The following is a 72089-nucleotide window of genomic DNA, read 5'->3' as shown; positions in this document are numbered from 1 at the left end:
ATCGGTAACTTCTGCAGAGTCAGAAGCACCCATCATGATGTCAAAATTATCAGGGGTATCCTTTCTAGTCCAAAGCTTATTGTTAAAATGTATAAGGGACTTTCTCGATAGAAGAATTAATTTATTATTAAAAGGATCGGAGAAATTTATTGATAATAATTTTGGATGTCAAATGTTATGAAGTGAAGGAGGTGTTTATTTTTAAGGGAAACAAACCAATTAATTACAGCATCTCAATTCAGCCAAACAGGGAAACCTACTTTTTCTTTAATAGAAGGGATGATTCTATCTAAGATATTTTTGCTTACAGATCCTAAGTCAGAGTTAGATGGGCAGATCAATCTGATGGAGAAATTAGGTTTATGATCTTTGTTTTTTAATACAAACATTTTTAACTTTGCCATTATAAGCCGTCGAAAAAGGGGTAATACGCAAAAACATTTTAATTAAAAAATACTATTTCAAACTGTGTACACTTTACAGAGTTAAAAATATACAAATATATTTCTTTTTAATTTTACATATTAAATATAATTTTACGGGCTTTTCCGCAAGCAAACAAACGAAAAACCTTTTTTAAAATACATTTAATTTACAATTTTTTAATAATTTATTTTTTCATAAAAACAAAATCTTTGAAATTTACTTGCCTGCAAACGATGGTAAAGTTAGGAGTTTACCATTTAAAAATGGTTTTATTGGATAACAGTTTTATTCAAAAATTTAAAAATGTGTGTTTATAACAAAACTTTGTAAATAAAATATAGAATAAAAAAGTTTACATGTTTGTACTATGAGCAAACAAAAAACATTTAAATATACATAATTTGATTTACAAATCTTTTCACAACTTTTTATATGAAAACAAAAACAAACTTTGTTATTTACTATTTGCTTATTATAAAAACGGTTTTACTTACTCGTTTTGTTATTGCACATTTTAATTAAAAAAAAAACTTTGTTCAAAGTGTAAAACTTCTTACATTGTCCTCGTGGGAGTTTAATAAATGCTAAAGCTTATATACACATATATATATATATATATGTGTGTGTGTGTATATATATGTGTGTATATATATGTGTGTGTATACATATATATATGTGTGTGTATATATATGTGTGTGTATATATGTGTGTATGTATATGTGTGTGTATATATATATCATGTGTGTATATATATGTGTGTGTGTATATATATCGTGTGTGTATATATATCGTGTGTGTGTATATATATGTGTGTGTATATATATGTGTGTGTATATATCTATGTGTATATATATGTGTGTGTTTATATATATATGTGTGTATATATATGTGTGTCTATATATGTTTATATATATGTGTGTATATATGTGTATATATATGTGTGTATATATATGTGTTTGTATATGTGTGTGTGTATATATATGTGTGTATATATGTGTGTGTACATATATATGTGTGTGTGTGCGTGTATATATATATATGTTTGTATATATATATGTGCGTACATATATATGTGTGTGTGTATATATGTATATATATATATATATATTTGTATGTGCACACATATATATATGTTAAAAACATTTCTAACTAAAATATATTTTTAAAATAAAATTTTCTTTGCTTTTCTATAGAAAAAATGTAAAATTTTTTAATCTGTAAAGTTTAACTACTACAAAATAAATAGATTTCAAACTACTTAAAACACAAACAAAATAAGCCATATAGGTAAAAAAAAAATAACATTAGTTGCGTTGGTAGCTTCAAGGCTAAAAGCCTGAACACTTTTAATTTAAAAAAAGTTTGGCATATTGTATATTTTTGTCTACTTAAATCGCATTTTAAAGCCTGGGATTTTTTTTAAGGTGGAGATTTTATTTACAAGAACACGTTACACTTTTTAATAATAATAAAAAGAAAACATTTGTAAACAAGCCTCTTAAAAAAAGTAAGCGAAAACGCGCAAACACAGCATTTCACGAGAGTTTGGAACTACGAAAACTACAGCTCCAAATTGGCTCATATCGGTCGTCTGGATCGAGCATGCACACAAGCGAACTCCACTAAGAATGTGTAACTGTGAATTTTGCAGCTCCAAGCAAAGTTTTACTTTCATGCTTATATGAGTATGGGGACAGTTATCGACATTAAGCTTCAGGATTATACATACATATTTCCGCAGAAATATATATATATATATATATATATATATACACATATATATATAAACACGCACACACATATATATATGTATATATGAACAAACAGTTAATAAAATATGTTAAAAACACTTTGAAATGAGTTAAAAACATATTTAATCTGAAAAGGAAACACTAGATAAATGGATAGTCCTTAATCCTCGGAGTTTCGAAGAAATACTTTCCTTCTCATCAGAGGGTAGGAATTAGCAAAAGCGGGATCAGATTTTGCATGCAGAAGTATTTGATGAAACAACAAGTAAGTCCAAGATCTTACTTGAAAACAAAAAAAAGTGAAGCAGAGGGAATATGGTGAAGAAAAAGGTGGTTACACATGAATTGATAGTCTGGTGGAAGATAAAAAATCCAGTGACGGTAAAATCCAAATGTAAAACATCAAGAAAGTTAAAAGAATTTCCATTTGTACAAGTAAAATCCAAGGAAATCCCGGAATTAGAAGAAGATGGTCCATAATAATCTAAAGGCAGAAATCCATGGAATAATTCACAAAAAATGTGTACAAGAAAAAAAAAAGATTCCAATAAAAGAAAAATAAGATGTGCTTTTCACTCTACTTCCGAGACATAAATATAAATAAGAAAGATCAGGGAAGAGAAATAGGAGAGAGAAAAAAAGGAGAGAAAAAAAGGAGATAAAAAAAGGAGAGAAAAAATGATGATAAAGTTAAATATAAAATATAAAATAAAGGGAAACAAAAGTCAAAATGACCCAGACAGGAGATGTTAAAGGCGCGAAAAAATATATAGGGCAAGATAATATAGGTCAACTGAAATGTACAGGTCATCACTTAAAAAAATGTCAGCAAGAGTTGTTAGACGACACTAAATGGAAAATAAATAAATAAAGAATAAACTAATAAATAAATAGAAAATAAATAATAAATAAAGAATAAATAAATAAAAAATATATAAAATATTAAATAAAAATAAAATAAAAATTATATAAGGGGAGAGGATGGTCGGTATCTGCAAATGCAGGAAACAGCAAGAAAAAAAGTAAGTAAATGCATATAGTAAAGTATAAGTAAATATACATACAAGATATGAAAGTGTGGGTAGATTGATATATTAGATAGATAGGAAAGTTTAAAGAATAAAGCAGAAAATGCAGATAAATAACCGGCAATGCAAAGAAGAAATAAAAGAGATAGATAATTAAAACAAAGGATTATTAAATTATAAAGTATTAAGAAGTATGTAGAAAAACGAAAAAGTTAAAGAAATTTTTTTTGATATCTATATAAAAGGTAAAAGTAATAACTATGTAATTTCAAAATTGTCATAATAAAATTTGGACGTATGTTTACAGAAAGAGATCAGTTCATTTTTAAAATTTATTATATTGTTACTTTGAGGGGAAGTAATTATAGCTATAGTTTCGGTTGTGCAGAGGCGACATGACTTAGAGCCTGGAGTATAAGACTTAACTTTTTTATGATAGCCCATTTGATTGAGAAGGGGGTATTGTTAGAGTTAAGTTTTTTTTAATTAAAGTGGTTAGAGAAGTTCATTGGTTATTATTAGAATTATGGTTGTTAAAGGAAGAAATGTGGTTTGATATTCTTTTCTTAATTAATGTTGAAGTAGCGCCGATATATGTATGTACTTTATTAAAAGCTCGAGGTCTGGTATTAATATTAATTTGTTGATTTGTATTAGTTAAATAGTTTGAATTTTGTTCATAGTGTTCAACAAATGGTGGGACAATGTCTGTATGAGGACAATTTTGGAGGGGATAATGAGTGTTGTTAGTGTTACGATGGCTGTTAGGAGACATATTATTTATATTCATATTATTATTATTATTATTATTATCATTATTACTAGTTGTATGATTGTAGATGGAAAGGCTGCTCGAGTGGTGTATTGGATTAGTAACTATATCAGATGGAGGATGGGAAGAAGAATAACTTGAAGACGAAATATTAGTGTCTGTTATGGGAGGATTGCATGGGAACTCAGTAATAGTGCAAGAATATATAACATCTTTATGGATGCAATCATTATTGAGTGGGCAAAGATGTTTATTATTACAATTACAGTTAGTTTTGGGTTTAATTGGGAAAGGGATTTTTTGGGCTGATTTAATTTTTTTGTTATTAGATGTTAAGATTCTTTGTGCTAAATTAAGCATTGTTGAATAAGAAATCCTGATTGAATTTTTATTGAAAATAGAACTATATCTGTGTGGGTATTTGAAAGAGTTTTGTACAATGTTGAAGAATTCCTTAGGTATATTAGTTTTGACATTTAGGCTAAATGGAGGATTAAACCAAATATTTTTCTTTCTGCTGATGCGACTAGGTGGGTTAGAGGCATTGCGATTAGTATTTTGGTTTGGATTATAAATGTAGACTGGTTCATTGTTATTGATAGTGGCAGATCTTGTTATTTGAACTGGTTTCTTACGAGTCATATTGTGTGTGATTACAGATTTAAGGCGGCCTGCAGGAGGAGCATAATTGTTGTATTTAATCTTTTCCTTGTGTCCTGAGTTCCATAAGGCATTATTGAAGAAAGTAGCATTTTGATTAAAAGTTTTTTATCAGAAGAAAGAGCAGAACTTCTTCTAGAGACAGATGGTACTATAGATTTTATAATTGAGTTGGGGTGGTTAGAAGATTTATGGACGTATAAAAGCGTAAGATTAGGTTTATGATAGGGGCTATGAGTTTCGGTGTTAAGATTAAGTGTAACATTTAGAAAATTTGAAGTTTTTTTGTTTGGTTCGATAATTATAGAAAGGCCGAAGTTATTGAAGAAGTTATGTAATTTTTTAATTGTTTTGTTGTACTCTCTTGGCCCGGCTGTTGTAGTAAAAAGGGCATCGTCTCTATAAAGACCCCCTTGGATATGTTTAAAGTGGTATTTAAGTTCTTTCAGTAAGAAGAGTCCCACTAAATCGGTAACTTCTGCAGAGTCAGAAGCACCCATCATGATGTCAAAATTATCAGGGGTATCCTTTCTAGTCCAAAGCTTATTGTTAAAATGTATAAGGGACTTTCTCGATAGAAGAATTAATTTATTATTAAAAGGATCGGAGAAATTTATTGATAATAATTTTGGATGTCAAATGTTATGAAGTGAAGGAGGTGTTTATTTTTAAGGGAAACAAACCAATTAATTACAGCATCTCAATTCAGCCAAACAGGGAAACCTACTTTTTCTTTAATAGAAGGGATGATTCTATCTAAGATATTTTTGCTTACAGATCCTAAGTCAGAGTTAGATGGGCAGATCAATCTGATGGAGAAATTAGGTTTATGATCTTTGAGGGTGAATCTACGGGTACCCGGAGAAATTATTTCAGTGAAGTTATGAATGTTCATAGAAGTCAGTAAAAGTTTGGCTTCAGAATTAATGGAATTTAAAGTCTTAGGAGGTACTATTTTATAAGATTTATTAAGTTCTTTATACAAAAGTTTTTTATATGTAGGATAGTCAAGTTTATAATAATTTGTTGTCTTATCAGCAGGGACGAATACATGTTTATTCTTTTTAACTTTTTCGGCAAAATTATTTATTTTGCAAGTAACCGGATAATAATGTTTTTTTTTTGTTTCTTAAATTTAATTTTTTTGACTAAATTTAACATGGAATTCTCAAACTCTTCGAGGTAAGGGTTGTATTTGGGGTGGGCAGTAGTTTTTAATCCATAAAATTTGGCAGCAATTCTTTCGAATTTCTTTTGTTCTCTATGAGAGTTGATAGAGAGTTCATTTAAGATTCTATTTCCTATTTGGTTTTATCGAGCTTTTACATCTGGCTGAGATAATTTTATAAATATTATTTTTTTAATATTTATAATATACTTTAATTTTACCATCTTGGATTATTTTGGTAAATTTGATTGTAGTTTTTACTTTATATATATATATATATATATATATATATATATATATATATATATATATATATATATAAATTATTAATATGATATATTATCAGGTAGAAAGAAAAAAATAAACTTATTCTTTTTAACGTGTAGCGATTATATTGAGTAGAAATGACTTGGGGTGCTGCAGTTCCACATCCAGGCACGAGCCGCCACTGGATGATAGTATTTCTGTTTTATTATTATTTTTTTTAATTTTTGAACAACGACTCGGCAGCTTTAACAAACGCCTCTTTTACCATTTCTCTGTCTTGGAAAGATTTCTCGTTCTTAACAATTAAATGAATCACCAGAACGAATGCATTTGTTTTCGAAGTTAGCTGCCCGGACAACTGAGATTCCAGTTGCTTTACCTTAATCTTTCTCAGCTCGTTTTTTTTGGTGGAAATTCAGTATCATCATTTTTTATGGACAATCTGAAAATGCCGCTCCACATTTCCCTTTTTTGGTATAGCGACTATAGACTTACAGATGAGGCAAACACACTTAGAAAATGACATGGTGGAAAAAGTTAACCTCCCATTCCGCATGGAAATGGTATGTTTTTAACTTTTTAGTTGATCTAATTCCTCCGCTCATTTTTAAAAACTTCAAGTTAGAAAAAATAAGTCAGAGGCTTATTTACTAGCTTGCTAGAGCGCACCGCTTTGTGCAATTGCAATGACCTCTTTGATAGAAAAGGCTAGATTAGCCCGACCGATCCACCGCGTCAACCAAAAGATGAATTTAAAAAAAAACGGATAATAGGAAGAATCTACGTTTTAATCAGGGTTGCATTCGTTTCGTCCGGTTTCAGCAAATTCTTTTTTAAGCTTTTAAAGATAAAAGGAATTGATTTTTAAAAATAAGATCTTTTTTTTTCAATGAAAATTTAACACACAACGCACTGTTTTTTTTCTGACTAATTTTTTTATAGAAATTATGAAGGAACAAATGTCAGTTCACTTGACCATTTTTTTTTAATTTAAAAAGAAACTATAATAACAAATATACAGTCTTCTTTCAGCATAACTTTTTTTAATTATAAAATTAAATAGCCAATTTGAAACCATAAACAGACAACCATGCTTTGTTTTTTTAATTTTTGGAGAGGAAATGATTTTAATGATTTTTAATTGATAAAGAGCAACTATAAAGGGAGGTAATTGGTTTCTAATTAATAAATGTTTGCGATGATGTTTTTTGTGACACTGGACGTACAGACAAGTAAATTAATATTTAGATTTAATATAGTTTTAAAATGTATTATTTGCATTATTCTGACAACCATTCTCGTTTGAGGTAATCTTGACTTTCTTCAGGTGCATCTTGTTGAACTCAAAAATTTGTACGGAAGTTCGACCAGAAGCCTTTATTTAATCCAATTGTTCTCCTGCCGTTAGCCATGACCAAGTAGAAGTCTTAAGTAATTCTAAAGTCTATTTTTAGTATCGCATATAAGTCGGATTGAATCTCCACACCTTCAGAGATTTTCGCGTAGAACTGATTTTAACCTAGCACTTTATCCGTTGCGTCACTTATCCATACATTGACACACATACAAATTTAACAATGTTTTTTTTTCTGTTTGCTAAATACTTTCAACTGGGATCTTTTTTAAATTTTAGGCGCTTCTACGCTATTGGGACGAGATTTGTAGTCGATAAATGGAGTTTTCTGATTAAAAAAAAACAAAAAAAAACAATGGTTTCAACTGATTTTTTGTCAATCCTAATAAGTTACAATGGTAGCTTCCAAATTATGCAGTCGTGATTATCTGGATATTACTGAATTATTAAAAAAAAAAAAACTTAAATCGTGGTAGCAGGTGAAAAATTGCTGCAACCTTGTTTAAATCGAAACGGAAAATGACCTCCCTTTTGAATTCCCCTGTGTCTTACGATCGTTTTCATCCAATTCTATTTTCTCTGTCTTAAATAAATAATTTTCTACCTTATCGATTTTCGTATTTTTTTTCATATAATCATCGTAAAAATACAAGGAATACGTAGATCCCATTGTTTTCATGTGAAATTCAATTTTACGATTTCCGAAATTTTGCCCCAATAGTGTAGAAGCGCCAAATTTTATGTTTATATATTTTACAATGACAAGGTTTTTTGGTCGATATTATTGTCAGATCGCCAGAAATCGTTCATGTCCTTCAAATCCACCCACGGTATTTCGAAATTAATGGACAATCTGTTACCAAGAGACTTTGGCACTGTAATAACATATTATAACTATAAGCAGCCATCCAAAAGCGACGCCTCCAACAACATGGTCAACCTTAGCTAATCGCTAGAAAAACATGTGACCCGTTTGATCACCTATTGAGCTCGGGAAAATTGTTTAGTACTTGGAAAGAATATTTATTTAGTATGATATGAGTATAATATTGGGAAGGGAGAGCGTCTTGTAACTATTCTGTACTTTCACCTAACAACTAAGTAAAGAAAATATACTGTAAACATTGAATTTAACTTGAAAATCTTATCTAAAAAATAACACGGCCACTATTCTGCACAATTACGACCTGTTTGAATAAAAAAATGAGTTTGTACAGTTACTTAATTTTCTTTTTTTTAATAAAAAGACAACATTGAAAATTAGTCTCTTTCTGATCGCTATTTTCTCTTCTATATCTCTCTTTTCCTCTCCGACTATGGATTAAATAATATTATTACTTGTGCTGGTATGTTTTTTCTTTAAAATTTAGTATTCCAACCTTGAGTTTTATAGTTAGTGTTATTACTTTTGACTGTTAATAAACACATATTCACGCGCATGCGCACAAAGAGAGAGAGATTGATGGGGTAGAAAAAGGGAAGAGAGAGAGAGAGAGAGAGAGAGAGAGAGAGAGAGAGAGAAGAAAAGGAAGAGAGAGGAAGAGAGACCTGAGGTAAACGACATACACTGAGAGAGGGAGAGAGTGATAGACAGGAGCTTAGTAAGATATCGGTTACTTAGTGAGTTAATTGAGAATTGCGTCTAATAATAACAAGTGAAATAAAATTTCCTTTGAAACTTAAATCAATCCCATAAAGGAGGAATCTTATAGCATGTATTTCCTATGATTAAAATGAATAAGAATACAGGCATTTTCCAGTTTATCTAACAAAACGAAAACACAGTCATAAGCCAAATTTCTAAGAAATAAATGTTATTTCGAGCAACAGATGGTATTTATTGAATGGGTTTCTATCGGAATTTTGTTCAATTTTCGATTTTTGAGCAATTCTAGATTGATTACATTTTTTAAGTTGATAGATTAATTTTCTAGATTTTTGAGCGATTCTATGGCTTGAATCAGACAATTTTCTTTTCCGTTCAAACTCAACAGGCTTCATACTACCTTTATTTTAGGTTAAGCATACATACACATCTTTACATCATCAGCGCTTTGATCTCCATCTGACATCAATTGAAATGAATGTCTTTGGGAAGCTCCATGTTTTGACAAGGTTCTGGGTCTGACCTTTACTCCTGATGTGAAATGGAACACGTACATCAAATCTGTTGCCAAAGTCGCTGGAAAAATAGTGAGATCATTCTACCGCTCCAATTAATATCTCACTGCTGATGCAATTCTCTTCCTGTATAAGAGCTAAGTACGTCCAAGGATTAAATACTGTTGCTACATATGGGCAGGAGCTGCAAAAAGCGTCTTATCCGGCCTTTTTTTTGCAAGGGGTCACCACTTATCAAGGCCCGGAAGCTACTCGGGGATAAGGGTTATTGCGTGTACAGTATGTTAGTGTTGAGATTTGATAAAGTGTCTTAGTGAAGGGGACGGTTCATCAGGAGTTTTTATATGTTGGATTTGAAGACATCCAGGTTGTAGTCAGGTGGGAAACAGGCAAACGGAACAGTGTTCCATTGACGTGCACTTCTAAGAAAGAAGCTTTGTTCATGAAATCTAGGTTTTGGTTTTGGCACTGATAAAGAGTGGGGAAAATTTTGGACAGGGATTTCAGCTAGACGGGTATTTTTCGTGAAAGATTGACAAGGAGGGCCAGGGATCGGAGCTCAGACGAGCACTTGCCATGGAAGTAACCATAAAACAAAGACAGGCTTGCAACGTTTCTCCTGTGGGAGATAGAGAAGAGAAAAGGTCATCCCCCACTAAGTCACAAAGCCTATTTTGTACTCTGTCAAGGCAGGATCGGCGTTGTTAGCAGTTCCTGCCCAAATGTAGCAGCAGTACTCCATCCTTGGACGTACTTGACTTTTATATAGACAGAGAATTACATCAACAGTGAGATATCTTCTGGAGTCGTAGAAGGATCCTACCATTTTTCCAGCGACCTTGGCAACAGACTTGATGTATGTGTTCCATTTCAGATCAGGAGTAAAGGTCCAGCCTAGAAGCTTATCAAAACATGGGGCTTCCCCTAGACGAAAGCCATCCATTTCAATTGATGTCAGATGGGGATCAGAGCGTTGATGATGTAAAGATAGGAGCTTGGTTTTAGATGCATTAAAAGTAACCAGCCACCTCTTCCCTCACTGTACCACACGCTCGAGATCAGAAGAGAGAGAATCAGAGAGAACTTTGTCATTTACGGCATTTGATGTGTTGCCGTAGATGGTCGTATCATCAGCATAGATGTCAACGAATGATTTAAGTATGTGTTTTGGGAGATCATTGATGTAGATCAGGAAGAGAGTTGGGCCCAGGATGGACCCTTGAGGGACTCCAGTATTAATACTGAAGGCCTCTGATTTCTGCCCATCTACCACTACTCTTATGAGCCTATCAGAGAGAAATGATTTAATGATTGAGAAAACATTTCCAGTTATACCGTAGCTGGAAATCTTGTGAAGTAGGTCCTTCTGTCATACCTTATCGATGGCTTTTGATATGTCAAGAGCAATTGCCCTGGAAAGGAAGCCTTTGTCAAGAGATTCATTAATCCTATGAGATATAACCGTTAGCACATCTGCTGTAGATCTGGCAGAACGAAAACCATATTGCATGTCACTAAGAAGGTTATTTCTACTGAGGTGGTTGACTACTTCTCTATTTAATATGGATTCCAGCAACTTACTCATGACACACAGAAGACGTCTTGGTCTGTACTGAGAGGGAGATGACTTATTCCCTGAATTCTTAAATACAGGGCATGCTGATGAGGGTTTACATGGTGTTGGGAAGCAATTCTTCTTAAGGCAACGCTTAAACAGTTTTGTAATATAGGGACAATTATGGTTGAAGCTTTTTCAGCACTATACTTGGCGACCTCATGCACAGATATTTTTATGTTGCATAGTGTGTTGTCTGTTATAAGGGGAAATACGGGGAGTTGATGGCCTTCGTCACATAGGGTAGAATTAGCTGCAAAGTTCTTGGCAAATAGTTTGGCCTTGTCTGATGCTGACGAGATGACCTCAGATCCATTAATAATGGTTGGGATAGAACGCACACTTCTGTTCAGGATCCTATTTACTATTTGGCAGAACTGGTGTGAACCAAGCCGCAGCTCAGCTACTTTGGATTTAACGGGCTGAGCATATATCTCTCTTGTATTTTTTATAACTCTTTTACAATGGTTGCTGGCGTTCCTGAAAGCAGCTTTAGTCTCAGTACATCTATTACGTTGGTAGCTATGGAAAAAGTGATTTCTGCGCGCGATGGCAGCAGCACATTCTGGGGAGAACCAGGGCTGGCTGTTAGGTTTTTGTTGGAATTTTTTAGGATGGAATGAATCCATCTATGCCTTGACAGTGTTCAAAATAGACTTCGTAGCCTAACGGGGATGCACTTTTCTCTTCTCTGCAGTCTCTTTCCCACAGAAGATACGTTGCAAGCCTGTCATGACAAGCGCTTACCTGAGCTCCAATATATGGTTCACTCTTGCCAAACTTTCACGAAAAACACCTGCCTAGCTGAAATCACTATCAATAATTCCCCCCTCTTTATCTGTGCCTAAACCTAAACGTAGATTTCATGAAAGAAGGTTCTTTCTCAAAACTGCATGCCTGTAGAACTCTCTTCCGTTTCCCTGTTTTTCGGAAGACTACAATATGGCTGTCTTCAAATCCAATGTGAACAAGTTTTTGACAGTCTGTCCCCTTAAGTAATCACATTCACCAAATTTCCACTACTACACTATTGCCCCAATGACTACTGTACAATCATTAACCCTTATCCTCGAGTGGCCACCTAGCCTTGGTAAGCGGTGACTCCTTCAAAAACAACACACTCACTTTAAAATAAGTTTTAAAAAATATCCAGGTAGGTTAAAGAGTAATTAAGTTACCTTTAGTAACATTTATTTGTTATATATATATATATTTTTTTTTTTTTACATTTTTTCGTTTTTTTTTTGACTAAACCGGAAACTGTCCGGAAACCACTATAAAGCAACAAACGTGGATTAATTCAGGTTCAGTATTATTTGTGCAATACGTTATTGTCTCTTATATAACAAATGCTTTCATTCCAGATTGTTTTTAAAAGTCACGGCGAGATAATGTCTGGGTTGTTGATAAGTATCGACTGAAAGGTCAATCTAGGACCTTTTACAGCTGTTAGCTTTATATAGATGTATTTGAGTAGGTTGATTGTGAAAGAACCACGCACTTGGACAACTGTCTATTGTTCGCATATGCTGTAGTAAATATTCACCCAAAATTATTATTATTATTATTATTATTATTATTATTATTATTATTATTATTATTATTATTATTATTATTATTATAGTCTATTCCAAACTTCTTTAGTTATTTGATAAAAGTAGTTAAAAATTGAAATTACCCAATTCTTCAATATTACTCGTGTCAAAATATTTTCGGTTTTATGACTTTATAGCAGTCAATCTCTCTCTCTCTCTCTCTCTCTCTCTCTCTCTCTCTCTCTCTCTCTCTCTCTCTCTCTCTCTGTATATATATATATATAGAGAGAGAGAGAGAGAGAGAAAGAGAGAGAAAAAGAGAAAGAGAGAGAGAAATATATATATATATATATATATAAAGCTCAACGTCTATGTGTGTGTGTCTGCCTGTAAACGAATAGGCTCCTATATGGTTTACTATTATACTAAACTGACAAAATATAACCATAAAAGTGGTATCCAAGTGCAAAAATGGGCCCGATAAAGTCACCCCCACCAACGGGAGCGGGGCCCCAAAGGAGAGACCTTCTGCACACCATTTCATATGGAGCTACCAAATTTGGAAGGATAACCCACCATGAGAAGGGGAAGGTTTTACACTGTTCACCACCCATCAATGAGGGTCGAGCCCCAGATGGGTTACTTATAACCGGAAACCTTGTGCACACTCATGCCGTTTGATTTACACTCATAGAGTTACCAAATATGGCAGAGTAACCCACCATGGGGTAAGTGAAGTTTTGACAGGTTGTACCGCTCACCCTCACCAACGAGGTGGAGACCCAGAGGTGTCATTTATAAATGAGAACCCTATGCACGCTCACACCGTTTGATGTTGAGCTACCAAACTTGCCATGATAAGCCAACCATTGAAAGAGGGGTTACAGATTACATAGCTCATTAACACAAACAAAGGTGGGGTTTCATGGGGTCACTTGATATTCAAAACGTTTGTAGCTATCTATTTATACCCGCACCCCCTTTTCATAATCTTTCATACTTTTCATACTTTCATACTTTTCATACTTTCATACTTTTCGTACTTTCATACTTTTCATACTTTCATAATTCAGAGTCAAAGTGAGAATGTGCGTTTTATTTTTTATTACCGTATGTTTCTGTTAAGTTACATTATTGTTTCAGCTACCCGGCCGTTTTTTTGGCCGTCCGTAGCTTCCTCCGGCCGGGTAGCTGAAACAATAATGTAACTTAACAGAAACATATATATATATATATATATATATATATATATATATATATATATATATATATATATACATTAATAGATAGATGGATAGATATAAGGTTGGTGCAGAAATAATGTCGTTTTTTGACGTTCAACTATATATATAATAAAGATATTATTTTGCACCAATCTAATAGATAGATAGATAGATAGATAGATAGAAAGAAAGCAACTAATGCAACATTTTTGCCATTTCTCATAATTTATATCATCTATCAGATGAGATTAAGGCTAGTAGTGTCTTCCAGTCAATATGACACATTATTATGAGAAATATACGAAGTTTTCTTTTATTCATTTTCATTTTTGCTCTGTATTATATTGTGCTCTCTTACTCAAGATTTCCTACAAAAATGACTCTACCTTTCACATACCACACATTTCGGAGTGGCGGGGGATTTTATCTGTTGCATGTATATGTCATTATGTATGTCTCTTTGTCTGCATCTATGTATGCAATCGTGATACATATAGTGTGTGTGTGTGTGCATATATACGCGATAAAGTTTACTCTACCTTTTTTTCTATTATCTTGGTCTTCTCTGGGATGCAATTCTTCCCGTCACTGGTCAGTGAGCTGTAAAGAGCATCTAAGACGAAAACACTACGTCGATTTTCTGTAAGGATCACATTATTTCGTTTATAAGTAAACTGAGGGACCGCTTGCATTGCTGACTCAAGCTTGTTTTTGCGTTTCTTTTTTTTTCCGACGCATTTTTTGCGCCAATCTCGACGTGCCTGTTCCGACCCAAATCCGAAACTAGACTGAATTTCATGCAGAAAGAAAAGATATCTTCCTCTCTTTCTTTCAGGCTCTCTTTATTTCTTTCTTTCTTTCCACGTTCTCTTTCACACGAACCCGAATGACCTATTTCAAGTGCTATCGTTGATCCCAGCTACAGAGTTTTACATAATCAGTTTTAACTCTTGAACTCTTTTTGTACTAACAAATATTTACAGCAACATCACAATTTTCAACATGCCGGCGTAACCCGGGATATGTTACATATCACACACACACACACACACACACACACACACACACACACACACACACACACACACACACACACACACACACACACACACACACACACATATATATATATGTATATAAATTGCGTTATACAAATGGCGTTGAGGATTTTTTATGTATGCGATTCAATTTAGGGAATATACGAAACTAGCCTGGGTGCCCGGCGTTGCCCGGGTATTGGGAGGTGTGTGTTGAGCAAAATAAAAAAATGTGGTAGCAGGCAGGTTCGAACCCGTACCACAAAGGAGGAAAAGAATGTGAAAAAAATAAAACGTGACATGTTTGCTATTGCATCCATCGCCAAATTGGAAGTGGCAAAGGTTTAAATTAAGGCTAGTCAATCGAAAAGAGGGGATTACTTTCGAAAATATCGGCGAAAAAAGCGACTCGTCCTTGTAGAAAAGTGACCAGTTGAGGGTGAAAGAATTAATGTTTTTAGCCAATTTTTTTTATATTTGTCGTCTGAAGGGTCGAGCTTCAAAACGATACTAATCTCGTGAAAATCCGTTGTCTTTTTCGAAAGTTTTAGGCAGATATACAAACATACATACATTTAAACAGACAGGTGAGATTTATATAACAGATAATATTCAGGGAAATATATCTCCACAATAAATATCTATTTATTGTGGAGATATATTTCCTCGAATATTATTAGTTCCTCATGATTTGGGTGACGGCAATATCAGCTATATAAACCTCGGATAGCATAAGCAAATAAATAAAATCGCCTATATATTAATACAAAATCATGATGTTTGATTGAGTTTTTAAGGTAATAGGGATGAGAATTTTACAGCATATATATATATATATATATATATATATATATATATATATATATATATATATATATATATTATACCCAAACGTTCAGTGTTGAAGCTCTGTAAATATTAATATATATATAATTACAAAGCATATATAAACAGAAAAAAGACAGCTTTTCGTGTCTAATTTTTACGTATAAAAATTGGAAAGATACGCAATTTTTTAACATATCTTTACGATTTAAAAAAATACTTTTCTCGTATTTTTTCCCTGTCGAATCATTGTCCTAGAAGATTCAACAGTGCTTGAAAGCCCTAATTGTTTTAATAATTAGAGAAACGGCCTTTTCTTTAAACTCTACTCCCTTTTACTTCTTTCGCTCTCTTTCTTCCCTCTTTCTCCTCCTTTGTCTCTCTGCACACACACACACACACACACACACACACACACACACACACACACACACACACACACACACACATAAGTTTGTAAAAGTGGGAATATTACGCTTTTTTTGTTTTAGAAGTTGATCCTCATTAAAATGACGCTGAACTATACAAATAATTGTTTAAGTTCGTATATTTTATTCATACGGTACATATTTTCTATGTGAATAATGAACTTCTAAACCAATAAACTTATATGAATGATAGAATATATATTCTAGTCAATATCCGTTGTCTAGCGGGGGGGGGGGAATTTTTGTCTGTAGCGTGTATATCTCATTAAGTATGTCTGGCTGTATCTATGTATGTAATCGTGATACGTCTAGTGTCTATATATGGCCGTATTCATAATGTTTTATCGTTTAGTTAGTACGTGTGTGCATGTGTGTATAACCAAACGGTGACATACCTTTTTTATGCCTCTTGGCTTCGTCGCTCGTAGCTGCGAAGGGAATTGCATGCACAAAATAACACGTCGGAGGCTTCTTTTTGTTAATGCCTGGTTAATTCTTTCTCAGTCCTGGCGGTGCCCATTCTTTCTTATTAGCTTTTTTTTGCATTCCTTTCTCCAACGCATCTTTGCGCCAATCTCGACGGGTCTGCTCCGTCCAAAATCGGAAACCAGATTGACTTGCATGTGAGAGAAAATATGTCTTCTCTTTCTTTCATGCTCTCTCTTTCTTTTATGCGCTCTCTCTCTCAATCGGTCTCTCTCTTTCTTTCACTGTCTCCCTCCCTCTCTCTCTCTCACTCCCTCTCTCTCTCTCTCTCTCTCTCTCTCTCTATATATATATATATATATATATATATATATATATATATATATATATATATATATATATATTATCCGCCATCCCTTTTTTTTAAAGATGGAATCGCTCGATCGTCGAAGACAGGATGCAAGCAAGCAAGATCCATAGAGTTATATATATATATATTTTTTGTTATTGATTTTGTAATATATATATATATATATATATATATATATATATATATATATATGTGTGTGTGTGTGTGTGTGTGTGTGTGAGTTTGCGTGTAAGTGCTACGACTCATAGAATCGTTAGTAGAATTCACAACTCTTTTTACAATCTAACCATATTTTGCGCAATTAGACTTCAGTCCGTATCCGACGTGTCCAGCAACAGTGTTTGTTTTAACGGCCTTCAGTGATAAGCACATCTGTATAAACGGGCAAAATTATTACTAACTGGCACACGCGTCTCTTGGCACTGGTGTGATTTGGGTTGTCATGGGGCAATCTTCAGGAATTGCTTTATGGATTGTTTTAATCGATATTATTTCTTTAATTTCTTTAATTAGACCCATAAATAAAAATCTGGGAAGTTAAGATCCACTGTGTGTGAAGCTCATTTAGGATTACGCCTCTTACTGATGCGGCAGTCATCAAAGTGGGTCCTTATGTTATTGAACTGTGGCGACTAAATCGTGATGCAATTCGGACGAATGTTAAAGAGCAAATGGCTTGAATTGCTATCCTTTTTCTTTTTCCACTTTGTTAGGATTAGTTCTCTTCATCACCGCAAAAGCAAGTTGGTTTTCACAGTAATGTGTTGACTCAAAATATTTTCCAACCAATAAAAATCGTTTAAAGCCCCGAAAGTTACAATCCCATGTAAAATTAACCAAGCCTATAAGATAATGATCTAGAGGCCTCAAATCAGAGTTCTTCCGAATGAAATCTGCGACGGGCCTATCCTAGAAGATTGGAATGCCTCTTGCTGTAAATTTTTTTAAGTCGGCTGATATTTCTCCTGTGAACGCAGCCACCCAGAAGGTAAATTCTCTCACATACATACACACAACGGAACTTTAAAACGAACTTTTAGACACTTTGGCCTATTTCTCATTCAAGAACTAAACTTCTCTACAAACTTTAGTCTTTCGCATCATATTTTACACCCCTGTAACATTACTGATATAAATATATTTTGTTCGTTAACTTATGTTTTCTCACTTTTATTACCAAATTTCTGTTATGTTATTGAGTTAGCACTTGCTAACTGGTGACCTATTTATAACAGTCGTGTTTTTATCATTCTTTTTCATTCAGCAATTTAACTTCGTGCATATTAATTGTTAGCACTATTCTTGGCATTTTCAAATACGTTACTATCTCTGAAATAACAATAAAATACAAACTGTTGGACATTTGTAACTGAAGCTTCGTGGACATGTCAAACATAGACTACACTTTATTTCTAGCAAAGATAGTTGTTTTGAAGAAAGGTTTGTGTATTTTATTAAAGACTAGCTGGCAGCCCGGCGTTGCCCTGTCGTACAATACGCTTAAACATATTTCAATTTATGCAGATTGCATGTATATCATTATTGATTATTATATATTACGAGTAATAATTTGCCCAGTGGTCTAATTCGCAATAATAATAATAATAATAATAATAATAATAATGATAATAATGATAATAATAATAATAATAATGTCGTTCATCAAATTCCGTCTGTGTTTGTTTATAATATTACGTCAGCTGATATTGGGGCTTGAGGATGAATGCAATGAAAATGTCACTTCTCATTAATGTTTAGTTTTAAAATATGCAAACGATAGAAATGATTTGCAGCGATTTTAAATGGTTCCTCTGTTATTGTTAGCTGAACCTGTTTTACAAGTACTTTACATGTTTACATTAATAAGAAATTCAAGTAAAATGGTGAGGTACACCCGGGCTTGAACAGGGGGCCATTCGATCTCCAGTCGAATGATCTAACACTAAGGTATATCTCCAGATAATGATATTATTTTAAAGAAAAAAGATTTTTTTTTTGGATTTTCGATACTTATCGTATGAATTTCTGTACAAAATATATCTAAAAACACTGCCAGATATATAAATTAGCTTTGTGTGAAATTTGCGAAGGAGTGGATCAGCCGTTTCAGAACCTATGAGGAAGGAATTCACACACAGAAAGTTAATTTTATATAATTGTAGAGATTCCATGTCTGGTATTTTTGTTTACGAGGAGGGGGCTGTAAAAGTTAGAAATCTAAGATTCATCTAATGGCAACAGCTGCAGGTAACTCCATGTGTTGCAGTACCTCCTGAGATCATGCTATCCCTCCTCGATGAAAATGTAACATTTTCACTTAAACAAACGTTAAATGAAGGCAAGTTTTTACAACAAACACGTATTTGTACACTTGTGGAGTTTTACCAGTGAGTAATAAAAAAACAAATCAAATAATTAGGTACGGGCAAAAATGGGCGGACAACGATAGGGGGATCTAGTTTTGAAAGCCGATTTATCATAATTTTTTTGTAGGTTTTCGACTACTTTTTGATTGTATTTGAAAGATTAAGGACTAAACTTAATTTCCAAAAGGAAAAACAAAAATTTGTTCACGTGAAAGAAAAAAAAAAAAAAAGAAAAAGTTATGAAAAATGTTTTCCCGGCAAGCTACTCAATTCAGCTAAATTTTGAAGTTAAAGAAATTCACCGCAAAAATCCTTTAAAAAATAAATAGTTTTCTGTGCCTATTTCAAAGGTAATTAGTAAAGTAATGTCCTAAGATATTAAATTAAATAAAAAACACATTATTTGTACGAAACATAAATTAATTAGCCCAAACCCGAGTGATTCTGCCGTTCGCAAAACACAACAAACTAGTTTTTCTAAACACGGAATATACGGAGGCCCAAAATTACAGCCAGTCGAAAGACTGAAAATGACGTCATGTAATTAAAAGGGAGGAAGAGGTGTGATAATTTTTTCCCCAGACGTGCATCCGTACATTCCTATTCTGAACGTTTGTATAAATTTTTCCATTTTTTTAATTTACTTATTTTTCTATGTTCCTGTTTTTAAATTACTTTTTAAAATTATTGTTCAATATTATATAACAAATGTTACGCCGAAAGTTTTACATCTTGCAAACAAGGAAATTATTAAAATCTTGCATATAAAAATTATGCGAAACCTGTAATCTAAAAAAAAAAAGTAGAAATATTTTTTGCAATCATAATCTTTTGCGTGAAAATGTTAAATAAACAATGCTTAATTCGGTAGTTCGAGAAATTCATTTTTCTTCGAGTTATATAGAATTCATTAATACGGACTTCAGGGGCTTTTTTTTCGTAATGTTCCTGTAAAAATTATTTTATTTTATTTTTATTGTTACAAATTACGATGCTTTATTTATATAAAAAAAGCAAAAATAAATTCTTGCGTTTTTTATTTATTACTGAAAAGCATAACTTTAGTAAAGGTATTTTTTGTTTAAACAAAACGATACATTTCCACTAGGATTTAAATACAAATAATTAGTTCATTATATTTCGCGATCATTATTTGATAAATACTGAAAACTTCATTGAAATTGGTTAATTTGCTGATTTTTGGTGATTTTTTAAGTAAAGGTAGAGGTCAAAATGTTTATATATTTTGAGCATTGGCATTCATTTTGCCCGCACCTACAAATAATAAAAGTCATTTTTTACATACGTGCACGGTCGCTGGTCTTCATTCTTTTTATCATCATTTTTCTATGTATTCTTTAAAGAGCAATTATTTCTATCTATCTTGCACTTTGTTCACTGGGGTAGGGTATCCTACGAGATGGCAGATATTCACCGCTATTTAAGAGACTCCAACCGATAAATAATTTTAATATTTAAGCCGCTCCTTTAAAGCAATCATTTTATCCCTCTTGCACTTTGCTCACGGGGTATATTTGCCAGATAATTTTTCAAAATTTCTTTTCATTAACTCGGCTTCTCCTATAACTACTAAAATTATGGAAATCTTTCTATGATTCCAATTTCTTTCCATATCGTACACAATATCTCCGTGTTTTTTTTACCGTATTCCTTTTAGTTCTGTTTAAGCCTGCATCATTAAGGACACTTTGACTACAATTTTTACTTTGTCTATCTTGTTTATATCTCTATATCAAATTTAACAGCTTTCACAATTTATAGCGTTTGAAGGATCTCAATTTTTAAAAGCGAGCGTAGAAGGTGATGACCTACGTGCAAACAAGTGTAACATTTTCAGAATGTTCAATGAAAGGAAACACATAATCTTTTCACACAAAGGCGTTCTCGCTGTACTTGAATGTAACGGCCAACTATTTAGGACCATGGCAGGCAAAGCTTAACAAGTTGTTGACTACGTTACATTTAAACTTCTGCATATCAGTACAGTCAGGGAAGCATATAGCAAGAAGGAAATTCAAAAGTCTAGCTATTCGAGGAAGAAACTATTAGAATATAAAGATTTCTGGCATTTAGGGACCTTAACAGTGAAGGGGTGAGATTTTGTTGCTAAGCGGATTTGTTGGATATGCAAGCCAAGAGGGCACAAGTGCGATGAGTTCATCAAATTCGTGTAAAGTACTTGTAAAACAGGTACAGGTATGCAACATTGCGGTGATGGGACAGAGATTGGAGCTTAGTTGACAAAGTGGAACCTATTAGATTGAAAACTCTTTTTTGGACCTTATTCAAGAGAGAGAGGCTAGTGGTAGATGCACCAGCCCAGATGTGGCAACAATACTCCATGCATGAACAAATAGTGACAAATGTGCTTGACATGCAGGTTCAGAAAGGCAGGTTGCCGATGCACCATGAGGAGTACCGCCTTGTCGCCTACCCGCCAGGCGAATTTATTCGGAGATACATCTCTTCAAGTGAATTAAATGGTCACCTATCTGGTACTGGTCAGGCTCATCGTTGTTTTATATATATATATATATATATATATATATATATATATATATATATATATATATATATACTGTCACACAGATTGTGACGAGTAAAGATGACCAATAGTTATATGAAACCATTTCAAATGTTCAAGAATTGAGCAGGGCGGGAACTCCAAAGTCTAACAGTTTGAGTGAGGAAACTACTAGCGTAGAAGGATTTCCGGCATCTAGGGATCTCAACAGTGAAAAGGTGGGACTTTGTTGTTTGTCGGATTAGTCGGTAGTATTTACGTCGAGGAAACACAAGTGATACGTATTCGTCCGAGCAGATTACATAAAGTACTTATAAAACAGGAACACGAATGCAACATTCCAGCGACAGAGCAGGGGTTGAAACTTGTGATTAAGAAAATCAATTTTCTCTACGTAAGCAAAAAGGGTATGCCTTGCGTCGCCATCTTGAAAAAAAGCAAAGGCAGATAATTCTCACAATTAAAACTAGCGAGATCGGTCTTGTAATACTAACGATATCACATTAATCGCTAAAAATCGTAAAGTTTTATTTTCAACTACTTAAGCAATTTACGATCTATACGGCATAATCTCGTTGACACACCGGTTCCTGGCCAGATTACCAAAGTTAAGCAAGGATGACCCTGGCTAATATCAGATGGGTAACCATTTGAGAATACTAGGCGCTATATAGGGTGTCGGGGCAGCACTGCTCTTAAAAGAAAAGTTAGGCACCTTCTTCCCTCTGCTAATCCGTGGGAGACCCCTGGGTAAAATCGAGAACCCACTTAAGCCCCACCCCACGCCACACCCCGATCAGGGTAAGGTGAGTTCATGGAAAGCAGGTGAGTGATATAATATGGAAGCAAACAGAAATAATTCTGTTCATGATTTCGTATCTCGTTGTCTTGGGCAGATGATATCTCTGGGTACTATGGTCAAGACAATCACCCAGTATGGGCACTGCTCGGACAGAAAGAAACTGCAACCTACTGTCTGTACAAATGTAAAGAAAGATGTGGCAGTACATCAAGCACTTTTGAGAAAACAGCGTGGATGGGGTTGTGAACGATGAGCAATGAGAGCATTGCCAGGACCGCTGCGAAAAAGGTAGGCTCTCTCTACCGTGCTAGAAAGCTACTAAAGCCCGAAAGTATCCTGTACCTCTACAAGGCCACTATTCGCCCATGTATGGAGTATTGTTGTCATATTTGGGCTGGTGCATCTGCTACTAGCCTCTCACTCCTAGACAAGGTTCAAAAGAGAGTTGCCAACCTAATAGGTCCTGAACTGTCATCTAAGCTCCAGCCTCCGTCCCATCGACGAAATGTAGCATCCCTCTGTCTGTTCTACAAATCTAATGTTATGACCCTTTAGGCTGTGATCATAGTGTAGTATCTGTTAACTGTGGCAAGCGGGGTCAAGGGTCAAAACATTATTATTATTGTTATTGTATTATTATTAATTGATTTGAACGACGGATGGTCGCTGGATCAGTTATTATGATTAGAAGAATAAACAATTAAATTGGGGAAGATACAGAAGAACTCTTCAAGAAAAAAAGGTATGAACCATATATTATTCTTCTTACATATGAACTGTAAAAATATCCCGTGTGATAAGTCTGATACAACATGACTCAATTTACACGTCAATATCATGTTCTCCTGGCTAAACAACATACATACGATTTATACGTTTATTATCTGTCTGTTAAAAGAACAATATCTTACATCCACTAGATAACACATGACACGTTTTAATATATCATCTCCTCAAATGTAACCCAATATACAACACAAGTACTTAAACGGTGAATGCTCCGACGAACTGCAAGCACTTGCACCTACAAACCTGACGAGTAGCAAAATCCCAGCCCTTCACAGTTGAGATCCCTAGATGTAAGAGAGCCTTCTACTCCAGTAGTTTCTTCCCCAGGACCGCTAGACTTTGGACTTACCCAACTGTACTGACATGCAGAAGTTCAAGTGTAACGGTGAACCGACATCTTGCTGCCCAACTCCCCACATAGTACCGCTGTAGCTTATGTCCCTGATAGTAGCCCCCTACGTCAAAGTGGCAATGTGCCTAGTTTGGGGTGAAAATGTAATAAAAAAAAAAATTCACGAATGGAGGGAGAAAGATAGATGAAGAGTCATAGTCGTCAATTCGAAACATGCAGGACAATATTTGAATTGAATAATCAATTTACATAATTATTGAAATATGGCATCTTCGTTTCCTGACAGGTACGTACACCATGAAAATTTCTGCAATCTATTTTATTTTTAAATAGGTTCTATTCGAAATGTACACCAAGGTGGACAGTGCATTTTCTTTTTCATATATACGCAAAGAGGTCGACATGTTTAGCCTGTCATTCTTGTTACCGATTGGCGACCATACATCTAGGTGCATGTGTTCTTTTGCGTGTTTATAATATTTTTTAATGATTGCTCTCTGTGCGCACTCACTAGCGCTGAAAAACATTTGTGTCAGGCAGAGCAACTATTCAGACCGTCAATAATATGCTTAAAGGCACACAGCGTAAAACACACACACAGAACGCAACCTGGTGATCTACGACCAGCGCGGTGTTCTTTTTCAATAAATGAGGAGAGGCAGCGCCTGGTGCTGTGTGAACGCTTCATTCTTTTACGAAAAGTTTGCGCTACAAAGCAATGAAACCCACCGACAAACCAACCATTGTAACACAAAATACAAACAGGCTTACTATACGACACTGTGCGTGTACATGCACTTAGTAGAGTAGAGGCGCCACGCAAATTCGTTTAAGTGCTAATTAGTAGTAGTTGTAATAGGAGCTGCAGTGAAGGGATAAATAATCTATGGTCACTTGCAACCAAACTATTACAACTGATACTGCGACGAATAATAAAGCAATACTACTATCGCTCCTATAAACCCCTTCTATTCCCCCCTCACCGGACGTGAGAACAAAAAGGACAAAAGCAATGGAATGTATATACACGTGTATGTGTTCAACAAAAAGGAATCTAATGAACACAACAGCATATCGACAACAATGAATATCGCGAGGATACGTCCATTCAACCTACGCGTTTAACGATGAAAATGTTATTTGTAAACTAGATTAAAAAAAAATGCAAAGTGGACAAACCGAATGAAATACTATTTCAAATTTAGAAGTGACAGACTGACGAAAGATACTATTTCCAGTTGGAGACTGACAGACTGACGAAATGTTATTTCAAATCTACGGGTCACAGATCAAGAAAAAGGCCTATTTCAACTCTAAGAGTGACAAGCGGACGAAAATGCTATATGAAATTTAACGGTGACAGACCAAAGAAAATGTCATTTGAAATATAAGAGTAACAGACTAACAAAATGCTATTTGCAATCTCTGTGTGACGGATCGATGAAAATCCTTTTACAAACTTAAGCGTGTTTAGACGCATCTAAAATAACACGCGTCCATTTAATCTGGGCATTTAACTTATGCGTGACAGAACAATTTACCGATGGACAAACGATCTCACAGAAATGCAAGGATGTCTTTAAAAACTGCAAACAACAACAACAACAACAACAACAACACAGTGTACACGTGACCTATACGTGGAATCAAAAGCAAGAAATAGTCCCAATATTGCTTTTCATTGCTTTGAAATAGAAACACACCTGATACGCAGTCTTTTGATCTTTGCAACATTTCTTTTTACCTTTCGTTACTATTCGTTGATCCGTGACACTGAACTTTTAAACAGCATTTCCGTTTGCTCAATAGTGCAGAGATCTAGTTATGCCCGAGACTAACTTCATGATTGTTCACCAATAAGACTCAAGTATAAGTCTTAGTCTTGAGAAATATCATGAGAAAAGGAGAATAGAGTTTTGCATATGATTCGATTTCTCCTTGCATCCAATTTGGATGACTGGGATCAGCACTTCCGTTAGTTTATCACATTAAACCTTCAAGCTTGTCTATCCCAAAGGTTTGAAATCGCATTTCTATTAGTCTGTCACATTTAAGTTTTATATAACATTTCTATTAGTCTGTCACATTTAAGTTTTATATAACATTTCTGCAGATCTATCGCACTTCAGATTTGAAATAGCATTTTCATTAGTCTGTCACTATTAAGCTTCAAATTACATTTCTGTTAGTCTGTCACACTTAAGTTTGAAATAGCATTTCTGGTAGTCTGTTATGGCCTATCCCATAGGTTTAAAATAGCATTTTCATTAATCTGTCACACTGAAATTGCATTTCCGTTGGTCTGTTACACTAAAGTTTCAAATAGCATTTCCAGTAGTCTGCCTTACTAAAGTTCGAAATACCTTTTCTGTTTGTCTTAAGTTCGAAATAACATTTTGGTTGGTCTGTCACAATTGGGTTTGAAATATCATTTCCATTTATCTGTCACAATAAGGTTTAAAATAGTATTTCCGTTGGCCTGTCATAATTAATTTACAAATAGCATTTTCAATGCATACACACATCTCTATGAAATCTTCTGTCCTCCCGTTGATCTGTCATACAAGTTTCGAGCAGTATTTTTATTGCTAAAAGCGTTGATTGAATGGACGCATCTTTGTTCTTTATTGTTTGCCTGACTCTTTTGTTTGCTTTTTTTATCGGTCAGAATGAAAAAACAAAAACAAACAAAAATCAAAACTTATACTGACACACTTAAACGGATTCGCACATTAGATTATGTAAGCGTACATACTGATACATTCCGAGCTACTCGTCCGTAGACATACCTGTGACCCATTGATTTACAATTACTACCACTATTTATGTAACAAAGCGCATATAATCACGTTTGAAAATAGTAGCAGCAGCAGCAGCAGCCAAAGGATGGATGACAAGCGATTGTATAAATAGCAGGAGAAGCAGGAGCAGCGTTTGAATGCGTATGCAAATTGGCAAATGTTCTCGGGCTTGCATCTAAAGTAAAAAAAAAAAAATAGAAAAAGGACACAACATGGTCGGGAAGAAACAAAGTCGGCACCGAAGGAGATCGACGTGTAAAGTGAAGGCGAGAATGAGCCGGTTGTGGCCAGCTTGCGGTCGGAAGAAAGAGAAACGCAGCCAGTTAGATGGACATGTGGTAGTGGGAGACTTTCAAGCTAGTGTTGAAACGAGAAGAGTAACGGTAACAAATGCTTCTGTTAAAAAAAAAAAAAAAATGCCGACCCGGATTTTAAAAAAAATATTTGTGATATATTTGTTTGTTTCTGTGATGCTGCAACGATACATTTATTCTACTTTGATTTCTTTCGACAATTCAAAAATTGTTACATATCTGTTAAGACATTGTTCCTAAATAACCTTTGTTTTACGAAGAAATCACCACTTATCAAGTCCTGAAAGCCACTCGAGAATAAGGGTTAATTTGTGTACAGTAGTCAATGGGACAATACCGTAGTAATCGTTAGTAGTGGAAATTTGGTAAATTGGATTTCTTAAGGGGATGGCTTATCAAGAACTTGTTTATATTGGACTTGAAGACGACTATATTGTAGTCAGTTGGAAAGCAGTAAAATGGAAGACCGTTCCACAGGCGTGCAGTTCTAATAAAGAAGCTTTGTTCATGGTTTCAAGGTTTAGGCACAGAAAAAGAGTGCGGGGGGAATTATTGATAGTAGTTTCAGATAGACGAGTGTCTTTGGTGAAAGTCAGGCAAGGGGGAACCATAGATTGCAACTCAGATGAGCACTTGTCATGAAAATAACGATAAAGGAGAGACTGGCTCGCAATGTCTCTTCTGTGGTGCTTCTAAGGTGCTTCAGATGTGGCACAGTACTCTATCCTTGAACGTACTTGGCTCTTATACAGGTAGAGAATTGTATCAACTAAAAATAATTTAATATTATCCTTATTGATGAGAGTATAGAAGTGTTACATATTGCTTACCTTAAGTCAATGACGGTGTAGTTATTTAGCGTAAATTTTGACAAGGGTCACACGGAATGCATAATAACCAATATATGCAAAACAGAACCATTTCCAGAGTTGAATGAAAGATTGGCAGGAGGGCATGCAGAGGTCATACGCCGTAGGTAAAACAGAAAGATGACAAAGAATGACGTCACGTTTTCGAGGGGAGAGAAAAGTAAAGTCTTTAGATCCATCTCTCTGGGAAGTCATGGGAACTAGACACTATCAGTGATGTAAGAAACGTATAATCTAAGTCGAATATCACTTCGATGTCTGTCCATCTGCGTTATTCATTTCAGTAAGTTAGGAAGTTAAGTTTAAGAAGTAAATAATTAGCCAAGAGAATATTAGTCTCTCTCCAGAATCAGTTATCTCCAAATAAAATGAACTCTCATCCTGTTACTTTCTTCATGGAAAGAAGTAGAACGCGCGTAAAAAACAATACGTATAAACAACCACACGTATAAAGTCGTTTATTTGTTATCGAAAATGTTGCCATCTAATTTACATATGGTACGTATAGATATGTATAAGTAAATTAGTTTGCATCGCTGAACATAAATAAGTCATTTTTGCTCTAAATACTTACAGAAACATTTAAAAATATTACAGAGTGGTTGAATCAACATAGAGTGGAAGGGGCGAGAGAAACACATGCTTACCGACCTGAGAGATAGATGACTTGTTCCGTTAATTATAAATTTCTACCAACTAAAACAAATAAAAAGAATTCGTTTTCAAACATAACTAAATCCCAGTACTAAAGTATACTTTAGCATGTAGTGTGAGTAAAATATCTAGTAGAATAGCCTTAGGGAAACAAACGTTGATATACTCATATTTACTATTACTGCTGCTGCTGCTAATAATAATAATAATAATAATAATAATAATAATAATAATAATAATAAATGGTAGTGTCGGCATAGACTGTCGCTACACAAAATCGTTGTAAAGTGTCAAGGAGGATGGAAAGACCTAGGAGAGAAAGCATTAACTAGATCTTTACTGGATAAGCGCAAAGAGGACTGGGACCTTGTGGAGGTTTATTGCCACCCAAATTTCATGGAAGATCAATGGTCATTCTAGCGAGAAATCAATTGCAAGTAGCTGTTGCGATAATGCTAATTCATTTGCAAAGGTTATCCAAAGATGTGGAGAGTACTGTAAACCTGGGAAGACTTGTTGTCACCCAGTTTCCAGAGAAAAACCACCGGTTGCTGTCAGTTAGTAATCTCTGATAATGACCTAGGCGAGAATTCCTAATGAATATAAATAATAGTAATAAAACAACAAAAAACACATAGAAAGAACCCCCTCCCACGTGACCCAAAGTGACTGAAACTAACAAACTTGAAAAAAAAACAAACAAACAAAAAACAAACAAACAAAAAACAAACAAAAAACAAACAAAAATCAAACAAACAAAAAACAAACAAACAAAAAACAAACAAAAAACAAACAAAAATCAAACAAACAAAAAACAAACAAAAAACAAACAAAAAAGCAAAACAAAACACATGATCTTGTGTCGACACCACGTTCGACTAATACTACACCAAACAGTGATGAACAGTTAAAGAAAGTAGAAAGAAGAAGAAAGAGCACAAACTAGACCTCGAGTAAAAGGGTGCAGAGAGTACTGGCGCATTGAGGAGACTCATAGTCAACCAGATGCTAGAGAATACCAATCGTCATTATCAGTGATAAATCAATGGTAAGCAGCTGTTGTGATAACGAAAAATCATTTGCTACGGATATCCAAAGAAGTGAAGAGTACTGGAAATGTAGAGGGACTTGTTGTCACTCAGACTGCCAGTTGTTTTCGATGAGCAATCTCTGATGGTGACCTATGTGAGAACCGATGTTAGATTATAGATTATATACGGTGGATACGGTGTCTAGATTTGACACGTGAATGAGTATTGTCACAAGGCGTAAAACAAAAAACGTTCCACGAATGTATACTGAACTGATCTGACACTTTGGGTCAGATTTGACGAGGTAGGATTAGAAGTGCCAGTCTCAAAATGTTATACAGATGAGATCATATATGTGTGTGTATGCATCTCTAAAATTATATAAAAGTCACTTTGTGTGCGCGTGCGTGCGTGCGTGCGTGTGTGTGTGTGTGTGTGTGTGTGTGAGTTCCTTCCTCATAGGTTCCGAAACGGTTGACCCAATTATTTCCAAATTTCACACAAAGCTAATTTATATACCTAGTAGTGGTTTTAGATATGTTTTGTATAGAAATTCATCCTATCTATATATCTATAAAGTGAAAATATCTGTGTGTATCTGTTTGTCTGTCTGTTTGTCTGTCTGCGTACACTTTCCTACCAAATAACTTTGTCAATTTTCAGTCTACAGACTCGAGCTTTGAAATAAGAGGTAATGAGATTTGGGAAAATCTTTTTAATCGGTTTTCGGCCAGAACTTTGTCTGTTAAGGCGTCAACGTTCAACGATTTGACCTTTGAGAACTCTAACAAACTCTTCCCCCAATTTTGGGTCTAAACACTTGAAATTTTACATATAGGTAACTTAGACATGGATCTAACTTTATAATTTGATTTGAGCCGAAAACAATAAACCTTAAGGGGTCATCATTGGAGTCCAAGTTTTTAGAAAAATTGACGTCTGCTGTCTCTACCAAATTACTAAGCCAATTTTTGGTCTAACATTTGAAATTTTACATAAAGTGTATTCAGACATAGGGAAAGCTGTTTAATCGTTTTTTGCTGAAAATTTGGCTTCCAAGAGGTCAAAGTTAAAAAGATTTTACCATTGTGGTATCTAGCAAACGATTAAGCCAATTTTGGGTCTAAACATTTGAAATTTTACATAAAGGGCATGCAGACATGCGGCAAGCTTTGTAATCAGTTTTTGGGCGAAAATTTGGCTGGCAAGAGGTCAAAGTTTACAGAGTTGACCTTTGCAGACTCCACCAAACTCCTCCGCCAATTTTGGGTCTAAACACTTGAAATTTTAGATGTAGGTTACTTGGCCGATTTTAATTTAATTTGAGCCCAAAACATTAAATGTTAAGGAGTCCAAATTGGGGTCCAAATTTAAAAAAAATTACATCTGCGGTCTCTACCAACATTTCTCTATGGTAGTTAAGGAAACCTATTATATAGAAAGGCATTACCGTACATATTAACACTTTTTAATATATACATATATACATGAAGTTATGAACAGTACACGGGGCCAAATCAAAACCGGGCGGAACTGCTAGTAAATATCGAAAATCGAAACAATCAATCTTAAAAAGAGCTTTTCTCTTTTATAGATAAAAAATAATAATTTTTACAGTTGGATATTTAACATTACATCGACCAAAGGCGACAATAAAATTTCATCAAATCATTTCTTTATAAAAATGATTGTTTGGAGATATAGCTTAGTGGTAGAGTATTCGACTATAGATCGAATGATCCCTCACTTAAAGCCCGGGTATACCTCACTATTGCATTTTAATTTTTTCTTATTAATTAGTTAACTATGGTAAAATAAGAGGTAATATTTAAAATCGCTGCAAATCATTTCTTCGTTTGCATACTTCAAAACTAAACATTAATCAGAAGTGACTTTTTCATGGCATTCATCGACAAGCCGAAATATCCGCTGAGGTGATATTGTAAACAAACACAGACGAAATTTGATGAGCGACATAATCATTATTATTATTAAAAAAAAAACGCTTTGCGAATTCGTCCATTATGCAAATTATTCCTCGTAATATATAATAATAAATAGAGGATTGATTCTATAATAATATATGCGCAATCTGCATCAATTAAAATATCTTTTAAAGCATATTGCACAACCTGGCAACGCCGGGCTACCAGCCAATATATATATATATATATATATATATATATATATATATATATATATATATATAATATATATATAATATATATGTATATATATAATATAATATATATATGTATATATATAATAAAATATTTATATATGTATATATAATATATATATATATGTATATATATAATATATATGTATATATATATAATATAATATATATATCTGTATATATATAATAAAATATATATATGTATATATATAATATATATATATATATGTATATATATAATATAATATATATATTTATATATATAATATGATATATATATGCATATATATAATACAATATATATATGTATATATATAATATAATATATATATGTATATATATAATTTAATATATATATGTATATATATAATATGATATATATATGTATATATCTATAATATAATATATATATATGTATATATATAATATAATATATATATAATATAATATATATATGTATATATATAATATAATATAATATATATATGTATATATATAATATATATATGTATATATAATATAATATATATATGTATATATATAATATAATATATATGTATATATATGATATAATATATATATATGTATATATATAATATAATATAATGTATATATATGTATATATATAATATAATATATATATGTATATATATAATATAATATAATATATATATGTATATATATAATATAATATAATATATATATATATATATGTATATATATAATATAATATATATATATGTATATATATAATATAATATATATATGTATATAATATAATATATATATGTATATATAATATATATATATGTATATAATATATATATATATGTATATAAATATAATATAATATATATATGCATATAGAATATAATATAATATATATATGTATATATATAATATAATTTAATATATATATGTATATATATATAATGTAATATATATATGTATATATATATAATATAATATATATATCTGTATATATATAATATAATATATATATAGGTATATATAATATATATATGTATATATATAATATAATATATATATGTATATATATAATATGATATATATATATGTATATATATAATATAATATATATATATATGTATATATAATATAATATATATATGTATATATAATATAATATATATATGTATATATAATATAATATATATATATATATGTATATATATAATATGATATATATATATGTATATATCTATAATATAATATATATATATGTATATATATAATATATATATAATATAATATAATATATATATGTATATATATAATATAATATAATATATATATATATATAATATATATATAAGTATATATATATAATATAATATTTATGTATATATATAATATAATATAATATATATATGTATATATATAATATAATACATATATATGTATATATAATATATATATATGTATATATATAATATAATATATATATGTATATAAATATAATATAATATATATATATGCATATAGAATAAAATATGATATATATATGTATATATATATAATATGATATATATATATGTATATATATAATATAATATATATATATGTATATATATAATATAATATATATATGTATATATATAATATATATATGTATATATAATATAATACATATATATGTATATATAATATAATATATATATATATATAATATAATATATATATATGTATATAAATATAATATAATATATATATATATGCATATAGAATATAATATGATATATATATGTATATATATATAATATAATATAATATATGTATATGTATATATATAATATAATATATATACATGTATATATAATATATATATATGTATATATAATATAATATATATAATATATATAATATATATATAATATATAATATATATAATATATAATATATATATATAATATACATAATATATATAATATATATATAATATATATATAATATATATAATTTATATATAATATATATAATATATCTATATATATAAAAATGTAAAGTTGGTTCGTTCTAAAGAAATAAAACCATGTTTATACGTTACCAATTTATTTGAAATTTTCAGACAACCAATTTTTAGAGTCGAGGTATGTTTTTATGTTATTAAAATAAATTTACCTAATTAAAATTAAAATATTAAATAAATAAATATATTTATTTATCGGTTCTGCGAATCTGTTCTGTTGATAAAACTGAACTTCCGGTTCGATTCATTTCACAGCCACGATTTGACGAAAGGTATAATTTTCTGTTAACTCGATAAGTAAAAAAACAAAAACAAAAAAGACATATTTCATTTGTTTATCTTCCAAATTTTTTAATTTACACATCTTTTCTTTATTATATAAGGTCAAAAAAAAAGTTTGTTGCTTGCTTTTGAGTTTGTTTTTTTCTATATAAGATTACTCATGCAGAGAGTGATCCGTGCTGAAATAATGTTATTATTTAAAAAGTCATTCTTAACATGGGGAGGTAAGGATGTTTTGTGCCTATTCTGTACTTTAACCTTACAATTGAATAAAAAAAAAATCGTAAAACGTTATTTAAACGTGGAAATATGATTTAAAAAATAGCGCGGCTCTCTGCATTAGCACCATTTTTATTTATTGCTGTTGTTTCACGAATTTTCGGCCAACTATTCCTCTGGCCTTCATGAAAAGAAGTCCTTTTATAAATGTTCAGTAACTTTTTCCTTTTATTATTCTTAAAGAGTAAAACTTTTCTTATTCATGAAAGGAGTTAAGCCTACGTAAATAAATAAATGTTTGTACACGTGACAAATTATCAATAAATAGTTTAGTTACTTTTTTTAAAAAATGTAAAAGTGCGAAAGGCGACGTTACGTTGTACAAACATTACTCCCATGCTTTATTTCTATACTTATAGGTTTTGGGAATTTTTTTTCACTGGATTATTATTGATTGGACACTAATTAAACATATTATTAAAAAAAAAATGTAAAAAAGAAATCATTATTTCGACATTTGAAAGTGGTGCTGTGCTCACTTTTTAGTTACAACGTTCTGATAAATCAGTCACCCATTTTGTAAGCAATAAAAACGCGGAATATCAAAACCATAGAAAGTAAAAATAATGAGTCTCTACCGCATTTGTAAGTCAGAAATATATTTGTTTCTCAAAGAAAAAAAATAGAGAGAACAGGACTTTTTTAAATTGTTTTCATGAAAATAAAGTTTCGAGATTTTTATTTATTTATTTTTTTACTTATCATAACAAAAAAAACACACAGTTTGTGTGTGTGTGTTTTTTTTAATTGTTTTTGTGAAAGGTGAGTTTTTTTTCAAAACTTTTGTTTTGTTTCTTTTTAATTTTTTAAAAGTATTATAAATTTCACTAACATGCTGGAGAAATGTTTAATAATTTGGTATTTTTTTAGATTAGGTCCACCTCCACAATTTTCCTTTCAATGACGACATTTATAGGTTTCCGAGTATGCTGAACACGCAAATTGCATTGAAATTTTGCGGAAATAAATAGTTGTATTATGCATTGTATTCTTCGGCGGCCATCTTTTTACGTGCACACGCGCCATAAACAAATACACACACGTAAAAAAGATGGCCGCCAAAGATTACAATGCATAATACAACTTTTTATATCTTGATAACTACTTATTTCTGCAAAATTTCGATGCGATTTTCGTATTCAGCATAGTCGAAAACCATTTCAAGTCGTCATTTAAAAGAAAATTGAGGAGGTGGAGTGGACCTAATCTAAAAATTTACCAATAATTTTTAATCCCGTACGCCTCCCGATACATTGCTTCGTCAACATGCGACCATTTTATATCTCCCGAAGACACTTCCATATTTAGAAAAAAAAAAAAATAAATAAATAAAAAGTGACCTATTTACCAGAACGTGGTAACTAAAAAGTGAGTATCCCTTTCAAATGTTGAAATGATTTTTTTTTTTTTCAATTTTTTTTCATAATCTGGTTAGTGTTCAATCAATAATAATCCAGTGAAAAAATTTCAAAAAACCTATCAGTGTAGAAACTCCACCACGTAAGTAAATAAATAAAAAATGTTACGTGCGCATGCGTAGCAGTATCAGAATTTTTGTAGGAATTTTTGACACCCCTAACACGAAACTGCGAATACAATATAAACATCTCGGAATTTCTCTGTTAAAAGTGGGTTATTTATTTTATTTATGGATTATACTTCCAAAATAAGCTATTACAGTTGTTTTAAAAGTAATAGAAATATATATTTTTTTAAAACATTAATGAATTTTCCGAACTCAATATTTTTCAATTTTTAAACTCAATATTTTTCAATTTTTCAATTTTAAAAATCTATCAAAATTTTTCTATTGATTCTATTTTTACGATATTTTCAGGGTCAATGAGAAATTTTATGTTCTTTCCAATAAATTGAATATAATATTTTAGACAAACGTTTTTTTTTTAAATTCACGAACCCCCCCATACCAATTTTTAAGTGTCTATTAAAAAGTAAATACTTAATTTAGTAACCCGAAAGTAAATATTTAATTTACTCACAAATTGAAGAGAAAAGGTCAATACATGATATATTCAAATTAAAAAAAAAAAACATAGTGTTCTTTTAGAATTTTACCTGTAAAGTTTGAAGTTTAAAACCTTTTTTTTAAACCACGTTATTTGTTTTTTCTTTTTTTTTTTTTTAATGGAACCTTGGTCCTTGCTCCTTTAATTGACAAAAAAATTAGGGCTTGAATTACATTTTTCGAGGAGTTATAAGCTTGGAAAGACAGGGGGTCGAATAATTCACGCCTCCCATTTTGTAAATGTCTAATAATAATTAATTTAGAACCCGATAAGTACATAATTATTTACTCACAAATTGAAGAGAAAAGGTCAATGCATAACATAATATATTCAAATTTAAAACAAAAAAAAAACATAGTGTTCTTTTAGAATTTTACCTGTAAAGTCCGAAGTTTAAAACCTTTTTAAAAAAAACACGTTTTTTTAATTTTTTTTTTTAAATGAAATCTTGGTCCTTGCTCCTTTAATTGAAAAAAAAAATTAGGGCTTGAATTGCATTTTTCGAGGAGTTATAAGCTTGGAAAGATGGGGTGGAATTATTCGCTATTTTCACGAAATTTCTGACACTGCTACTAGGGGGGTACTAAGGGAACGACCATTAAATAATTCTGCGGGTCGCCATGGAACTCAACGCCCAAGGAGTATCAAAATAGTTTTCATGATCTGAAGAAATTTTTTTTTCCGAAAAGTGGGTGATCACTTTTCCATCTAAATTTAACTTAAAATGAGCACCCACTTTCTGGCCACCAGAGGAAGGGGCATTTATTTTCGTGTTTATTGGCTTAAAGGTTTTTTTTACAAGGCAGTTTGGTACGCGAATGCATATTTAACAGTTTTCGTTTATGCTCACGCATAGCATAAACAAAGGCTACGTCTGTGAAATGGAAAATAGTCCCAGAGTTCAGGGGTTAATACCATGCAAAAGAAATCAAACAAAAAGACTTTTAAGCCAAGAAACACACAGAAAGAAAAAAAAAAATAGCATCAATTTTTTTTCTATCGAATTCATTTGCTGTTTTTATTGAAAACTATTTTCCCCCGGATTTTTGATATAATTTTCCATTAAGGGCTGTGTGTCTCACGTTCGTAAATAACAAATTTTTTTTTGTAGATTTTGGTGTGTTAAAAACGAATCTGCAAACCGTTTCCGTCACAAAAAAATAGTTTTTATGATATGAAGAAATTACTTTTTCGAAAAAGTGGCGATCACTTTTCCATGTAAATTTAACTTAAAATGAGCACCAACTTTCTAGCCACCTGAGAGAGGGGGGATTTTTTCCCATGTTTATTGGCTAAACAGCTTTCGTTTATGCTTACGCATAGCGTAAACGAAGGCTACGGCTGTTAAATGGAAAATAGTCCCAGAGTTCAGGGGTTATTACCATGCAAAAGAAATCAAACAAAAAACTTTTTAGCCAAGAAACAGAAAAATGCCCCTCTCTCAGGTGGCCAGAAAGTGGGTGCTCATTCTAAGTTAAATTTACATTGAAAAGTGATCACCCACTTTTCGAAAAAGTAATTTCAGGAATGTCATGAAAACTTTTTTTTTTGCTACGTAAACGGTTTGCAGATTCTTTTTTAGCACACCGAAATCTACAATAAAATATTTCGTTATATATGAACGTGAAACGGGCCTTAAAGTAAAATAATACCGGATTTTTTTGAGCAGATTTGCCGTTTAGTTGTACAAATATCCTCAAACCAGGTAATCACTAAAAGGGATTTTTAAAAGTCCTCACCTGTATCGAGCAAAAGTTTAAAACCACCGATTATATGCCAGCCTACATCATGGTAACATATATTGAGTGAGTTCCTAACAGTATTTTTAGTTTAAACTCATTTTCCCAAAATTTCCCCAAACTTAACATGTTCGATACAGTCTGCCGCCATTTGTATTTTTCAGATATACCGATAAACAGTGAATGTTTTTGAACCGATTATACATTACATAAAAACACTAAAATCTTATCCAGTTAGGTAGAACACTTACTTTTCTTGCCTTTGATAACATTTATTTGTTATATATTTATTTTTTGACAACTTCTTTGTATCTGTGTTTAGTAATATAAACCCTTTTCATTTAATGTAACGTTTAGTCGGCTCGAAAAACAGTGTTTATTGGTGTATTTGAAAGCTACAAATGGTGGTGGACACTGTTGATTACTTTAAGTTAGAGAAAGTGAGTTAAAACTAAAAAAAACTATACAAAATACTGTCAGAAACCTATCCATTATGCCAGCCTATGTCATGGTAACATATGTTCGGTGAGTTTCAGACACTGTTTTGTATAGTTTTTAGTTTTCAACTTACTTTCCCAAACTTAACGTATTCAACAGAATTCGCGACCATTTCTGTTTTTTGAGCCAATTAAACATTTTACATTACATAAAAACACTAAACAATTATCCAATTAGGTAGAAACGTAACTTACCTTATCTTTGCTTTCATTTATTTGTTTTTGGACGACTTTTTCGAATCTGTGTATAGTAACCCCCCTCCCCCACCATCAACCAAATATTAATTACTAAATCACATTTTTTAAAACAAAAAAAAAGCATTTAGCGTTTCAACATTTTTGCAACGTTCGGCTTCATCCACTGATTGTTGGTCAAGTCCAAAACATGAATGATTGACAGAAACTCTCGAGGATCCAGATCAAATTCTGCAAGAGCACCATTTTTTTCAGTTTCGCCTTCTTTTTCACTTTTTGCAGTGGATTGCTGTACTAATATAAGAAACATGCATTTTCTCTTTTATTAAATTTTTCCATTACACCAAATTGAGCCACTGCAACGCGTGGCAGGGTACAGCTAGTATATAATATATATATAATGTATATATATAATATATATATAATACATATATAATATATATATACTATATATATTATATATATAATATATAATATATATAATATATATATAATATATATATATAATATGTATATATAACATATATAATATGTATATATAATATATATATAATATGTATATATAATATATATATAATATATATATAATATATATATATCATATATAATATATATATATATATTTATATATAATATATGTATGTATGAATATACATTCATATATTTACAAGTTAGAAAAGGTACAAGATTCAATTTGAAATTTATTTATCCTCAAAGTTCACTTTTGTAAATTTTACCAAGTAAGGTATAAAAATTTTATTTAAATTGAATAAAAAAATTACCTTGTACATTCTGTTGCAATTTTAAAAAAAATCATTGAAAATTTTATATCTATATCAATAATTGCTAGATGAAAGATAATGTTATTTAATTGCAACAAAATGTACATTACATAAAATAAATCCAAGGTAATTGTTGATTCAATTTAAATAAAATTTTTACACCATACTTTGTAAAATTTATAGAAGTGTACTTTGAAGATAAATAAATTTCAAATTGAATCTTGTACCTTTATTTTTAAAGCCTATAGTAAAAACATTTTGTTTAACAATTTTCATACCTTGGATGAAATGCTTTTCTTACTTGTATCTTATCTTTTTAAGATTATATTTTAAAACTCTCATTCTGTCTATTTCAGCTTGTATTTCTCCTCACACCACAACTCATTTTTGCAACCCCCTCCTTGTATTATGACAGGTCTGAATATTCTCTCTGTTCTAGTTTGTATTTCTCCTCACACCACAACTCATTTTTTGCAACACCCTCTTTGTAATACAGGTCTGAATAATGAGAAAATCTGAATTTATTTTTAACAAAAACTTTAAAATAACTTTTTTATATTAATTTTTTAAAAAACGTCTTCCAGAATAGAAATTTTTTTAAAATTTAATAAAGAACATATTTCATATAGGTTTCATTAACAAATATTCAGTACATAACGAGAAAAATAGAGATGAAAATTTCAAAAAGACTGTATAACTGGTTACGGTCAATAGTAGTCCTCGCCAGCGAAAGTCTTTGTTATTGTTAATCTCTTATTATTAGTATTTAAAATATTTTGTGTCCTGCTCTTTCGTGCGAGGACTAATATATATTCATGTATATGATATATGCATGCATATACATATTAATAAATATAAATATATATAGTGTACATGCATATACACATGATGATTGCTTCATCTTTGCTGATGATCGATGTCCTGCCCAACAACATACTTACCACCAGCCCCCCCCCCTCAGTTCATCTTCCATGGTGGATCCTCAAACCAGCAGCCGACTTATATCGCAAGTGTCTGCATCGGGTTAACTGAACAACTCTGTGGTATGATGTCTCTGTGCACAATCATATGCCTCTTCAGACCAACAGCCGACTTGCACTTCCTGCCACACACCCCGCAGGTTGTCTCATCAGGTTGTGGAGGTAAGGTTACATAAGGGCGTCTTTCGTGTGACTTCGTGTGATTCACATATCCAGTCTTTATCCAGTCTTGTACAGAAGAAAGAGCCCACATGTTTCACAATTCCAGTCAGCTTTATGGGTGTCTAATTCCTTCACACACACACACACACACACACACACACACACACACACACACACACACACACACACACACACACACAAACACACACACAAACACAAACACACACGAATAGTAAAATGAAAGTAAAATAGAAGTGAAATTATAAATAAAGTATAGGAATGTAATATTTTCCTTAACAAATAAAGATTCTTTATACGAGCCTTTTACTCCACGGCCCTCTGTAATAATAATATTCAGAAGGCCTTGGAACTAAAGCCATGCCACTTGCTGACAATTGAGTGTAATAAATCTGGTCACGTGTCACAAGAAAGAACCGAAAGTAGATAACGTCTAATGACGAAACCGAAAGATAAATAACTATTTTCGGGATTTAGCAAAGAAGCCAATAGAGGAACAAAGGTAAAAAAAAAAAAAAAAGGTAAAATATATAACAAATGAATGTCATCAAAAACAAGCTAAGTTACTCTTCTACCTATCTGGATAAGTTTTGTGTGTTTTTACGTATTTTAAAGCGTTTATAACTCTAGTTTATAACTCTATATTTATTCTCGCAAGATCAGTGAAGTTAAGCAACGATGAGCCTGGCCAGTAGCAGGTGAGTGACCATTTGGGAAAGCTAGGCGCTGTATGTACCGCGCCAAGTCGTAGAAATTTCCAGGTTGGTATTTGGGGCCGCATTAATTCACTGGGACATATGCAACCCCGGTCTTCGTTAAGACATGCACCTAGGAGAAGGAAATTCTAATGTAAAAACCTGCAGTCTACTGTATGCACTGTCTCGTGACAATCATTTGCACCGTAAAAAGCGTGGTTGGTTCTACACAAAGTCTTCACCATTATAAACAAGTCATATTTGTAGATTTTCGAACAACCTAGTTATTGTGGCAATACGCCGAAATCGACGGGAGAGCCCATTTATATCTATATAACTATGTGTGTATCTATCTATCTATCTATCCATCTATCTATCTCTATATATATATCTATCATATATATATATATATATATATATACTTGCGTTAGATCTGTGATATCTCAGAAATGTTTTGTTTTAATATTTGCTTGATAGTTTGTGATGTGGTTTGTATCGTCGTAATTCCTAATTTATTTATAGTGTTGTAAATTATCGTATTATTGGCGTGGGTGGATGAAAGACGATGTCTATTTATTAGAGAAGTGTCAGGTGTATATGATTTATGATTATTGCTTCTAAAGAATATTTGTAGGGATTTTTTCGTAGCATTCAATATAAAATATGTCGGGTATTGCAGTATTTTGAGTGACTTTGTGATATATTTGGAATCTTGTGCACTACAATTTTTGATTGCACGTAGGTAAAAAAACAATTATCATGCATATATATATATATATATATATATATATATATATATATATATATATATATATATATATATATATATATATATATATATATATAATCTTGTGGGTAGAGCTGCCGAGAGTCAACCCAATGGTTGTAGGTTCGATCCACGTCTGGGGAAAAGTGCTAGTCTAGCCGCACTGATGTATTGTGACACAACGAAACAGTACTGTATATGAAGGACTATATATATATATATATATATATATATATATATATATTATACTAAAGTCGTATTTCTGTCTGTCTGTTTGTTCACAATTTGACATATATGTACAAAACTTACACTGCTTCACAAATAAATTTCCACACTGAAAACGGACGTTTACACACTTATATTCTAGATACAATTTCTTCAAAAAGAAATCCACATTTAAGAATTTAAGACGTAACAGCATTTGCATAGAAAATCTATTTTTAAAATTATCTCCATGTTAGTAATTGTTTGCTCTAAAAGAATTGTATCAATTGTTTGATTTAGAAAAATGTGGTTTAAACTTGATTAATTTAATTTATTTTAATGTGGTTTATATTTATTTTATTTTCAATTATTATTAGCCGACAGCTGTTGCCTTGAAAAACGGAAGTAAGTTCATTTAAGCTATGAGACTTGTTTCTCTTTGAAGCATTGAGAGTTACTTCCCGCCTAATTGTCATAGACAGAAAATGGGTGTGTTCTGTGCTTTCATAAATCTAACATGTGGTCAACTTTCAGGAAAATCGCAAGAAGTTAGGATATTCGGTATATCTTAAATAGATTGTGAGTAAACTATATATATATATATATATATATATATATATATATATATATATATATATATGTGTGTATATATATATATACACGCACACACGCACATATATATATATATAAACGCACATATATATACATATATATATATAATTTTTAAGGGTAAAACATTTATACATACATATATATATATATATATATATATATATATATATATATATATATATATATATATAGTCATAGCTATTTACAGACCGGTAAATTGGTCTGCATATATATATATATATATATATATATATATATATATATATATATATATATATGAGAGCGAGAAAGAGAGATTGAGAGAGAGGGGGGGAGAGGGAGGGTTTGCTTGACTCCTAAGGGTCTTGAAGATTTATCTTTTTCTTTAGGTTGACGAATGATGTCTTCCTTTAATAACATCAATTGGACAAACAAACAAACAAACAAGGTTCACAGTTTAAGCAGCAGGAATAGTATTATATAGAGATGGCTTATGAGTTAAATTTTCCTCTAATATATTTCTTCTAAATTAATTGTGCGATTAAATGAAAGTAAATATAACCCTCAGCTCTACAATTTTTATATACACAAAGTCTGGCTACATTATGTAGCCAGACTTTGTGGACGCCCTATATATATATATATATATATATATATATATATATATATATATATATATATATATATATATATATATATATATATATATTATAATAATGATAATAATTTTTTAAATACCTACAGACATTAGTATTCCATCCTTTTGGGAATCATTATTGCCGGGTGTCACGATTACTGCCGGTCGAGAGATTCGAACCCAGCCACGAAACTATCTATGCTTAGTAACAAAATCTCACCCCTTCACTGTTGAGGTCCCTAAATGCCAAGCTTTCTATCTAATAGTTGCTTCCCTTGAGCAGCTACCCAGAATTCCCTTTCTGCTACCTGCTTCCCTGGCTGTAATGGTATGCAGAAGTCTAAATGTTACGTAAACAAACATCTTGTTAATCTTTCTTTGGCATGGTCCCAAATAGTAGCAATCACGTCCAAGTGGAAATTCCTTATTTGGAGTGAACGTGAGTAAAAAAAAAAAAAAAAAATGTGCACATCATTCGAGCAACCTGGGATTGTTATGTCGAGAATAATGAGAAGCCACCGATTTTTATTCAAATAGACTGGTGTGCTGTGTTTTTCCGTTATTTTTTTTCAGACCGATAGCGCGAGATTTGGAGGAAATTCAATAATTTGCAATTTTCATTTTTCGTAAGCATTTACTATTAAAAAGACAAAAACTAACTATAAAAGAATTTACGAGTTTAAAAAAGTAAATAAATATTTTTCCTTTTAATTTAAGGGAAACTGTGTTTTTTTTTCTTTTAATGTTTGATTCATATTTAAAAAATATCCCTTTAAAGCTAAAGAAAAAAAAAAAAACTTTATTTTTTTACAAAGATTTTTTTCAACAAAAAGCAGGGCCCATTTGCCATACCTTCATTTGTCGTGCCTTAATTTGTTGTGCCTAAACATTACACGAATAGAAAATCAGCAGGAGCTATTTGTCGTGCCTTCATTTGCCGTGCATGAATAGTAAAACTGCGTTTTTGTCGGTCTGTCATTCTTAACTTCTTAATAGCGCGTTCAGCTCTAAACGCGCAAATTGAAAGGACGCTTCTATTTTACGCCTATCTTTATAACAGAGGAGTCTGTCGATCCGTCTTTCACGTTTTATTTTTTGTTTAAAATCATAGTTTCATCACAAACGCACTGATTTGATGGACGCATCTTAAGAATAAGCATTTTTTTCGTTTATCAACGATTTCTTGACCAATGCCTGTAATGTTTAACGATCACGGTCAGAGGAGAACGGAAGAAAAATCCAGTAATAAAAATTGTTTTATGTTATTTTTATTAACTAATATTGATTTGTATCATGATTAATAAATATAATTTGAGTTAAAATTCGAGTTTCGTTTTTAGACGGACACGACACCAGATCAAATTCGGGGTTTATTTTGTTTAGATTTTGCTTATTCACATAATAATGAAACATTTTAAGTGTACTTTTTTCAATTTTACACGCATAATGCTAAATGGATTTTTGATGAAAATGATTCGTTATGTATTGATATATATATATATATATATATATATATATATATATATATATATATATATATATATATATATATATATATATAAACAACAGCATAAAACCATTACAGAACCTATACAGAATGATTTTGTGAGTTCTTTGACTGCTACACTTAAACATTACCACAATATTATTGTGAAATTGTGGACAATTATGTACTTCTCTTTGTATAGTAAACGATTATAGAAAAACGGCATTACCTACTTCTAACCGTGACCTTTAAACATTACCACATTGTGTTACGCAGGGTCACTGTAGTGATTGCTCCAGAAAACTATTATTCGGTTTATTCCTCGTCTAAATGTGCTTAAGTCCCGCCAAAAAGAGAAAGTCGATAATTCGAGACAATAATCTGAGGATTGTACGAAATTATCGACTTTGAAGAAAAACAAAACAAAAACAGCTGAATGTGTTTTTACTCGTTTTAATCCACTCTCGTTAAGCGATTTATTTGCAACCACTCGGCTTTACGCTTTCATTGTGATCAAGCTTAGGAGTGTCCAACCATACAAGGACACCTGTAGTTATTGACGGGTGGATGGGGGGGGGGGGAGAAGAAGAAAAGGAAAAAGAAGAAGAAGAATGTGTTGCGCCAATCATTCAAGCTGAGAGTATAACAGATTATATAGCGTCGTGCCAGACTTGACTGATTTGAATTCCTGTTCAAGTTAATTTTTGTAATTCTTGTTCACTTCTCACAAGATTGCCACTTAGACGTAAGGAGATAGTATTTGGGATCATGTCTCCAAAGGACTATGTGAAGAGTTGGATGCAATGTTTGTCCACATTACATTTAAACGTCTGCATTTTAGTATAGTCAGGGATGTATGAAAACAGGGAGGGGAATTACAAACTATTACCATCGGAGGTAAGAAATTAGTAGAATAAGTTTTCCGGCAACGTGCCCAATATATATGTTTTAATATTTTTATGGAACTCGCTCGAGACAAGGCATGAAACCACTTGATGTAAGAAGCTAACAATAACGAAAGCTGATTATTGCAAATACAGATGGCTATTTACCTTAGTCTTGAAAAAAAAAGGCTGTATGTAAAAAGAAAACTGTGAGCAGGAAGAGAGTTCCACAACCTTGCAGTCCTTGGAAACAAGTTACTGAACTTGGAAGCTGCATTAAAATAGGATATTAAAACAGCAAATTGATGAAGACCACTAAACCAACGAGTCAAACAAGCTGGAACAAAGGAAGCAAGGAATAAATCAGACAATTCTGAGGAACACATGTGATAATAATAAAAACTGAGACTAGCAGCATCACGTCTGTGAGAAAGAGGTTGAAGAGATGAAGAAAGTGTTGGAGTTTAAACGATGATCTCTTAATTATGCTATTGACGGTTTTTGTGATTGCTAAAGGAGAGAAGCTTAGACTTAGTAGCATTAAATGTTACCAACCTTTTATGGCCGATGCCATTACAGATTGGAGGTTGTTTTCTTAGTTTTCTAGCATTACTCTGGATGTATATTATAGAGCGCAGTGCCATAAACAAATATATACCCATGTAAGACATACATTTTATCTGGGTGTTAGTTTATGAATACCAGCAATGTTAAAGGTTTGGGGCCCTCCAGAATTAATATCATGTTGTTTCGATGTACATCCATGGAGGATAACATGGAGTTTCTTTTTGTCTAAGAATAATCCTGATAACCCGACTGGTCCAAATGTGGAAATTCTTAGTAGGATCAAGAATGAAAAAACTTGGATATATAAGACCAAAAAGTCAAACCTTGATCGCCCTTCGGGGCCCGGGGATAGAGACGTTGAATCTCTAATGTTCCAGGTGAGTATTGTCTGAAGATAATGGCTTCAATCCAACACAAAGCCGTCCAGAGTCTTAGTTGGCCAAAACGTGGTGAGACAACAACAACTATGGAAGGCAGTAATTACTGAAGACGCAGTTATTCATTTCCCATCGCGGTTAACCACCTGATGAAGGCCAGAGCAATGGTTGGCCGAAACCTTGTGAAACAATAATTAGAAGATGAGGATAATAGTCCGCAAATAAATAAATAAATAAATAAAAGCATATTTCATGTATCATTTGAATTTTTCAGACTACTATTCTCATCTTGTGTGTTATTTTTACAACGTTTCGTTTTTCGTTCCATCAGTTCCGACCCGGTAGAAGACCTAAATAATCGTAATTGTATTTATGCATAACGCCACGGGTCCTTGCGCAATGACCCATGACGTAGTGCATAAAGTACTTAATAATATTCAGTTGTAAAGTTACACTCTGCTATAGGTTGAAGGTTCGATCGTCAGTGCAGGCCACACTCAAAGTACAATCGTGAATTACTAAAGACTTCTACCAGTCATGATTGATGAAACGAGAATATGCTACCCCTCCCCACACATTTATTAAAATGTGAGAAACTCCGCGCAGATTCCCGATATCGATAGAAAGATTCTAGAGTTCGACAAAATATATCTAAAGAAGGTCGGTGGTTACATCGATTGAAACGAGACAATAACACTTAAGATGAGAAGAGTGGTGCGAAAAATTTAAATATCACGAAAAATCAATCCTCATCTAAAACAGTGAGAAACGAAATATGTAATTTCATGATTAATCACCAGGCGGAATGAAACAATTACCGTATATACTTGTGTAGAAGTCGAATTTCTGGGAGACAATTTTAAGGTTAGTTTTGGGGGGTTGACTTATACATAGGTAATGTTTTAAGGGTCGACTTATACATAGGTAATGTTTTAAGGGTCGACTTATACATAGGTAATGTTTTAAGGGTCGACTTATACATAGGTAATGTTTTACGGGTCGACTTATACATAGGTAATGTTTTAAGGGTCGACTTATACATAGGTAATGTTTTAAGGGTCGACTTATACATAGGTAATGTTTTTGGAACTGTTGTTAGAAGCAACTCGGCGCTCGATCATAACATAGAAAACGTCAGTTTGTTTGTGCACTCGGTATATACCGATAATCCTAGTAATTAATCGCACTCTTTTCGAACCCCACTGCAGTGTGTTTGCCAGCATATAAACACATGCACGGTTTTTCAGTGGGAGTCTTAATACTAATTGGAATAGCCCTCACAATGTTCACTCTCTAGACATGGCTATAAGCCTAAGTTCGATACGATGTATTCGGTGATAATATGACGGTTTTTAGTAGGTTAGAAAAGGTAGTGTTTATGACATGTCCTTCTCCCTTTAGTTCACTATTAAAAATCCTATAAACGACAATATTAACTATTTATTAACAATTTAATGACAACTATTTAATGAAACCATTTAATGGCACTTAACGCATACGTTCACATTATTACGGTATATTACGGATCGTGCAATCTATGCGTTTACACTATAATGGTGCATGACAAATTATGTCTAAAAACGGTAACTGAGCCTGGAATCTACAGCATGATATCATTGATCAGAATGTCTGATTAGCAACATTTGCGTTCGTTGCATGTACGTGTGCAGCAGGTTGGTTCTATAGATGAAAATCGAATAGACCACACTTGCATAAATGCACGTATCATCGCTCGCGGATGCCAAGAAACAATATGTCTTAGAAAAAAAACAATAGATAAAAATAAAAAAACACCACAAAAGAAATTATCTGTGCAAGAATAAGCCATAAGACGAACCATACTTTTAATACTTAAAATGACACAATATTTGGTCTTAAAATGCACATCGCCTTATACACAGGATCGCCTTATACACAGGATCGACTTATACACAGGATTGCCTTATACACAAATAAAACGGTAAATAGAAAATTATAATAAAAAAATACATAATATGTCAACAAAGTTTTTTAGTTCTCCTTTCGGAATGGACAAGTTGTCTCTCTGTTTTCTTTTCCCCAAAAGAAGTTTTTTTTATTAAATTTTCACCCCAAACAAGACTCAGTGCCACTTTGATGTAGGAGGCTACTATCAAGGACATAAGTTACAGAGATACTATGTAGGAATTTGAGCAGCAAGATGCCTGTTCACATTACACTTGAACTTCTACATGTCAGTACAGTTGGGGAAGCAAGAACCTGGAAGGGAATTCCAAAGTTTAGCAGTTCTGGGAAAGAAACTATTAGAGCAAAAGGCTTTCTTACTTCTAAGGATTTATCTACTGTGTAGGGGTGGAACTTTGCTGCTTGTCGGATTTGTCGGGGGTATTTACATCGAAGGGGTACAAGGGCTTGTAGTTCTTCGGAGCATCCACAATTAAAATACTTGTAAAACAGGCAGAGGAATGCAACATTTCGTCGATGGGACAGAGGTTGAAGCTTAGATGACAGTTCCGGACCTATCAGGTTGGCACTTTCTTTTGAACCCTGTCCAGGAATGAGAGACTAGTAGCAGATGCACTAGCCCAAATGTGACAACAATACTCCATACATGAGCGAATAGTAGCCTTGTAAAGGTACAGGATACTTTCAGGCGTAAGTAACTTACTAGCACGATAGAGAGAGCCCTCCTCCTTCGCAGCAGCCTTGGCAATGCTCTCGCTGTATCTATTCCAACTCATGTTCCCTATGAACGTTAAGCCGAGGAGTTTGAACAAAGTACTTTCAGGTAATGTATCTTTAGCCATAGCTATTGGTGGTGGTTGAGAAGGTCTCTTGTAATTATTAAAGAAAACGAGCTTACATCCATTTTTGCCCTCATTCTCCTACAGACTGGGGGTATTCTTCTAGAGTTTCCGCCATTACCTTAGATAAGTGTTTATTCGTTTTCCCCTCGTGCCTGTTATAGAGCGTGGTATATCTGTATCTAAAATTAAAATAAAAAAAATACGGGTATGAATCTCTCAGAAATCACATTAGAGATGCTCCTGTGATACTATCGACTTTCCCCTGCCATCTTCAAAGTATTAGGGAGTAAAGAAAGAGGAAATAAGTTGATCAGCAGAACAAAGGTTATAGGAAATGAGGTTAGTAGAAAGACAGTAGAGAGGAACTTGCTCACCAAGGAACACAAAGGAAGCTGAAATAGGATGGTTAATCAAGGTGCGGCATTAACTGGGACAAAGAATCGGGTGATATACGTAAATGGTTTTAGGAGTAGCAGTGAATGTGAAAACAGTTTACGGCAGCTAGAGACAATTTACGAACAATCTTGAGTTTACGACAGTTGAGGACAGTGCCCAGTTTGGGATAGTCGACTGCGGGTTGTGGCTCTGAACAGATGGGAAAATGAATTGATCAACCGACTAACCAACATGTCCTTGACAGACGACATAGATGTCGACGTTAGCGATCAGAAATTTGTTTCCCGCGATGATATCACACAGAAACCCAGAGCTCAACAGATTTTTTTTTTTGGCAGAATTCGTCAAACTTTGTGTTTCCTGCACGTTTTATCTTACTTTATAGTCTTGTATTTGTGAGCCACTATGCTCACCCTCAGTTGTCGCCAATATGTGAGAGATGACGACACGGCCAGAAAGAGAAGAGAAGACGAAGGAGAAGGAAGCACATACAACAGCATTGGGATCGGCGATTGTTGCCTAGTGAGGTAGCGTGTGATTGCCCCCCCCCGCTGAATAGTGTACAAATTAGTTAACGGAATAGGTTAAAGCAAACAATGTAGCATTCGTCCCGATGCGGAAATTCTATAATAAGCCTTACTTAGATGGAACCGTAATGTTTTTCTCTTTTTTTTTCATTTTTCTTAAACTTTTTCTTCTAGGGGATGGGACATCCAACCAGATGTCTGACATTTACCCCTATTTTAGTGAGTCCAACCAAGAGATCTTTTCAGGATTCTAGCCGTCCCTTTCAGTGCAATCGTTTGTATTTCACTTGCACTTGGTTCACCGGGTATGCTTGCTATGTACTTTTTAAAGTTCTTTTTCGTAAGCCCAGTTGCTCCCATGATGACTGGTATAATTGAAACGTCTTTTAAATTCCAATTTCGTCAGTCTGGAGATGTGTGTGTGCATCCGTAAATAACCTTTTTTATCGATCCGATTCTTTTTAACGATCCGGTGTACTTCTCCTCTTAGTTGTGCTGTCTGATCCTCACGACTCTCACTCACTGAATCCGTTAGTCGTAACTTAGACAATAAATATATACCAAATGCAATTCTATATAAGTATAGAATTGCATCTGGTATATAGCCAAGTGCGTCACGAGATCGAGTACTGTTGCCACATCTGAGGAAGAGTTGCTAAGAATACCCGTCCTTAAAATCTAGTGGGTGAGGGCCTTTTCATCTCCCTACTTTCTCTTTCTTGCAGAAAAAGACGTTACGAATTTGTGTTTGTTCTGTCGTTAGTTGCATAACACGTGCTCGACTTTAGGAAGTCGATTTTCTACTTTGACGAGGAAGAAAAGGGTGTGCTGCTCGGCACTCTCCCCAAATTTAGCAGCAGCTGAACTGATGCTCATATCCTGTCAATCATACCTAATAACTAGGGCTATGACAACAGCATATTCTTTTCATTGTTTTGACTCTCGAGTGTGTATCCGACACAGTTAGACACAGTTAATCAACCGAGGAGCACATCACTCTATATAAAAACATATAAGATATCAATGGATATATACCTGAAAATCTAAACAATGAAAAGAATATGCTGTTGTCATAGCCGTACTAATAACACATTTCGCCTAACAAATTCTTGTTACGGTTAACCATAGAAGTATCGGTGCTTGTTAAGATACAGCCGACAGATCTATTGTTTTTAAAACAATGTTGTTTTAAGCAAAAAAAAAAAAAAATTTTTTAAAATTACGTACCGAAAATAGTGATATATCCAAAAATTACGAAAAATCATCGAGTAGTAATTTATTTCTAGTTAAAAGTAACTTTTATGGAAAATTGGGTAAAATAGCATTTTTCTTAGACGTTATAAAGTAGGCAGTAGGATGCTATATATAAGGGACATAACTCCGAAAGGAATATTTTAGATTATTTGTGTCATGGCAGCAATATTTGTTGTCCATAGCGGTAAACTTTATTTATTTATTTTCATTAAAATACAATAGCAGTTGCTCTACTCGATTAATTTTCGTAATTTTTTGGATATAATACTATTTTCGACATGACAATTAATTACTTAATATTGTTTTTGCTTAAAATAATGTATTTAAAAAAATCCATTTGTCGACTATAGTTTAACAAGCACCGAAGTATCTCACCTCAAAATGAAGTTGTGAAAACAGAAAAAGTAAAACGTTGGTGATTAATTTGGGAGTATTGTTTTTTTTTTTTTTTAAATTTTATTTCAAGCGTTGTTTTGGTTGAGCTGAAAATGATGTCCGAGTAAAATGCTAATTAGAACATTTTCGAAATATTTGCAGCTTTTAAAAAAATATATTGTTGTCTCGTTCCGTTTCTTGGAATGGAAAGCATTTTATTCCAACACAAGCAGGTGAAAAGGTTCAGCTGGAATCGCGTTTGCAATCAGTACGGAAAATAAGGAGGAGGAGAAGGAAAAGAAGAAGAAGAAGAAGAAGAAGAAGAAGAAGAAGAAGAAGAAGCAGAAAATAAACGCTGGCGACGTGAAAATTCTGGAATGTGTTTTGTCTTTCATCTTAAATCGAAAAGAAGACGAAACGATAAGAGAGTTACGACTTATTTTTTTGTTGATTCAAAATGAATAAAAACAACACAAAATGCAAAAAACAAAAAACAAATAACAAACAACCAAGAAAAAAAATTATCAGACGTTAGAAAAATAACATAAACACTTGATAAAAAAACAAACAAACAAACATTAAAACAAATATTACAAAATAGGACGCACCTATTTTTCTTAGGCTCTTCTATGTTCATTTTTTTGTGTGTGTGTCGAGTTTGGGCGGAAAAAAAGTTTATCTTAAAATATTAGATAACACTTGTACAGCCTGCGTCAAAACTGATGGAAAAAACTTATGATTCTCAACTGTCCGTGCAATTATTCACATGCGTCTAAAATGATGTCTGAATTGATGAAGTTAGAAAAATTTGGAAAAAAACTCAAACTCGAATGTTTTAAAAAATAAAACAGAAAAACATAAATCATGAAAAATAAAATAAAACGACTCCTTATGGAAATATATTGAATGTGAAAAATTCCTCACTTGCTACTTGCTCTCAAATCTCCTCACTACTTAGAAGAGATTTATTGGGCAAATGTTTTTTACTGGCTAACGGCTTGTCACACACATTATATATATATATATATATATATATATATATATATATATATATATATATATATATATATATATAAAGAGAGAGAGAGAGAAAGAGAGGGAGGGAGATAGAAAGAAATAGACAGAGAGGGCGGGAGAATTTCGCTCCTAATGTAGCTGTCGCTAGACGTCGCACTCCTCTTCTGATGAGAAGCATTAGGCTTCGAAATACCATGGTATAAAAAGTTTTGCTTACCCTACACCCTAATTGATACAACATTCATACTGAATAAACGAATAAATCTAGATGCATTAGTATATATTTTTATATTTGTCGTTTTTTATTTCATCATATTCTATATAAGTCCCCAAAGCAATTTCTTGAGCTTTGCATTATCCCGCTAAGTCTTCTCTTAAAGAATCAACTTTATTCTTTTAATATATATATATATATATATATATATATATATATATATATATATATATATATATATATATATATATATATAGACCTTGTACCCCTTAACAGCCAACTTTCTGGCCGAAAACCGATCGCATAGATTTTCCCAAATCTCAGTACCCCGTATATCATATTTCGAGTCTGTAGACTAAATATTGACAGAATTATTGCGTAGGGAAATGTACACAGACACACACACATACACACACAGACAGATACGTTCACTTTTATAGATATACTAGCATAGGTACCCGGCGTTGCCTGGGTGTTTAGAGATGTATGCTGAGCAAAAAAAAAAAAAAAAACCAACAAAAAAGGTCAATTTTTAAAATTTTGACCCCTATTATGACCCATTAATATTTATTGTTTTGGGCTCAAATAAAGTTATTAAGTTAAATCCATGTCCAAGGAACCTATATCTAAAATTTCAAGTGTGTAGACCCAAAATTGTCGGAGAAGTTTGGTAGAGTTCTCAAAGGTCAAATCGTTGAACTTTGACCCCTTAACAGCGCAATTTCCGCCCGAAATTTCTGGCCGAAATTTCTTTCCCAAATCTCAGTACCCAGTATATCATATTTCGAGTCTGTAGACTAAATATTGACAGAGTTATTGCGTAGGGAAATGTATACAGACACACACACATAGACACGTTCACTTATATATTATGTTGAGCAAAAAAAAAAAAAAAAAAAAAGCGATCATTTTTTTAAATTTTGACCCCTATTATTACCTCTAAGCATTTATTGTTTGGGGCTGAAATAAAGTTATTACGTTAGATCCATGTCCAAGTAACCTATATCTAAAATTTCAAGTGTTTAGACCCAAAATTGTTGGAGGAGTTTGGTAGAGTTCTCAAAGGTCAAATCGTTAGACCTTAACAGCCAACTTTCTGGCCGAAAACCGATCACATCGATATTCCCAAATCTCAGTACCCTGTATATCAAATTTCGAGTCTGTAGACTAAAAATGGACAGAGTTATTGCGTAGGGAAATGCACACACACACACACACACACACACACACACACACAGGTTCATTTTTATATATACTAGCATTTCAGCCCGGCGTTGCCCAGGTGTCTGGATGTATATGTTGAGCAAAAAAAAAAAAAAAGTTGTAGTAGGAAGGCAGGCTCGACCTTGTACGGCAAAGAAGGAAAAGAACGGGGTAAAACCTAACGTTTATGCTGTTACGACCACCGCCAAACCGGAAGCGACATTTTAAAAATTAAGGCTAGACAATCTAAAGGAGAGGATAACTTTAAAAAATATCGGCGAAAAAAATATAATGATGATGATGTGCATGCAATTTCTTATTTTATTGTGGTATTTAACACTGAATCTACACTTGTAGTTTTTGTTTTGCTTTGGTTATAAGAAGCTTATTTTATCAGATATTGTTATTGTTTTTTTTTGTCTAAGTAAAATATGAATGTTTCCGAAATTCATTTCAGAAGAAAGACTCTGCTTAAACACTTTTTGTTATATTGTAGAACCGAGAATAAACATCGCCTGGAAACAGTTGTAAACGACTTAGGTTACAATTATGTGTAGACTTTTTTTGAAATATGATTTGAAAATAATTCACATCTTTAAGAATATATAAAGGCTGTTTTTATTAAAGGCATCTAACTTTAAACTAAACCAGAGAAAAATATTTTTATCATACACATATGTGGTTTATTCCAAAGATTAATGTTTGGCATTCATAATTTATATACAATTTCGGGAATATGGCCCCCGCGGCTTGCGCCTATATAGCGTAATCTAGAGGTCTAATTTTTACAAATTCTATGTATTAAATTAGGTTGTATTTCGACGATAACACTTCCAAGTAGTCTATTATGTTTGGTTTATCAGCATAGACATGTGATATTACATATCTCTTAAGAAAATAATATAATAGAGTTAAATGGAACGATCAAGATTACCAGTCTACGGGTTCCTGTCGTGAATTTATTCGTTCATCAAATGTAATTTATTCGTTCATCAAATTAAATTTATTCGTCCATCAAATGCAATTTATTCGTTCATCAAATGTAATTTATTCGTTCATCGAATGCAATTTATTCGTTCATCAAATGTAATCTATTCGTTTATCAAATGAAATTTATTCATTCATCAAATGTAATTTATTCATTCATCAAATGTAATTTATTCGTTTATCAAATGTAAGTTATTCGTTCATCAAATGTAATTTATTCGTTTATCAAATGTAATTTATTCGTTTATCACATGTAATTTATTCGTTCATCAAATGTAATTTATTCATTTATCAAATGTAATTTATTCGTTTATCAAATGTAATTTATTCGTTTATCAAATGAAATTTATTTGTTCATCAAATGTAATTTATTCGTTCATCAAATGTAAGTTATTTGTTCTTCGAATCTAATTCATTCGTTTATCAAATGCAATTTATTCGTTTATCAAATGTAATTTATTCGTTCATCAAATGTAATTTATTCGTATATCAAATGCAATTTATTCGTTTATCATATGAAATTTATTCGTTCATCAAATGCAATTTATTCATTCATCAAATGTAATTTATTCGTTCATCAAATGTAATTTATTCGTTCATCAAATGTAATTTATTCGTTTATCAAATGCAATTTATTCGTTTATAAAATGTAATTTATTCGTTTATCAAATGTAATTTATTCGTTCATCAAATCCAATTTATTCGTTTATCAAATGTAATTTATTCGTTTATCAAATGTAATTTATTCGTTTATCAAATATAATTTATTCGTTTATCAAATGTAATTTATTTGTTCACCAAATGTAATTTATTCGTTCATGAAATGTAATTTATTCGTTTATCACATGTAATTTATTCGTTTATTAAATGCAATTTATTCGTTCATCACATGTAATTTATTGGTTTATCAAATGCAATTTATTCGTTCATCAAATGTAATGTATTCGTTTATCAAATGTAATTTATTCGTTTATCACATTTAATTTATTCGTTCGTCAAATGTAATTTATTCGTCCATCAAATGTAATTTATTCGTTTATCAAATGCAATTTAAAAGTTTATCAAATGTAATTTATTCGTTTATCAAATGTAATTTATTCGTTCATCAAATGTAATTTATTCGTTCATCAAATGTAATTTATTCGTTTATCAAATGTAATTTATTCGTTTATCAAATGCAATTTATTCGTTCATCAAATGTAATTTATTCGTTTATCAAATGCAATTTATTCGTTCATCAAATGTAATTTATTCGTTTATCGAATGTAATTTATTCGTTCATCGAATGCAATTTATTCGTTTATCAAATGGAATTTATTCGTTTATCAAATGTAATTTATTCGTTCATCAAATGTAATTTATTCGTTTATCAAATGCAATTTATTCGTTTATCAAATGTAGTTTATTCGTTTATCAAATGTAATTTATTCGTTAATCAAATGCAATTTATTCGTTTATCAAATGTAATTTATTCGTTCATCAAATGTAATTTATTCGTTTATCACATGTAATTTATTCGTTCATCAAATGTAATTTATTCGTTTATCACATGTAATTTATTCGTTCATCAAATGCAATTTATTCGATTATCAAATGTAATTTATTCGTTCATCAAATGTAATTTATTCGTTCATCAAATGTAATTTATTCGTTCATGAAATGTAATTTATTCGTTTATCACATGTAATTTATTCGTTCATCAAATGTAATTTATTCGTTTATGAAATGTAATGTATTTGTTTATCAAATGCAATTTATTCGTTTATCAAATGTAATTTATTCGTTTATCTGATGCAATTTATTCGTTCATCGAATGTAATTTATTCGTTCATCAAATGTAATTTATTCGTTTATCAAATGTAATTTATTCATTTATCAAATGTAATTAATACGTTCATCAAATGTAGTTTATTCGTTCATCAAATGTAATCTATTCGTTTATAAAATGCAATTTATTCGTTTATCAAATGTAATTTATTCGTTTATCAAATGTAATTTATTCGTTCACCAAATCCAATTTATTCGATTATCAAATGTAATTTATTCGTTTATCAAATGTAATTTATTCGTTTATCAAATATAATTTATTCGTTTATCAAATGTAATTTATTCGTTCATCAAATGTAATTTATTCGTTCATGAAATGTAATTTATTCGTTTATCACAGGTAATTTATTCGTTTATTAAATGCAATTTATTCGTTCATCACATGTAATTTATTCGTTTATCAAATGCAATTTATTCGTTCATCAAATGTATTCGTTTATCAAATGTAATTTATTCGTTTATCAAATGTAAGTTATTCGTTCATGAAATGTAATTTATTCGTTTATCAAATGCAATTTATTCGTTCATCAAATGTAATTTATTCGTTTATCAAATGTATTTTATTCGTTCATCGAATGCAATTTATTCGTTTATCAAATGCAATTTATTCGTTTATCAAATGTAATTTATTCGTTCATCAAATGTAATTTATTCGTTTATCAAATGCAATTTATTCGTTTATCAAATGTAGTTTATTCGTTTATCAAATGTAATTTATTCGTTAATCAAATGCAATTTATTCGTTTATCACATGTAATTTATTCGTTCATCAAATGTAATTTATTCGTTTATCAAATGTAATTTATTCGTTCATCAAATGCAATTTATTCGATTATCAAATGTAATTTATTCGTTCATCAAATGTAATGTATTCGTTTATCAAATATAATTTATTTGTTTATCAAATGTAATTTATTCGTTCATCAAATGTAATTTATTCGTTCATTAAATGTAATTTATTCGTTTATCACAGGTAATTTATTCGTTTATTAAATGCAATTTATTCGTTCATGAAATGTAATTTATTCGTTTATCAAATGCAATTTATTCGTTCATCAAATGTAATTTATTCGTTTATCAAATGTAATTTATTCGTTCATCAAATGTAAGTTATTCGTTCATCGAATGTAATTTATTCGTTTATCAAATGTAATTTATACGTTAATCAAATGTAATTCATTCGTTTATCAAATGCTATTTAATAGTTCATCAAATGTAAATTATTTGTTCATCAAATGCAATTTATTCGTTTATCAAATGTAATTTATTCCTTTATCAAATGTAGTTTATTCGTTCATCAAATGTAATTTATTCGTTTATCAAATGTAATTTATTCGTTCATCAAATGTAATTTATTCGTTTATCAAATGTAATTTATTCGTTCATCAAAGGTAATTTATTCATTTATCAAATGTAATTTATTCGTTCATCAAATATAATTTATTCGTTTATCACATGTAATTTATTCGTTCATCAAATGTAAGTTATTCGTTCATCAAATGTAATTTATTCGTTTATCACATGAAATTTATTCGTTTATCAAATGCAATTTATTCGTTCATGACATGTAATTTATACGTTTATCAAATGCAATTTATTCGTTCATCAAATATAATTTATTCGTTTATCAAATGTAATTTATTCGTTTATTACATGTACTTTATTCGTTTATCAAATGTAATTTATTCGTTTATCAAATGCAATTTATTCGTTCATCAAATGTAATTTATTCGTTTATCAAATGTAGTTTATTCGTTCATCGAATGCAATTTATTCGTTTATCAAATGGAATTTATTCGTTTATCAAATGTAATTTATTCGTTCATCAAATTTAATTTATTCGTTTATCAAATGCAATTTATTCGTTTATCAAATGTAGTTTATTCGTTTATCAAATGTAATTTATTCGTTAATCAAATGCAATTTATTCGTTTATCAAATGTAGTTTATTCGTTCATCAAATGTAATTTATTCGTTTATCATATGTAATTTATTCGTTCATCAAATGTAATTTATTCGTTTATCAAATGTAATTTATTCGTTCATCAAATGCAATTTATTCGATTATCAAATGTAATTTATTCATTCACCAAATGTTATGTATTCGTTTATCAAATATAATTTATTCGTTTATCAAATGTAATTAATTCGTTCATCAAATGTAATTTATTCGTTTATCAAATATAATTTATTCGTTTATCAAATGTAATTTATTTGTTCACCAAATGTAATTTATTCGTTCATGAAATGTAATTTATTCGTTTATCACATGTAATTTATTCGTTTATTAAATGGAATTTATTCGTTCATCACATGTAATTTATTGGTTTATCAAATGCAATTTATTCGTTCATCAAATGTAATGTATTCGTTTATCAAATGTAATTTATTCGTTTATCACATTTAATTTATTCGTTCGTCAAATGTAATTTATTCGTCCATCAAATGTAATTTATTCGTTTATCAAATGCAATTTAAAAGTTTATTAAATGTAATTTATTCGTTTATCGAATGTAATTTATTCGTTCATCAAATCCAATTTATTCGATTATCAAATGTAATTGAGTCATTTATCAAATGTAATTTATTCGTTTATCAAATATAATTTATTCGTTTATCAAATATAATTTATTCGTTCATCAAATGTAATTTATTCGTTCATGAAATGTAATTTATTCGTTTATCACAGGTAATTTATTCGTTTATTAAATGCAATTTATTCGTTCATCACATGTAATTTATTCGTTTATCAAATGCAATTTATTCGTTCATCAAATGTAATGTATTCGTTTTTCAAATGTAATTTATTCGTTTATCAAATGTAAGTTATTCGTTCATGAAATGTAATTTATTCGTTCATGAAATGTAATTTATTCGTTTATCAAATGCAATTTATTCGTTCATCAAATGTAATCTATTCGTTCATCAAATGTAAGTTATTCGTTCATCGAATGTAATTTATTCGTTTATCAAATGTAATTTATACGTCAATCAAATGTAATTCATTCGTTTATCAAATACAATTTAATAGTTCATCAAATGTAATTTATTTGTTTATCAAATGCAATTTATTCGTTTATCAAATGTAATTTGTTCCTTTATCAAATGTAATTTATTCGTTTATCAAATGTAATTTATTCGTTTATCAAATGTAATTTATTCGTTCATCAAATGTAATTTATTCGTTTATCAAATGTAATTTATTCGTTCATCAAAGGTAATTTATTCGTTTATCAAATGTAATTTATTCGTTCATCAAATATAATTTATTCGTTTATCACATGTAATTTATTCGTTCATCAAATGTAATTTATTCGTTTATCAAATGCAATTTATTCGTTCATCAAATATAATTTATTCGTTTATCAAATGTAATTTATTCGTTTATTACATGTAATTTATTCGTTTATCAAATGTAATTTATTCGTTTATCAAATGCAATTTATTCGTTCATCAAATGTAATTTATTCGTTTATCAAATGTAGTTTATTCGTTCATCGAATGCAATTTATTCGTTTATCAAATGGAATTTATGCGTTTATCAAATGTAATTTATTCGTTCATCAAATGTAATTTATTCGTTTATCAAATGCAATTTATTCGTTTATCAAATGTAGTTTATTCGTTTATCTAATGTAATTTATTCGTTAATCAAATGCAATTTATTCGTTTATCAAATGTAGTTTATTCGTTCATCAAATGTAATTTATTCGTTTATCATATGCAATTTATTCGTTCATCAAATGTAATTTATTCGTTTATCAAATGTAATTTATTCGTTCATCAAATGCAATTTATTCGATTATCAAATGTAATTTATTCATTCACCAAATGTTATGTATTCGTTTATCAAATATAATTTATTCGTTTATCAAATGTAATTTATTCGTTCATCAAATGTAATTTATTCGTTCATGAAATGTAATTTATTCGTTTATCACATGTAATTTATTCGTTCATCAAATGTAATTTATTCGTTTATGAAATGTAATTTATTTGTTTATCAAATGCAATTTATTCGTTTATCAAATGTAATTTATTCGTTTATCAGATGCAATTTATTCGTTCATCGAATGTAATTTATTCGTTCATCAAATGTAATTTATTCGTTTATCAAATGTAATTTATTCATTTATCAAATGTAATTAAATCGTTCATCAAATGTAATTTATTCGTTTATCAAATGTAATTTATTCGTTTATCAAATGTAATTTATTCGTTTATCAAATGTAATTTATTCGTTTATCAAATGTAATTTATTCGTTCATCAAATCCAATTTATTCGATTATCAAATGTAATTTATTCGTTTATCAAATGTAATTTATTCGTTTATCAAATATAATTTATTCGTTTATCAAATGTAATTTATTCGTTCATCAAATGTAATTTATTCGTTCATGAAATGTAATTTATTCGTTTATCACAGGTAATTTATTCGTTTATCAAATGCAATTTATTCGTTCATCACATGTAATTTATTCGTCCATCAAATGCAATTTATTCGTTCATCAAATGTAATGTATTCGTTCATGAAATGTAATTTATTCGTTTATCAAATGTAAGTTATTCGTTCATCAAATGTAATTTATTCGTTCATGAAATGTAATTTATTCGTTTATCAAATGCAATTTATTCGTTGATCAAATGTAATTTATTCGTTCATGAAATGTAAGTTATTCGTTCATCGAATGTAATTTATTCGTTTATCAAATGTAATTTATACGTCAATCAAATGTAATTCATTAGTTTATCAAATACAATTTAATAGTTCATCAAATGTAATTTATTTGTTTATCAAATGCAATTTATTCGTTTATCAAATGTAATTTATTCCTTTATCAAATGTAATTTATTCGTTTATCAAATGTAATTTATTCGTTTATCAAATGTAATTTATTCGTTCATCAAATGTAATTTATTCGTTTATAAAATGTAATTTATTCGTTCATCAAAGGTAATTTATTCATTTATCAAATGTAATTTATTCGTTCATCAAATATAATTTATTCGTTTATCACATGTAATTTATTCGTTCATCAAATGTAATTTATTCGTTTATCAAATGTAATTTATTCGTTTATCACATGTAATTTATTCTTTCATCAAATATAATTTATTCGTTCATCAAATGTAATTTATTCGTTCATCAAATGTAATGTATTCATTCATCAAATGTAATTTATTCGTTTATTACATGTAATTTATTCGTTTATCAAATGCAATTTATTCGTTCATCACATGTAATGTATTCGTTTATCAAATGCAATTTATTCGTTCATCAAATGTAATTTATTCGTTTATCAAATGTAATTTATTCGTTTATCACATGTAATTTATTCGTTTATCAAATATAATTTATTCGTTTATCAAATGTAATTTATTCGTTTATCAAATGTAATTTATTCGTTCATCAAATGTAATTTATTCGTTTATTAAATGTAATTTATTCGTTTATCACATGTAATTTATTCGTTTATCAAATGTAATTTATTCGTTCATCAAATGTAATGTATTCGTTCATCAAATGTAATTCATTCGTTTATCAAATGCAATTTATTTGTTTATCAAATGTAATTTATTCGTTTATCAAATGTAATTTATTCGTTCATCAAATGTAATTTATTCGTTCATCAAATGTAATTTATTCGTTCATCAAATGTAATTTATTCGTTTATCAAATGTAATTTATTCGATTATCAAATGTAATTTATTCGTTCATCACATGTAATTTATTCGTTTATCAACTATAAATAAAATAAATTTTCATAATTTGTAAACGCTGCTCGGGTGTCATTCTCTTTGTGATGAATTGCCAAATCAAGCGCAACGTAAAATAACTGATAGTTGCCAAATCTGCAATTAGATAAAATAGGGTTGTCAATTTAAAATTCTACACTTCTAAAAAAGCCATCCTATATAATATTTAATTTATTATTCTAAAGGGATATTTTGAAATCTTGTTTCAATTTTCATAGGTGACGTGATTTTAATTTTACCTGAGTTTTTGTTGCTGGTACAAGCATGACACATTTGAAAATATCTCGAGTGAGTTCGTCGACTTTAAATTTCTCATGCACTCTCTTCAGTACTCTTGAAAATGTAGCATCATATTTGGCATCACTTTGCCCAGATTAAGATATTGCTGACGTGTCGAAAAGTGAATTCTTTTCGCCAAAAGATTTTAAAACCAAATGATTTCCAGAAGCGAATATCCCCTGGTTGCTTTAGTTGTATTTAGCATTTTTCGAATGTTCAGTGGTTCGAAATCTCTCAAACATTAGTCGAATATTACCTCGCCTTACCACATGGAACTATATTTGTGTAATCTTCGTGTTGTTTAATTCTTTTCCACCATAAACCTTAAACACCAGGATCGGAAAAGGGGATTGAGAAGTCAGCGCCCTCGAGGAGCAGCACTCTGACCTGCAAAAAGTGATTGGGCAGCCTCGTCAACATTTACCGGTCAGGGTGCCTCAGCGATTAGCGATAAACTAACCCCTTTCTCAAAGAGAGAAGGTAAAGCCTGGCAGAGTGGACTTCCTAGACATGCACAGAACTAAACTGCCACCGCAAAATCAACAGGGATAATATTATTACAGGAATGGTCTAATCTATATATGTATATATATATATATATATATATATATATATATATATATATATATATAATATATATAATATTGTTTTAAGAAGTATTCTAGGATAAGTTAATTACCATATATAATTATATAGAAATAAATATGCATAAAAATAAAAGTTTAAGTATATATATATATATATATATATATATATATATATATATATATATATATATATATAGAGAGAGAGAGAGAGAGAGAGAGAGATTAGGCAAAATAATTAATAGGAACTCAGTAAAACTATCTTTCTCCACCTCCGCCAACTTAGCCAACACTATAATAATCCCTAATAACAGGAAAATAAGCAAAATAAGGGTTAAGTATAAGTCAGTATCGGATTAACGTGATTTAAAGAGAGAAAATGTAACTGCAGAATACCTGGCAATTGCCCATTGGGTGGCAAATGCTTCACCTCAGAAATAGTGTACAAATGTGAGATTAAGGCCGATAAGATTAAGAAGGCATATCTTGGAGCCATGTGGTGCGTCTTTAAGGAAAGATATAGAAACCATGTTGTATCCTTCAAAAATGAACCAGAGATTGAAATTAGTAGAGAAGGTGTTAATCATATAAGGTGGGGATGGAACAAGAATCAACATTAGAAATAAAAAGAGGAACACAATTGGATTAGGTGATTGGGCCAGGGAACTTCAGAGAAACAAAAAAGATTTTGAATTGAAATGGTCAATAGTAGATAAGGGTAGTAATATAGACCTGGGAAATAAAAAAAGTGCAATCTGTGTTTACTGAGAGCCTTCTACATAATGAATTCTAAAGAAGAAATATTAAATAAAAGGATGGATGCTATACAAGGATGTCTTCATAGGAATAGGAATGTCTTAAATGTTGCTGAGAGAAAAATATTCTGGGAAAAATAAAGGTTCTTGAGTGTGAAGGCCAAAGTTAATATAAAATTAAATAGCAAAGACTGATGTAAATAAGATGTGATGAATGGTTCAAATTGAGCAAGAAAATCTGGAATCTAATATTCTACACTAGAAACACGTTTTTAGAAATAAAGACAATTGATTATTAGATAAGAAATTTAGATCTATAAAAAGGATTAATAAAAATGAGCAATATTGTTTCAAAACTGGGAAGATAATTTTTAATTTTGATGGTGAAATAGTTGATACCATTTCTAAATCAATAAAATAGATTAAAAAAATTAGCAATAAGAATTCAACAAAAACAAACAAACTAAAAACAAACAAACAAAAACAATATTAGTAATTAAAGAATGCGGATTAATTGATACTATCTTTAGATCAGCAAAACTTGAAAAATCCTAGCTTATTAAATAATACTCTTGTTCTAAACGATTAAAAAAAGCATTGGAGTAAAACGTACATTGAGCTAAAGAATATATTTATTATTAGAATACTTATTAATGGGATATGTATTATTATTAAATAAGTATTTAAGAACTTAATTCCCGAATTGATATTCTTCTATTAAAGCCACGCATAACCTCAGAAAATTATGGCTGGATGGCAAACGTAGGTTAAATATTTGGTAATAAAATCAGTATGATGGTTAAGATATGCATTACAAACTTATATTTTGTATAGGTTAGCCTAGTTTTAATTGGTTTTATTTCATTAATAAATAAATCATAAATGCATATTAGGAATTTACCAAACATTAAAATATCGAACAGGTTCATTTACTTCCCTTCCAACGTTATGATTTAGGATTTTGGTAACTTATAATTCAATTAAACCTTTAAAATTTCGGATATACAGAGTCGCCTCCCTTTCTACATCTAAAATATTCGATAATCGCAAATCTTAATAGGAAGGAACGAAAGAAAATAAAAAATAAAAATTAAAAAATAAACTGAGATCCTTAATTTTAAATGAAGAATGGAAAGGAACTAAGTACAAAGTAATGTTAAACTTTCTGTCCTTATTGAATAAGTTTTAAACAAAAACTTTTTTTAAATCACATAAATAGGTTAACTGATATTTTTGTAAATAAACAAAGCAAATTCCAGATACGAAACTAACATAGAATCGCAACATTATAACTTAGTTGATAAGTCTGGATTAGAAAAAATAATTTAAATTAAATAAAGTAATAAAGAAATATAATTTAAGGAATTTAATAAATAGTATTAATAAAACATTAAATGGACATAGGTAATTAGTGGTAACATTGTATAATACTTTATTTGAAAATTTTTTTAAATGGAGATAAGAAAATAGGTAAATATATAAATCTTTTAAAAATACTTTGCAAGGATGAGATATAGGTAAAATATTTTCACTTGCTTTCTTTTCCTTATAAGAGAAATGGTTTCCATAATGTTTTATGGTTAAAGAGTTTTTTATTGAATAAGTCTGAAGAAAGGCTGTTGTTGTGAAAATTTGCAAACCACATAATGTTTGAATTTGTCCGAATAGTCTTGAAAACATTTTTAACTAACAATGAAATACACTATTTGTTGATATCAGTCCATTCTTTGATGTCTTGGTCTTTGGTAAAACAATATATATATATATATATGTGTGTGTGTGTGTGTGTGTGTGTGTGTGTGTGTATGCATATATATATATATATATCTGTATATATCTGTATATATATATATATATATATATATATATATATTATCTTACCAGATAAGATAATATATAATGGTTGGATGACAAAAAAAAAAAAAAGTCAACAGCACACACACACACACACACACACACACACACACACACACACACACACACACACACACACACACACACACACACACACACATATATATATATATATATATTCATTCGGTGAATTCCTATATTTTTTCCTTTTCGTCTTACGCACGTTTCGTAATCCGTACGGAAAATACTATCATTCGTTTTATAAACTGCCATCCACACTTAAGCTAATATTTCGATAAGTTTTCGAACTCAGTTGCAAAGCGCGAGGAAGGGTAATATTGTAATGTTTTGACCCTTTAGGCTGTGATCATAGCGTAGTATCTGTTAACTATGACAAGCGGGGTCAATGGTCAAAACATTATTATTATTGTTATTGTATTCTTATTAATTGATTTGAGCGACGGATGGTCGCTGGATCAGTTATTATGATTAGAAGAATAAACAATTAAATTGGGAAAGAAATGATTGACGTGTGAATCGCAAAAGGAATGTGAAAATAGAAAATATATGTAAACATTTGTTTGGGGGTTTTGAATAAACAAATAACTAGTTGTGGACATTAGGTTGGTCTGAAACACGTAATTAGGTGACGTAAGAGAACACGTGATTTAGTTAGTTTTGGAGAGGTTCAGAGAGTTGAGGATTGACCACCAAAGCGGACAGACGTCTAGACAGAGGTGGACAGACAGCTAGGGAGCGAGCTGTAAGAATAGGAATGTAGACGAACTGCAGATCCTGTGAAAACCATTTGAGACAACTATAATAAATTTATATTATAAAAATATAAAGAGTTGTTTTAATGGTTTCACAAATAAGAACAGATGTCTCAATTATATGGTACTGATTGCTTCATGGTTCGTCACGGTCCAGCGGGAAGATACAGAAGAACTCTTCAAGAGAAAAAGGTATGAACCATATATTATTATTCTTACATATGAACTGTAAAAATATCCTGTGTGATAAGTCTGATACAACATGACTCAATTTACACGTCAATATCATGTCCTCCTGACTAAACAACATACATACGATTCATACGTTTATTATCTGTCTGTTAAAAGAACAATATCTTACATCCACTTGATAACACATGACACGTTTTAATATATCATCTCCTCCAAAATAAACCAATATGCAACACATTTGTTTTTTCGATTTTCTTATGAGATGATCATCTTCAGTTAACTACTACGTGTAATTATATTCATGCAGATATTCTATGATTTATACTCGTGGAATATTTGTCTACAAAGTTTATAATAAACACAAACATCATTCTATATATATTAATGTATGCTATTTATACGTTTATTATCTGTCTGTTAAAAGAATAATATCTTACATCCACTAGATAACACATGGCACGTTTTAATATATCACCTCCTCCAATATAAACCAATATACAACAATATGGACTATATTTGGTTTGATTTAATTTTGTGAAAATAAGACGCGAGTGATGCCATTTGTGAAAATTTAAATACCTCCGATATTTGTGATATTTTAATAAAAGATAATCATTATCAATTACTTAATATACTCAAATTTTCAGTTTCACAACTACCCATTCGAAAATTCTATTATTCCACATTTGCATTTATTTGACTTTGGCCATTAGATGCAAATTAAGCAAGATCCCTTGAATTTAAAATTTTTCAGACTTTATGAATTTGAGATACTTTGTAGAATCAAAATCATGCAATGACTTGTAATTTAAATTGGAATAAGGATTCTATACATAAAGTTTAGTAGCATATATATATATATCTTCTCTTCTCTTTCTTTCTTCTATCTATTTCTATTCTTTCTTCTATATAAATAAAATGAACTCATTTTTTCCCGTTTGATTTTGACATTAATAGGATTAAAAATCAAGATATTTCATGCAAACATAATATGCACAAACGGCAGAACAATATCTGAGGTGTGTTATAGGCTTATTATTTCTCAAATTCCTCGATAATCTTAGATTTCTATACTTTTTCTTCTGAGAAGTCACGGCCAAAATCGGTTAAGATCAATGGAAGTGGTAAAATATTTTCTCTCTAATAAATTCCTCCTCCCCCTGTCACCACTTAACACCGTTTGGGGATCGTTCACAAGGAACAGTTGAGAAGAGAACACCGGTTTGGCTTCGTAGTTCTTTCATGTGAAGTTATTTAAAATCACTAAACTAAGCTGCAGTGCTCTGTGGCGTAGTGGTTAGCGTGCTGGACAATTCACATTATATTTTCACGTTCGCGCCGACCTACCGTAGTCGTTTTTTTTTTTCCTAAACAACTGGAATGGACTTTTCTTGGTGGCCGAACTGTTAACGTTGCAGATGTTTTTTTTCACACTTTATTTTCCTACTTTTACTCATGACTCCGGGTTTGATCCTTCCTACTTACCCACCATAACATTTTTTAAAACTACCCCCCCGTCCCGGAAACAAACACTCGGGCAACGCCGGGTACCCCCGCTAGTATATATATATATATATATATATATATGTATATATATATATATATACTTTATGAGTAGTGTTCTAACCCAAACCAAACATCACAAGTGCATTTGAGAAGTTTTATCACCGCAGAAGTTGAAAGGCCCATCATTTAAAATCAAGTAGGTTCTTTGATATGACAGGAATGCGTTTAAAATAATGTTTTTGTTTAGAGAACAATCGAACCGTGATGATTGGCTTTTTCATTTTAAACTTACATCAACGCCATTATATAAAATAATTTCATAAAATCAACAGTAGATTCTCTGTAGTGCAATGTATTGTGATCTATGTCATTGTGGAGAGGAATGTGAAGCTTCATCTCGGTTCACCACGGTAGGTACCCAACAAGAGCAGGCAATTAATCGATTTCAAATTGAAAAAAAAAATGGTCGATTTTACCGACAAGAAAAATACGGGAATGTTAAATATTCGTTGATCCTCATTCAATCTCGGGCAACATCGGATCTCCCTGCTAGTATATATATATATATATATATATATATATATATATATATATATATATATATATATATATGATTACTTTATTTAATCACATAAATCTTTGCAAAGATGCAATAGAGATAAAGTGTTCTCGCTTGTTTTCTTTTCCTTATAAAGGAAATGTTTCTTTTTCTTAATGTTTTATTGTTAAAGTGTTTTTATTTAATAAGTCTGAAGAAAGGCTGTTCTTGTGAAAATTTTCAAACGACATATTGTTTGAATTTGTCCAAATGGTCTTGAAACAATTGTAACTAACAATGAAATATACTTTTTGTTGCTATCAACCCATTTCTATAAAACTATATATATATATATATATATATATATATATATATATATATATATATATATATATATATATAAGAAATGTACAATTCAATAAAATAAATAAGTCGATTAAAAACAAGATCGTTAAAATACACCCGAAGCGCTTTTCGTTCAGACTAACTTTTCAAGGGTATAAGTCTGAAAATTCTTCTTCTTTTTTTTTTTTTTAGAATATTTTGTAGTGGAATGGAGTAAGAGCGAAGAGGAGGTTAAAAAAAAACAAAAAAACTGACTACCCAAATAATTCTAATTGAAACCGGAGGTTTCTCTGCTTGCACAAAGTAGGGGGGGGGGCTGGAAATGATGGCAAGTGCTTCGAGGACAGACAGGTGGAACTTTGTACGTCCTCGGTACAAAACAGAAAAACACTCCGGAGAGAAAGCAAGACCGCACTCCATTTTATCGACCAAGTGTTGGCCGATGGACGATTCTATCAATTGAGACTTTCTGGTGGTAAGTTGATGGTCTCGGATAAGGCAGGGAACATGTTGGGCGATTCTGATCTGAAGACGCTGAATGAGCTGCATTAAAAAGAACGAATTTGGTAGAGGACGGGGGGGTCATGTGTTTGGCAACGAAGAGAACACGTAGGAAGTCGTGCGAATTCTATCAACGCTGAAAATACCAAGAAGTTTTAGAGTTGATTTCTTATCAAGAGCAGAGCCATCCATAAGAATCTCAGGAAGAAAAAAAAGACACGTCTACAATTGAAAAACAATAGCCGAGTTTTAACAGGATTAAGCAAAACAAACTATTTCTTACCCAAATCCATAACTGAACCCAGATCAAATTCTAGATCAACTGCATAGTTATATATATATATATATATATATATATATATATATATATATATATATATAAAATTTTATTTTTAATTTTCATGTTCATTATACGTGTTTTGAGTTTGTTTCTTTTCCGATATTATTTTACTTTGGAAAAATCTTGTAATTTTGCAAAAAAAAAAAACATTGTAGCACTGAAAGAATATTGTGGCTCTGACAAAAAATGGATTCAGAGGACTGAATCCACACACACACACGCACGCACACGCGCACGCGCATACATGTATATATACATGTATATTAGTAGGGAAAGCATGTATTCGTACAACTACAATTTGCCATTTTAGGTCTATCGAACTGGTGAATGAACTTTTCGTATACTTAACTGTACACAGATGCAGATTAACTAGATATGCAAAGAAATTAAAAAACACACGATTTAATAGAAATAAATTCTTTTACTTGTTTTAAGGACTGAAAAAGTATTCGTACAATGCAAATTTCAAATGTTAAATCCTTCCAATAGTTTTAATACTTTAGGTCATTTAAGTGGAATATTCTCAAATGTTACATTTTTTTTATATCAGTAGTAAGCTCTAACTTAAAATGCAAACAAAACATTAGGTAATTAATATTCCTCAAAGAAAAAAATATCACCACGGCAAGAAATAAAGAACTGATTCTAATAAATAAGTAAATAAATAAATAAATAAATAAATAAACATTATAATGGAATTAAGGAACAAGCTACAGGAAAATCGGTGCTTGTTAAACTATAGTCGGAAAATCGATTTTTTAAATATATCGTTTAAAGCAAAAACAATATTACGTACGTAATTGTCATGTCAAAATAGTAATATATCACAAAAAATACGAAAATTCATCGAGTCGACAATTGCCATTGCGTTTTTAGTAAAAAAAAAAAAAGAAAAAAAAAGAAAAGAAGTCTATCTAAAATATTACTTTCGGAGTTATGTCCCCTGCTATTAGCCTCCTCCTGCCTACTTTATAACGTCTAAGAAAAATGCGATTTTACCTAATTTTCTGTAAAAATTACTTTTAAGTAGAAATAAATTTCTACTCGATGGTTTTTCGTAACTTTTGGATATATGACTATTTTTGGCACGGCAATTAAGTACGTAATACTGCTTGTGCTTGAAACAACATATTTTGAAAAATCGATATGTCTTAACAAGCATTGGAAAATCTTGCCGACCTGATTATCTCGTTTATTTCTTATCAATGAGAA

Source organism: Euprymna scolopes, chromosome 20 (genome assembly GCF_053919585.1).
Source record: "Euprymna scolopes isolate OS-2025 chromosome 20, ASM5391958v1, whole genome shotgun sequence".
NCBI classification, from domain to species: domain Eukaryota; kingdom Metazoa; phylum Mollusca; class Cephalopoda; order Sepiida; family Sepiolidae; genus Euprymna; species Euprymna scolopes.
The sequence above is the reverse complement of the archived record's forward strand: the minus strand, read 5'-3'. Positions refer to the sequence as shown.